The sequence below is a fragment of the Amblyraja radiata genome, unplaced genomic scaffold, assembly GCF_010909765.2.
Source record: "Amblyraja radiata isolate CabotCenter1 unplaced genomic scaffold, sAmbRad1.1.pri scaffold_706_ctg1, whole genome shotgun sequence".
Lineage (NCBI taxonomy): Eukaryota > Metazoa > Chordata > Chondrichthyes > Rajiformes > Rajidae > Amblyraja > Amblyraja radiata.
Genome location: NW_022630724.1, coordinates 1 through 66443, shown reverse-complemented (window position 1 = coordinate 66443; position 66443 = coordinate 1). Strand labels below are relative to the sequence as shown.

At 49.9% G+C, this 66443-nt stretch overlaps 1 protein-coding gene across 2 annotated transcripts; it reads right to left on the bottom strand.

The window, feature by feature from the left end:
• Positions 1-18764: 18764 nt before the first annotated feature.
• Positions 18765-64240, bottom strand: mcm7 (minichromosome maintenance complex component 7). 2 transcript variants are annotated; one of them, XM_033016968.1, is made up of 16 exons: positions 63726-64240; positions 61086-61165; positions 59376-59540; positions 56095-56219; positions 54142-54322; positions 51078-51215; positions 48557-48706; positions 47178-47292; positions 42158-42289; positions 39590-39673; positions 37134-37345; positions 33259-33440; positions 28376-28459; positions 27390-27558; positions 20482-20588; positions 18765-19151 (listed from the first exon to the last, which is right to left on the bottom strand). In XM_033016968.1, exons 1-16 carry the CDS (start codon positions 63754-63756, stop codon positions 18944-18946), a joined length of 2163 nt encoding a protein of 720 aa, XP_032872859.1. In that variant the 5' UTR covers positions 63757-64240; the 3' UTR covers positions 18765-18943. The 2 variants fall into 2 exon arrangements, with proteins under 2 accessions (XP_032872859.1, XP_032872858.1); XM_033016967.1 differs by having other exon boundaries at positions 18765-19155; positions 20483-20588; positions 63726-63920.
• Positions 64241-66443: the final 2203 nt, after the last annotated feature.

The following is a 66443-nucleotide window of genomic DNA, read 5'->3' as shown; positions in this document are numbered from 1 at the left end:
CTGACAAAAACCTCCGGGAACCGCACGGAAACCTTGGGTGGGGCACAAAGTCTCCAGAGGTTTTCGTTCAGGTTTCCTAAGTGGGACAGGGGCATGAAAGGACAGGAAGAGTTGGAAACTTTACCACATAAAAGCTCGGTGCAAATGAGAGACTTGGCTTTCTTCTGAACACCTGGTCTCAATCCTGATCTTTTATTTCCACGTTCTCCCTTGATCTTTATCCTTGGCTCTAACGAGGGGCTCATTAAACCCCAGGCTGTTCCTTTACACGTGGCGGCCAGGACCCCAACAGGGCAAGAAAAACAAGCCACCGTTTCATTGTTCTGTAGAGACTCTTTTCCTACCCACCATTCCCTCTCTACAGCTTTCCTTTAACCCAAGAGCTAGTTTTATGTTCAGTCATAGTCATACAGCGTGGAAATAGACCCTTTGGCCCAACTTGCCCACGCTGACCAACATAGAAGTATAGAAAATAGATGCAGGAGTAGGACATTCAGCCCTTCGAACCAGCACCGCCATCCAATATGATCATGGATGATCATCCAAAATCAATACCCCGTTCCTGTTTTCCTCCCCATATCCCTTCATTCCGTTAGCCCTAAGAGCTATATTTAACTCTCTTTCAATACATCCAGTGAATTGGCCTCCACTGCATTCTGTGGCAGAGAATTCCACAGATTCACAACTCTCTGGCTGAAAAGGTTTTTCCTCATCTCAGTCCTAAATGGCCGACCCCTTATGCTTAAACTGCGTGTGACCCCTGGTTCTGGACTCCCCCAACATTGGGAACATTTTTCCAGCATCTGGCGTGTCCAATCCTTTAAGAATTTTAGATGTCTCTATAAGATATCCTCTCATCCTTCTAAATTCCAGTGAATATGCCCAGTCGATCCATTCTTTCATCATATGTCAGTCCCGCCATCCCAGGAATTAACCTGGTGAACCTACACTGCACTCCCTCAATAGCAAGAATGTCCTTCCTCAAAGTAGATCCCATCAACATGTCCCATCTACACTAGTCCCCCTGCCCGCGTTTGGCCCGTATCCCTCTAAACCTGTCCTATCCATGTACCTGTCCAAATGTTTAGTTTAGTTTAGTATAGAGATACAGTGTGGCAACAGGCCCTTCGGCCCACCGAGTCCACACCGACTGGCGATCCCCGCACACTAACACTATCCTACACACACAAGGGACAATTTTACATTGATACCATTATACTAGGCCAATTAACCTAGCACGGAAACAGGCCACTCGGCCCAAATTTTCCCTGCTGACCAATAAGCCCCATCTACACCAGTCCCACTTGCCCACATTTTGCCCAGGTCATAATGTCATAAGGGATAGGAGTAGATCAAGTCTACTTTGCCATTCAATCATGGTTGATCAATCTCTCCATCATAACCCCATTCCCCTGCCTTCTTGCCATAACCTCTGACACCCGTACTAATCATAGGGTCATAGAATGATACAGTGTGGAAACAGACCCTTCGGCCCACCTTGCCCACACCGGCCAACAATGTCCCAGCTACACTAGTCCCACCTGCCTGCACTTAGTCCATATCCCTCCAAACCTGTCCTATCCATATACCTGTCTAACTGTTTCTTAAATGATGGGATAGTCCCTGCCTTAACTACCTCCTCTGGCAGCTTGTTCCATACACCCACCACCCTTTGTGTGAAAAAGTTACCCCTCAGATTCCTATTAAATCTTTTCCCCTTCACCTTGAACCTATGTCCTCTGGTCCTCGATTCCCCTACTCTGGGCAAGAGACTCTGTGCATCTACCCGATCTATTCCTCTCGTGATTTTATACACCTCTATAAGTCTCCCCTCATCCTCCTGCACTCCATGGAATAGAGACCCAGCCTACTCAACCTCTCCCTATAGCTCACACCCTCTAGTCCTGGCAACATCCTCGTAAATCTTCTCTGTACCCTTTCAAGTTTGACAATATCTTTCCTATAACATGGTGCCCAGAACTGAACACAATATTTTAAATGCGGTCTCACCAACATCTAAAACAATCAATAATAATCAAGAATCAATCTATCTCTGCCTTAGAAATATCAATTGGCCTCCACAGCCTTCTGTGGCAAAGAATTCCACAGATTCACTACCTTCTGACTAAAGAAATATCTCCTCATCTCCTTCCGAAAAGAAAGTCCTTTAATTCTATGACCTCTGGTCCTAGACTCTCCCATTAGAGGAAACATCCTCTCCACATCCACCCTATTCAAGCCTTTCACTATTCTGTAAGTTTCAATGAGGGGACCCCTCATCCTTCTATACTCCTGCGAGTACAGGCCCAGTGCCGTCAAACGCTCATCATATGTTAACGCACAAATTCCTGGGATCATTCTTGTAAACCTCCTCTGGACCCTCTCCAGAGCCAGCACATCCTTCCTCAGATATGGTGCCCAAAATTGCTCACAATGTTCCAAATGTGGCCTCACCGGCGCTTTATAGAGCCTCATTATTACATCCCTATTTTTGTACACAAGCCCTCTTGAAATAAATGCTAGCATTGAGTTTGCTTTCTTTACTACTGATTCGACTTGCAGATTATCTTTTTGGGAATCCTGCACCAGCACTCCCAAGTCCCACAAAACCTTTCCTCTCCATCTACATGTCCAAATGTTACAAACCAGCTTCAGGTTTCTGGGGGTCAACATCTCCGATGACCTCTCTTGGACCCACAATACCTCAACACTGGTCAAGAAGGCTCACCAGTGTCTCTTCTTCCTGAGGATACTAAAGAAGGTCCATCTGTCTCCTCAGATTCTGGTGAACGTCTACCGCTGCACCTTCGAGAGCATCCTTACCAACTGTACCACAGTATGGTATGGCAACTGCTCTGTCTCCGATCGGAAAGCACTGCAAAGGGTGGTGAAAATTGCCCAACGCATCACCGGTTCCTCACTCCCCTCCATTGAGTCTGTACCAAGCAAGCGATGTCTGCGAAGGGCACACAGCATCATCAAGGACTGCTCTCACCCCAACCACAGACAGGCGCTACAGGTCTCCCTGTTGCCGGACCAGCAGGTCCATGAACAGCTTCTTCCCTGCGGCTGTTACATTACTTAACTCTGTGCCTCGATGATTGCCAGTTACCCCCAGAAAAATTGCCAGTTACCCTCAGACACTCCTTCCCCCAGAAAAATTGCACTACTACGACTGTATGTATGTATATATATTGATTGCTCATATTCTATGTTCGCTCTTCTGGGGAGATGCTAACTGCATTTCGTTGTCTCTGTACGGTACACTGCACAATGACAATAAAGTTTGAATCTGAATCTGAATCTGAATCTGATGTTGTTATATTCCATGCCTCAAATACTTCTTTACAGCTTGTTCTCTACACCCACCACGCTCTGAGTGAAAGACTTGCTCCTCAGGTTCCTATTAAAACTTTCCCCTCTCACCTTAAACCTTTACCCTCTAATTCTTGATTCCTCTACTCTGAGGAAAAAAGACCATATGCATTTGTTATATCAATTCCCGTCGTGATATTTATACACCTCAATAAGATCAACCCCTAAGCCTCCTGCGCTCCAAGGAATAAGGTCCTAGCCTGCCCAACCTCTCCCTGTATCCTCGAGTCCCGGCAACGTCCTCATAAATCTTCTCGGTACCTTTAACAGCATCCTGCAGCAGGGTGACCAGAACTGAACACATTACTCCAAGTGTGGCCTCACTAACATCTTGTACACCTGTAACATAATTTCCCATCTTCTAAACTCAATTCCCTGACTGATGAAGGTCAGCGCATTAAGTCCTCTTTACCATCCTATCTACCTGCAAAGCCACTTTCAGGGAACTATATCATAAGGGTATAAGTGATGGAGACATAGAAGCATAGAAAATAGGTGCAGGAGTAGGCCATTCGGCCCTCCGAGCCTGCACTGCCATTCAATATGATCATGGCTGATCATCCAACTCAGTATCCTGTACCTGCCTTCTCTCCATACCCCCTGATCCATTTAACCACAAGGGCCACATCTAACTCCCTCTTAAATATAGCCAATGAACTGGCCTCAACTACATTTAGAATTCCACAGATTCACCACTCTCTGTGTGAAAAATGTTTTTCTCATCTCAATCCTAAAAGATTTCCCCTTTATCCTTAAACTATGACCCCTTGTTCTGGACTTCCCCAACATCGGGAACAATCTTCCTGCATCTAGCCTGTCCAACCCCTTAAGAATTTTGTAAGTTTCTATAAGATCCACCCTCAATCTTCTAAATTCTAGCGAGTACAAGCCAAGTCTATCCAGTCTTTCTTCATATGAGCAGAAGCAGAATTTGGCCATTCGGCCCATCAAGTCTACTCCGCCATTCAATCATGGCTGATCTATCTCTCCTGCCTAACGCCATTCACCTGCCTTCTCCCTGTAACCTCTGACACCTGTACTAATCAAGAATCTATCTATCTCTGCCTTAAAAATATCCACTGACGTGGCCTCCACAATCTTCTATGGCAAAGAACACCACCCTCTGACACAAGAAATTCCTCCTCAACTCCTTCTTAAAGGAACGTCCTTTCATTCTGAGGCTACGACCTCTGGTCCTAGACGCTCCCACGAGTGGGAACATCCTCTCCACATTCACTCCATCCAAGCCTTTCACTATTCAGTAAGTTTCAATGAGGTGCCCCCTCATCCTTCTAAACTCCAGCAAGTACAGGCCCAGTGCCGACAAACGTTCATCATAGGTTAACCCACTCATTCCTGGGATCATTGTTATAGACCTCCTCTGGACCCTCTCCAGAGCCAACTCATCCTTTCTCAGATATGGTGGCCAAGATTGTTCACAGTACCCCAAATGTGGCCTGACCACCACCTTGTCGAGCCTCATCATTACATCAATGTACAACTATGTACTTGTACCCGGCTCTGCCAACACTGCCTTGTACCTAGTATTCACTGTGAAGGTTCTGCCCTGGTATAACTTCCCAAATTGCAACATCCCGCACTTTAGCTTAGTTTTGTTTAGAGATACTGTACAGCGCGGAAACAGGCCTATCAGCCACCTAATGTGCCAACCAGCGACCCCCACACACTAACACTATCCTACACACACTAGGGACAATTTACATTAATACCAAGCCACTTAACCTACAACATACCTGTACGTATTTGGGGTGTGGGAGGAAACCAAGAATCTCGGGAAAAACCCACGCAGGTCACGGGGAAACGTACAAACTCCGTACAGACAGCGCCCGTCGGCGAGATCGAACCAGGGTCTCTGGCGCTGTGAGGCAGCAACTCTGCGCCATCGTGCCATACAACTGTATTAAACTGCATTTGCCATTCCTTGGCTAAGGGCGTCACGGTGGCATAGCGGTAGTGTTGCTGCCTCACAGCGCTTGCAACACCGGAGACCCTGGTCCGATCCCGACTACACAGGTTCGATTTCCTTCCACACTCCAAAGACGAACAGATTTGTAGGTTAATTGGCTTCGGTAAATTGTAAATTGCCTCTAGTGTGTGTAGGATAGTGTTAGTGTGCGGGGATCGCTGGTCGGCGCGGACTCAGTGGGCCGAAGGGCCTGTTTCCGCGCTGTATCTCTACACTAAACTAAACATAGAATAGTACAACACAGGAACAGGCCCTTCGGCCCACAATGTCCATGCCGAACATGATGCCAAGACCATCACTTCTCTGCCTGCACGTGATCCAAATCCCTCCATTCCCTGCATATTCACGTGCCTGTCCAAAAGCCTCTTAAACGCGACTATCGTATGTGCCTCCAGCACCACCACCTGTGTAAAATAAAACTTGCCCCGCACATCTCCTTTAAACATTTCTCCCTCTCACCTTAAAGCTACGCTCTAAAGACTAAAGAACGACACCAAATGCTGGAGTAACTCAGAAGATGTTTCTCAACCCAAAACGTCACCCAATATTTCTCTCCAGAGATGCTACCTGCTCCGTTGAGTTACTCCAGTTTTTTGTGTCTATCTACGGTTTAAACCAGCATCTGCAGTTCCTTCCCATACCCTAAAGATGAAAGGTCTTGTAGCGAATGCACTTTAATCGTGGGATTTTTTTTCAACATATCATTGCCTCTCATCGAATGTATAAACTTTTATAAGGTCTACCCTCAATCTCTGATGCTCCCGGGAAATAAATTCAAGTTTGTCCCTTTCCTTGTAGCGAATGCACTTTAATCTAGGTATCATTCTGGGCAGTTTACAACCCAGCATTATGAATATTGATTTCTCTAGCCCTTGCATCCCCTCTCTCTCCTCCAACCCCATCGTACCATCTTCAACGTCATCTTGTTGAGTCTCATTGTCTGTAACTGGTTTTCACCTAGCTCATAGCTAACAATGGCCTGTCTCCTTTATCATCGTAACTTTTTGCATATCTTTAATTCATTTGTTCTACATCTCTCTACGTCACCATCTATATCTCTCGTTTCCCTCTCCCCTGACTCTCAGTCCGAAGAAGGGTCTCAACCCGAAACCTCACCTATTCTTTTTCTCCAGAGATGCTGCCTGACCCGCTGAGTTACTCCAGATTTTTGGTCTGTCTTCAGTTTAAATCTGCACTTCCTTCCAATATCATTCTGGTAAACCTTCTCTGCACCCTTTCACATTCTTCCTGGAATGGATCACATTGATGAAGTGGGCAGAGAAATGGCAGATGGAATTTAGCCCTGATAAGTTTCATCTCGTTTAGTTTGGAGATACGATGTGGAAACGGGCCCTTCGGCCCACCGAGACTGTGCCGACCAGTGATCTTCCCGTACACTAGCACTATCCTACACACTAGGGACAATATACAGAAGCCAATTAACCTACAAACCTGCACAGATTTACGAGGATGTTGCCAGGACTCGAGGGTCTGAGCTACAGGGAGAGGTTGAGTTGGCTGGGACTATTAATTGGAGCGCAGGAGGATGAGGGGTGATCTCATAGAGGTGTACAAAAACATGAAAGGAATAGATCGGGTAGACGCACAGTCTCTTGCCCAGAGTTGGGGAATCGAGGACCAGAGGACATAGGTTTAAGATGAGGGGGAAAAGATTTAATAGGAATCTGAGGGGTAACATTTTCACACAAAGGGTGGTGGGTGTATGGAACAAGCTGCCAGATGAGGTAGTTGAGGCTGGGACTATCCCAACGTTTAAGAAACGTTTAGACATGTACATGGATCGGACAGGTTTAGAGGGATATGGACCAAACGCAGGCAGGTGGGACTAGGGTATATGGGACATGTTGGCCAGCGTGGACAAGATGGGCCGAAGGGCCTGTTTCCACGCTGTATCACTCTATCACTCTCATCAATCTCCGCTGATCTAGAGAAGCAATCTAGGTTTGTCCAAGATAAATACGAAATGCTGGAGTAACTCAGCGGGACAGGCAGCATCTCTGGAGAGTAATAGTGGGCGACATTTTAGGTCGAGACCCTTCTTCAGACTGTGAGTCAGGGGAGAGGGAGACCAGAGATATGGAAGGCTATGGTGTGAAAACGACCGATCAAAACATCGTTGGCTATCTGACCCGCGGAGTTACTCCACCACTTCGGTGTAAACCAGCATCTGCAGTTCCTTCCTACACACTAAGTCTGTCCAATCTTGTAGTGGTATCCTCTAATCCGGGCAGCATTCTGCTAAACCTCTGCATTAACCCATCATCTCTCTCCCCGGCTATCCATCTCTCTCTATCTCCCCCTCTCCCCCCCCCCCCCCCCCCCCCAACCTCTCAATTTCCTTCTCGCCCCCCTCCTCCCATCTCCCCCTTTCTCCCACATCTCCCTCTCTCCCCCATCCCCCCTCTTTCTCTCTCTCCCCTCTCTCCGTCCCCATCTCCCTCTCTCCCCATCTCCCTCTCTCCCATCTCCCTTCCTCTCTCCCCCCATCTCCCTCTCTCCCCCCCCCCCCATCTCCCTCCCTCTCTCCCCATCTCCCCCATCCACCCCATCTCCTCTCCTCTCCACTTCTCTCCCCTCTTCTCCCCGCCTCTCTCCTCCTCCTCTCCTCTCCTCTCCCCTCCCTTCAACTCCTCTCCTCCCCTTCACCCATTTTCTCCCCGCTCCCCTACTCCCCTCTCCTCTCCTCCACTCTCCCCTCTCCCCTCTCCCGTCCCCTTCTCTCCACTCTGGGTTATTTCAGTTCGTTCGATCCCGCGGTCGATCCCGTAACGGGAGGTGGCCGAGGACTTACCTGCACAGGGAGCGCGTTACAACTGGAGCCGCTCCGGACACCCAGCTTTATAGCGGGATTATTCCCTCCCTCTACACACCCCTCCCCCTTACACCCTCCCCTCCCTCCCTCAACCCTCCCCCCTAAATACCCCCTTCCCTCTACACGCCCCTCCCCCCCCTCACTTTCTCCCCTCCCCATCCATACTCCCTCCCTCCTTCCACACTCTCCTCCCTCCCTCCCTCTACACTCCCTGTGTGTGTGTGTGTGTGTGTGTGTGTGTGTGTTTGTGTGTGTGTGTGTGTGTGTTTGTGTGTGTGTGTGTGTGTGTGTGTGTGTGTGTGTGTGTGTGTGTGTGTGTGTGTGTGTGTGTGTAGTTTGGGCGTTCTCCCTGTGATCTGCGTGGGTTCCCTTCGGGTGCTCCGGTTTCCTCCCACGCCTGTAGATTGCCCCCCGGTGTGTAGCTGCGCCACTATTAGCCCATCACTATTCTTCCCCCTACAATGGGCGGCTCGGTGGCGCAGCGGTAGAGTCGCTGCCTCACAGCGACACTCGCCTGGGTTCGATCCTGACCAGGGGTACTGCCAGCATTTCGTATCTCTATCTTGGACAAACCTAGATTGCTGTCTCTAGAACAGCGGAGGTTGAGGAGACCTTCCTCGTAAAATCTTCTGATAGACCTGATATAAAAGTATGAGAGGCGGAGACAGGGTAGACAGTCAGAACCTTTGTCCCCACAGAGAGGAGATAGATGCCAAATATGAGAGGACGCAGCTTTAAAATGAGAGAGGGGATATGCATCACCTTCCACACATGGGCAGCGGTAGAGTTGCTGCCTTGCAGCGCCAGAGACCCGCCTTCCACCCCGACCAAGGGTGTTGTCTTTGCGGAGTTAGCACGTCCTCTCCGTGACCTGCGTGGGTTTCCTCCCACATTCTAAAGACGTGCAGGTTTGTAGGTGAATTTGCTTCTGTGTATTGTTCCCTAGTTACAAGCGACCCGTTTACAGTGATAAGGGAATAACATTGAGTGCAAGATAAAGCCAGCAAAATCCGATCAAGGATAGTCCGTGGGACACCAAAGAGGTAGATAGTAGTTCAGCACTGCTATCACTGCAACGTCATCTGCAGTTGTATAGGGCTCTGGTGAGACCACACCTGGAGTATTGTGTACAGTTTTGATCTCCTAATTTGAGGAAGGACATCCTTGTGATTGAGGCAGTGCAGCGTAGGTTCACAAGATGGCGGGAATGTCATATGAGGAAAGATTGAAAAGACTAGGCTTGTATTCACTGGAGTTTAGAAGGATGAGTGGGTATCTTATAGAAACATATAAAATTATAAAAGGACTGGACAAGCTAGATGCAGGAAAAATGTTGGGCGAGTCCAGAACCAGGGGCCACAGTCTTAGAATAAAGGGGAGGTCATTTAAGACTGAGGTGAGAAAAAACTTTTTCACCCTGAGAGTTGTGAATTTATGGAATTCCCTGCCACAGAGGGCAGTGGAGGCCAAGTCACTGGATGGATTTAAGAGAGAGTTAGATAGAGCTCTAGGGGCTAGTGGTGTCAAGGGATATGGGGAGAAGGCAGGCACGGGTTATTGATAGGGGACGATCAGCCGTGATCACAATGAATGGCGGTGCTGGCTCGAAGGGCCAAATTGCCTCCTCCTGCATATATTTTTCTATGTTTCTATGTTTCTATCACATTGAAAGAATGGGTCGACTGGGCTTGTATTCATTGGAATTTAGAAGAATTAGAGGGGATCTTATAGAAACATATAAAATTCTTAAGGGATTGGACAGGCTAGACACAGGAAAAGTGTTCCCGATGTTGGGGGAGTCCAGAACCAGGGGTCACACACAGTTTAAGAATAAGGGGTCGGCCATTTCGGACTGAGATGAGGAAAAACGATTTCACCCAGAGAGTTGTGAATCTGTGGAATTCTCTGCCACAGAAGGCAATGGAGGCCAATTCACTGGATGGCTTCAAGAGTTAGATTTAGCTCTTATGGTTCAAGGAATCAAAGAATATGGGGGGTAAAGCAGGAACTGATTTTGGATGATCAGCCATGATCATATTGAATGGCGGTGCTGACTCGAAGGGCCGAACGGCCTACTGCTGCACCTATTTTTCTATGTTTCAAGCACTGCTCTCCGGAGTCTAAAGTCTAATACATCCTTTCCAGCTTAATGGCATCCTTAAATATCCGCGCTGAGTCTATGAATCGTGAGTGTTTTATGTTTGTGACTGTGTACTGACCCACACAACATTGTGCAAAGATCCCAGCTCAGTACCTTGCCTTTCAACTGCTTCACCCCTGATGCTGCCTCTAGTCTTGTTTGAAATTTCTCTCAAGTGCTAATAATTCCAATGTGTTCGAATAAAAGTGTAAAAATAATTGCCACAGCTGGAAGCGCAGCTGGTTAGTTTAGAGATACAGCGGGGCAACAGTCCCTTCGGCCCACCGAGTCCGTGTCGACCAGCGATCCCCGCGCGCTAACACTATCCTATACAGACACTAGGGACAATTTTACATTTTACCCAAGCCAATGAACCGACAAGCTTGTACGTGTGGGAGGAAACTGGAGCACCCGGAGAAAACCCACGCGGGTCACGGGGAGAATATACAAACTCCGTACAGACAGCACCTGTAGTCGGGATCGAGCCCGGGTCTCTTGCGCTGTGAGGCCTCAACTCTACCGCTGCGCCACCTGCAGAGTTAGTTATACATGACAGGGAGCCATTTTTGAAAGCGCCTTCCACCATTACAGTGTCAATGGTCAACTAGAAACCGAGGAGTGGGGAAGATACTAGAGTTGAAATCGGGTTGTTAATGTCATGTGTCATGTAAAAAACATTGTTCTGCTATCCAGTCAAATCATATCATAGAGTGATACAGCATGGAAACAGGCCCTTCGGCCCAACTTGCCCACACCAGCCAACAATGTTCCAGCTACACTGGTCCCACCTGCCTGCGTTTGGTCCATATCCCTCCAAACCTGTCCTGTCCATGTCTAATTGTCTAACATACTAACATGACAAACATACCTGGCTAACTGTTTCTTAAACATTGGGATAGTCCCAGCCTCAACTACCTCCTCTGGCAGTTTGTTCCATACCCCTCTTCCTATTAAATCTTCCCCCCATCAATTTAAACCAATGTCCTTTGGTTCTCGATTCCTCTACTCTGGGTAAAAGTGTGCATTTACCCTATCCATCCCTCTCATGGTTTTATACACATCTATAAGATCACTCCTCATCCTCCTGCGCTCCAAGGAATAGAGTCCCAGCCTGCTCAACCTCTCCCTGTAGCTCAGACCCTCGAGTCCTGGCAACATCCTCGTAGATCTTCTCTGTACCCTTTCAATGAAGGAGGGTTGCAGAGGGAAAGGGTGGAGATTAGAAGGGTCTGGAGGAGAGGAGTGGAATAGGAGGTGAGGGGAGGAGGATTGGGGAGGATTAGGGAGGGGTGGGGAGGATTAAGGATGGGAGAGGTGGGGGGAGGTGGGGTTGGGAGGGACAGGAAGGAGAGGGATAGGGAAGGAGTAATGAGGGATGGGGTGGGGAGAGGAGGACTGGGGAGGGAAGGGGTGGAGTGTGGAGGGGAGAGGGGAGGAGTGTGGAGGGGAGAGGGGAGGGGTGGTGAGACATCGGGAGGGAAGGGGAGGAGTGGGGACGGGAGGGAGGGAGGGGAGGGGAGGGAGGGGAGGGGAGGGGAAAGGGGAGGAGGGGGAGGAGGGGGAAGAGGAAGGGGAGGGGGACGTAGGGGGGACGGGAGGGAGGGAGGGGAGGAGTGGGGAGGGGGAGGGAGGAGAATGAGGGAGGGAGGAGGGGAGGGGGGAGGGGAGGGGATGGACTGGTGGGGAGGGAGGATGAGGTATGAGTTAGTGAAATTGAGTGTTGAAGTTTCCATGAACACAATGACAGTGTTACTCCCAACCCTGCTTGTGTACATTATATGGGTGAGAAAACATAGGAAATAGGCGCAGGAGTAGGCCATTCAGCCCATCGAGCCAGGACCGCCATTCAATATGATCATGGCTGATCATCCAAAATCAGTACCCCGTTCCTGCTTTCTCCCCATATCCCTTGATTCCCTTAGCCCTGAAAGCTAAATCTAACTCTTTGTTGCCAATGAGCCCGGCTTGAGAGGACTCATTGTCGGCACAAAATGCTGGAGTGACTCAGCGGGCCAGGCAGCATCCCCGGAGAGGAGGAATGGGTGATATTCCGGGTGTAGACTCATTGCTGGTCTATTGGGTTGGTCCTGGAGTAGAGGTCTTGTCGGGTGCTGCCATCTGCAGGCCATCGCGTGAATGACCGTGGTACACATGGTGCAATGTGTAAGAAGGAACTGCAGGTGCTGGTTTACACCAAAGGCATACACAAAATGCTGGAGTAACTCAGCGGGTCAGGCAGCATAAAAAGATTGGGTGACGTTTCGGGTCGAGACCCTTGTTCAGACTGCGAGTCAGGGGAGAGGGAGACTCAGAGATATGGAAGTGTAATGTGTGAAAACAAGACATTTTCGAGGAAAATGTAGAATGGGTCATTGTTCGCTAGGAGAAGCTGCCAATGAGGCAGCCAAACTAAAATGTCATCAGGGGACCGTCAGACTGATTGGAGAACTAGGAAGGAGATGGAGCGCGGTGGTGCAGCGGTAGAGTTGCTGCCTCACGGCGCCAGAGACCTGGGTTCGGTCCCGACCACGGGTGCTGTCTGTACGGAGTTTGTACGTTCTCCCCGTGACCTGCGCCGGTCTTCTCCGAGATCTATGATTTCCTCCCAGATTCCAAAGAGGTGCAGGTTTGTAGGTTAATTGGCTTGGTGTATGTGTAAATTACCCCTATTGTGTGGAGGACGCGGGGATCGCTGGCCTGCACAGACTCGGTGGGCCGAAGGGCCTGTTTCCGCGCTGTATCTCTAAACCAGTGGTTCCCAACCTTTTTTTGGCCATGCCCCACCTAATCACCTCTAAAATCCTGATCCCCCCCCCCCCATATTTTAGCACGAGCAGACAAAGAAATAATTCTCAGAAAATGGAATTTACTCAAAATAATATCTGAAACATAAACTACATATGTTTACCTGATGCCCCCCTTAAAAATCAAATTGCCCCCCTGTGGGGCGTACGCCCCACGTTGGGAACCACTGCAACTAAACTAAGAGGGGAAAGCAAGGTTTACTAGAAGTTAGAGAAGTCAATATTCATAACAAAGATAGACACAAAAATCTGGAGTAACTCAGCGTGACAGGCAGCATCTCTGGAGAGAAGGAATGGGTGACGTTTCGGGTGGAGACCGTCTTCAGATGTTCAATGTTCATACATGCCGCTGGGGTGTGAGCAAAATATGAGGTGCTGTTTCTCTCAGAGTGGCCTCACTCTGACAGTGGAGGGAATGGATCCATCACATTCAATGGGACCCCACCACTGGCCACACCTTCCCATCTCCACCACTTTCCGCAGAGACCGTTCCCTCCACAACACCCTGGTCAACTCGTCCCTTCCCACCCAAACCAACCCCTCCCCAGGTACCTTCCTCTGCAACCACATGAGAGGCAGCACCTGTCCCTATTTTGGGCGGCACGGTGGCGCAGCGGTAGAGTTGCGGCCTCACAGCATCAGGGACCCGGGTTCGATCATGACCTCGGGTGCTGCCTGTACGGAGTTTGTATACGTGCTCCACGTGTCCTGCGTGGGTTTTCTCCGGCTGCTCCGGTTTCCTCCCACGCTCCAAAGACGTACAGATTTGAAGGTTAATTGGCTTGGTGAAAATGTAAATTGTCCCTAGTGTGTGTAGGATAGTGTTAATGTTAGGGGATCGCTGGTCGGCGCGGACTCGGTGGGCCGAAGAGTCTGTTTCCACGCTGTATCTCGAACGTATTCTAAAGCATATCTCCTCCTTATTGGTTCTTGGTTTCTTGGTCCTCCAAAATATTCCAAATGGAATTTAAACTGGAGGTCCAGGGACCCCAGGAATCCTTGCAGGTGAGACAGAGATTCACATACAACAACCTCTCTATTGCATCCGGTGCCCCTCATGGGACAGTATTGGACCAGAGGTCATAACCTCAGAATTAAAGGACGTTCCTTTAGAAAGGAGATGAGGAGGAATTTCTCTAGAGGGCGGAGAATCTGAGGAATTCATTGCCACAGACGGCTGTGGAGGCCAAGTCTATGGGTATTTTTAAGGCAGATATAGATTCTTCATTAGTACAGGTGTCAGGGGTTATGGGGAGAAGGCAGGAGAATGGAGTTGAGAGGGAAGGATAGATCAGTAATGATTTGGAGTAAACTTGATGGGCCGAATGGCCTAATTCTGTTCCTACAACTTATGAACACCTGTGCACCCACCTCGGTTCCATTGCCTCCTCACGCTACCTCGGCAAGGCAAGGCCAGCAGCATAATCAAGGACCAGTCTCACCCCGGCCACTCTCTCTTCTCCCCTCTGGCAAGAGGTATTAAAGTGTGAAAACGCACACCTCTAGATACAGGTACAGCTTTTCTTCCCAGCTGTTATCAGGCAACTGAAACATCCTACCAACAGCAAGAGAGAGGTCCTGAGCTGTTAACCTCACTGGCTTTACCTTGCACTAAACATTATACCCTTATCATGTATCTGTACACTGTGGATGCCTTGATTGTAATTATTTATTGTCTTTCCACTGACTGGATAGCACACAACAAAATAGCTCTTCATTGTATGCTGGTACACGTGACAATAAACTAAACACTTGCCAAGCTTTGTCTAGCCCCGACATCTTTTCCAGCTCTCTCCTGCCAACTCTGAAGAAGTCTAAAGAAGGGAACTGACCCGAAACGTTCTCCACAGATGCTGCCCGACCTGCTGAGAAACTCCAGCACTTGCCATTCGCGTTCTTCACTGCCTGCTGCACCTGCATGCCCACTTTCAATGACTGGTGTACCATGACCCCCAGGTCTCGTTGCATCTCCCCTTTTCCTAATCGGCCACCATTCAGATAAAAGTCTACTTTCCTGTTTTTGCCACCAGTGGATAACCTTGCATTTATCCACATTATACTGCATCTGCCATGCATTTGCCCACTCACCCAACCTATCCAAGTCACCTTGCAGCCTCCTAGCATCCTCCTCCCAGCTAACACTGCCCCCCAGCTTCGTGTCATCCGCAAACATGGAGATGTTGGATTCAATTCCCTCGTCCAGATCATTAATATATATTGTAAATAGCTAGGGTCCCAGCACTGAGCCTTGCGGTACCCCACTAGTCACTGCCTGCCATTCTGAAAAGGACCCGTTTACTCCTACTCTTTGCTTCCTGTCTGCCAGTCAGTTCTCTATTCACATCAATACCGAACCCCCAATACCGTGTGCTTTAAGTTTGCATACTAATCTCTTATGTGGGACTTTGTCGAAGGCCTTCTGAAAGTCTAGATATGACACATCCACTGGTTCTCCCTTATCCACTCTACTAGTTACATCCTCGAAAAATTCTATAAGATTCGTCAGACATGATTTACCTTTCATAAATCCATGCTGACTTTGTCCAATGATTTCACCTCTTTCCAAATGTGCTGCTATCCCATCTTTAATAACTGACTGTAGCATTTTCCCCACTACCGATGTTAGACTAACTGGTCTGTAATTCCGCATTTTCTCTCTCCCTCCCTTTTTAAAAAGTGGGGTTACATTAGCTACCCTTCAATCCTCAGGAACTACTACAGAATCTAGAGTTTTGAAAAATTATCAGTAATGCATCCACTATTTCTGGGGCTACTTCCATAAGTACTCTGGGATACAGCCTATCTGGCCCTGGGGGTTTATCGGCCTTCAATCCATTCAATTCCACTAACTCCACTTCCCGACTAACCTGGATTTCACTCAGTTCCTCCATCTCATTTGAACCCCGGTTCCCTGCTATTTCTGGCAGATTATTTGTCTTCCTTAGTGAAGACAGAACTAAAGTTCAATTGGTCTGCCATGTCCTTGTTCCCCATGATCAATTCACCTGTTTCTGACTGCAAGGGACCTACATTAGTTTTGACTAATCTTTTTCTCTTCACATATCTATAAAAACATTTGCAGTCAGTTTTTATGTTCCCTGCCAGTTTTCTTTCATAATCTATTTTCCCTTTCCTAATTAAGCCCTTTGTCCTCCTCTGCTGGACTGAATTTCTCCCAGTCCTCTGGTAGGCTGCTTTTTCTGGCTAATTTGTATGCTTCATCTTTTGTTTTGATTCTATCCCTGATTTCCCTTGTTATCTAGGGTGGGGAAGGGGGGTAGAGAGGGCGTGCAAGGATAGACACATAAAGCTGGAGTAACTCAGCGGGACATGCAGCATCTCTGGAGAAGGAATGGGTGACGTTTCGGGTCAAGACCATTCTCCATTCCTTCTCTCCAGAGATGCTGCCTGTCCCGCTGTGTTACTTCAGCTTTTAGTGTTTATCTTCACTTTAAACCAGCATCTGCAGCTCCTTCCAACATGAGGTTAGTTAAAACTAGTGAAATCAATGTTCATACCGCTGGGCTGTAAGCTGTCCAAGTGAAATATGAGGTGGAGATCCTCCAATTTGCTTGTGGCCTCACTCGAAACAGTGACCTCTGGGAGGTTATAGATCATGTGCAGGCAGATTAAAATTGGCATTATATTCAGAATGGACACTGTGGGCCCAAGGGCCTGTCCCTATGCTGTACTGTTCTAGAGGACTGGAGATTGCAGGTATGCATAAAGACAAGTTGTCGGAGTAAAATTAGGCCATTTAGCCCATCTAGTCTACTCCACCATTCAGTCGTGGCGGATCTATCTTTCCCTCTCAACCCCATACTCCTGCCGTCTACCCATTGTCCCCCACCCCCACGCGACACCCGTACTAATCAAAAATCAGTTACGTCTCCACTGTAAAAATACCCATTGCCTTGGCCTCCAACGAATTCCACAGATTCACTGCTAGAAGGGAGGGAATGTGGACACGGTGGTCCGGAAAAACAAGAAACCGCAGGTGCTGGTCTGGAAAAAAAAGACGCAAAGTGCTGGAGTAACTCAGCGGCTCAGGCAGCATCTGTGGAGAACGTGAATGGATAGGTGGACTTTCATGGACAGGTGAAGTTTGAGGTAGGGATATGGACAATCAGTGTGAAGAAGGGTCCCGACCCAAAACGTCACCTATCCATGTTCTCCAGAGATGCAGCCTGTGTTTTGTCTTCCTCCTAGGCACACTGTGGTTTGAGTCGGGAGAGCAGACGTAGACAGAATATTGAAGCTGTAATCTTAGCAGAGTTAGGGATGAGGAGACATTTGTTCAACTAGTGTGTGTTGTAGCTGTGGAAAGTGGTGAGAATGAGTATGAGTAATTGCAAGAGGCAGTAGTACAATATCTGCCTCAGTGGCAGCTTCTCTGGTGGTCCAGTGCAAGGCCTCCAAACTTTTCAGCAGGAGGATACATTTTTGTGGGCGGTAGGTAAAAAATAAAGAAATGTCACACACACACAGAAACGCACACGTGGACTCCCACATAACACACACCGACAAGACACATACAGGCTCTCTCACACTACGATGACCCCCTCAGGCATGTTAACAAAAACCCACACACGCATAATGCTCATCCATCATGCATACACACACACACACACAGAGCCGGCTACTGATCCGCCGATCTCCGTAGACCTGGGGAGGTGTCGTTTTTTGATAAAATAGCTTTGCTAAAATCGTAAATTGTCCTTCCTGTGTAGGATAGTGCTAGTGTACGCTGGGCGGCACGGACTCAATGGGCTGAAGGGCCTGCTTACGTGCTGTACCTCTAAACTAAAGTCTAAACCTCCCATACCTACCCCTTCGTTGGGCAAGATGAATTGATTCTAGAGGTTGGGAGGTCATTGTTGCAGCTGTACAAGACGTTGTCGAGACTGCATTCAGGGTACTGCGTTCTGTTCTGGGCACCACATTACTGGAAAGATGTTGTAGTTGGAAAAGGTAGAGAAGATTTACGAGGACGTTGCCAGGACTCGAAGGGCCAGAGCTATAGGGAGAGGTTGAGTACGCTGGGACTCTAGTCCTTTGATCGCAGGAGGATGAGGGGTGATCTTATAAATGTGTTTTTTTTCGTATGGCTGTATGGTAATTCGCATATCACTGTGCCTTAATTCGTACATGTGATAATAAAAGACCTTTGAAACTTTTGAATCATGAGAGGAATGGATCAGATAGATGCGTAGTCTCTTTCTCAGTGTTGGTGAATCGAGGACGAGTGGGTGTAGATTTAAAGTGAGAGGGAAAAGATTTGATAGGAATCAGAGGGGTAACTTTTTTCACACAAAGGGTGGTGGGTGTATGGAACGAGCTGCCAGAGGAGGTAGTTGAGGCAGGGACTATCGCAATGTTCAAGCAGCATTTAGACAGGTACGTGGATAGGGCAGGTTTGGAGTGATTTGGGCCAAACGCAGGCAGGTGGGACTAGTGTAGACGGGTCATGTTGGTTGGAGTGGGCAAGTTGGGGTAAAGGGCATGTTCCGCGTTGCACGACTCTAACACTAGCCTCGGCACAATGGCCTCAGTCACCCCTCGACCACCGAGGAACGCAAGACTTTTGAGACCATGACGCATTTGAATAAACAACGAGAGGGGGTGGGGGAAAAGACAAAAATACATTTTATTAACGAAAACGTCCCCAAACCTTTGCGACAGCTGAAGAACGAGCGAGCAAGCGAGTGGGGACGTGGCACTGATGGGGACTGCAGGACGCAGGGTGCGCCAATGTAAAACAGGGCGGGTGGGGACAAGGCGTGGAGACAAGACCCACCAGCGGCTCAGACGAAGGTGATCTTGGTGCGGGCTTGGTTCACCTGCCAGACGTTGAGCTCCTCGTACTCCTCCAGCGCACTCTCCACCTGGGCCGGGGTGAAGCCCTTGGAAACGCAACGCTGCTCGGCCTCGGAGTACTTGACCGTGCGGCCGGCACCTCCCGGAACCATCTCCCGGATGGTGGCGAAGATCATGTCCGCTGGGCGCCGAGACCTGAGAAACCACACACACACGGAGAAGACTTACCAGGATGTCACCAGGGCCTGAGCTACAGGGAGAGGTTGGGCTGGGGACTCTATTCTTTGGAGCATGAAGGGTGACAAGTTTATAGGTGTAGAATTAGGCCATTCGGTCCTTACGAAGGGGAAATCATGCTCGACTAATGAAACATATAAGATTATTAAGGGTTTGGACATACTAGTGGCAGGAAACATGTTCCCGATGTTGGGAGAGTCCAGAACAAGGGGCCGCAGTTTAAGACTAAGGGGTAAGCCATTTAGAACGGAGACGAGGAAACACTTTTTCTCACAGAAAGTTGTGAGTCTGTGGAAGTTGTGAGTCTGCCTCAGAGGGTGATGGAGGCCGGTTCTCTGCATACTTTCAAGACAGAGCTAGATAGCGCTGTTAAAGATAATGGAGTCAGGGAATATGGGGAGAAGGCAGGAACGGGGTGCTGATTGGGGATGGCCCACTCCTGCACCTAACGTCTATTGAGTCCACTCCGCCATTCAATCGTGGCTGATCTCTGCCTCCTGTCTTCTCCCCCGTAAACCCTAGACAGGCGTTCTGATCAAGAACTTGTCTGTCTGTGCCATAAAAATATCCAGACTTGGCCTCCACAGCCCTTAGTGACAATGCGTTCCACAGATTAACTACCCTCTGACTAAAGTCCGTACTAAACACGACAACAAATTAAACTGATCTCCACTGCCTGCACGTGATCCATATCCCTGCATATCCATGTGCTTGTCCAAAAGCTCTTAAACGCCACCATGGTATCTGCCTCCACCACCAGCCCTGGCAGCGCGTTCCAGGCACCCACCACCCTGTGTGAAAATAAATTGACCTGTGCATCTCCTTTGAATTTTTCTCCTCACCTTAACGTTATGCCATCTAGTTTTTGATCTTCTCGCCCTCCTTCATGAGAGGTGAAGTAGACTGGAGGAAGCACATGTTCCGCGCCCCACCATGGCAAAGAAACAGGCTTGACGCAGCAGTAGAGCTGCGGCGTCACAGCGCCACAGACCCAGGTTCAACCCTGACTACGGGTGCTATCTGTATGTTATCCCTGTGACCAGCGTGGGTTGTCTCAGGGTGCTCTGGTGTCCTCCCACACTCCAATGACGTACAGGTTTTGGAATTTGGCTTTCAGTAAAAATGGTAAATTGTTCCCATTGTGTGTAGGATAGTGTCAGTGTGCGGGGATCGCTAGTCGGCGCGGACGCGGTGGGCCGAAAGGCACGTTTCCGCACTGTATCTCTAAAGTGTTAATTAATTGGGCCAGGTGGGGCACAGGGGAGGGGAGGAGGGGATGAATTCTCACCTGGTCTGGTCGCGGCTTCCGCAGAGAGAGTCCTTGGACATCTCCATCAGCCTCATCGCCTCGTTCACATCTTCCTTCTCCACCGTATCGACCAGGCGAAGGCGAGCCTGTGGGGACAAGGGGCAGAGGCAATGCAAGGTTACCAACCCTGTAACACAGGGGGAGACAGAGTGAGAGGTCACGGGAGACCCAGACTATGGGGACAAGGGGCAGAGGCAACGGCACATTACAGGAGGCACAAAGTGGGAGAGAGCTCGGGGACAGAGGACCCAGAGACAGGGGCAAGGTCAATGGCCGATTACAAGCAGTGTAACCCACAGAGAGGGGGGGGGTGAGGGGAGACCCAGACCAGCGACACTAGATTTCGAGTGGTGTAACCAAAGGGGGGGGGGGGGGGGGGGGAGGGAGAGGGGGAGGGGGAGGGGGAGGGGGAGGAGGAGGAGGAGGAGGAGGAGGGAGGGAGAGAGAGAGAGGGAGAGAGAGGCCTTGAGAGACCAGTTTGTGGAGACAAGGGCAACAGCAACACCAGATTCCAATAGGCGCCACCAAATGAGAGAGATTGGTGGAGACAGAGAGAAGGGGGGGGGAGGGGGAAAGGGAAATACAACTCACTCAGAGAGAGAGCTCAGGGTGGGAGACTGGGACATTTTATCGGGATGCATCACAGCACGGTTTGGGAACCGCTCCGTCCAAGACCGCAAGAAATTGCAGAGAATTGTGGACACAGCCCAGACCATAACACAAATCCAACCTTCCTTCCATTGATCCCATCTACACCTAACGCTGCCTCGGCAAGGTCCAGCAGCATAATCAAGGACCAGTCGCACACCGGCCACTCCCTCATCCTCTCCCATCGGGCAAAAGATGTGGAAGTGTGAAAACACGCACCTCCAGATGTTAACAAGCGACTGAACCACCCCACCAACAAGAGAGCGGTCCTGACCTCCCATCTACCTCATTGAAGACACCTGTGGACTGTCTTCGATCGGACCTTACCTTGCACTAAACGTTATTCCCTTATTATCATGTGTCTGTACGTTGTGACGGCTTGATTTTAATTATGTACTGTCTTTCCACCGACTGGTTAGCATGCAACAAGAGCTTTTCACTGTGACTCGATGCACGTGACAATAACCTAAACTCCCGACAAACGTTCGAGGTAGAGTATTGCCAGACCTAAGCACATTCCCGGATCTGCAATTTGTACAGAAATAGCCCACTGACCCCGCGTGCAAGAGGCGCCAGGCTTTGTCCAGTCCGCGCTCTAGGTGTTATGAGCGAGCGGTGCCCGGTCCAGGCTGCTGCAGGGGCTCCAGATGTAGTCTTGCTTGGGCGTGTGGATCGACCAGCGACCCCACATTAGGCAACTGTGGCTCTGGGTGCCCCTGAAGGGGGAGGTTGCTACACCATAGAGTGTTGCAGTGTGGACACAGGCCCTTTGGCCCAACTTGCCCACCCCGGCCAACATGCCCTGCTACACAAGTTCCACCTGCCTGCACTTGGTCCATATCCCTCCAAACCTGTCATATCTACGTACCTATCCAACTGTTTTTTTAAACGTTGGGACAGTCCCAGCCTCAACTACCTCCTCTGGCAGCTTGTCCCATACACACACACACACACCACCATTTGCGTGAAAAAGTTACCCTTCAGGTTCCTATTAAATCTTTTCCCTTCACCTTGAACATATATCCTCTGGGCAAGAGACCCTACACGATCTACTCCTCTCATGATCTTATACACCTGTAAGATCACCCCTCATCCTCCAGCCCTCCAAGGGATAGAGATCCAGCCTGCTCAACCTCTCCCTATAGTTCAGACCCTCTAGTCCTGGCAACATCCTCGTAATCATACATTGTTGCCCTTGCCCCCGGAGCTCTAGAAGTGCTTATACTGCAGTAGATTTGAACAGTACTACCTGCACTAACAGCACTTTGGAACTCCAGGGGACTAGATCTCGAGAGCGCTCTGAACCTTTGGTGGAATGGGCAGCTCACAGCGGGTGGAGCTGATGAATCACGGCGCCAGAAACCCAGGTTCCATCCTGACCTCAGGTGCTGTCTGTCTGTGTGTATATTTTCATTCAGTTTAGAGATACAGCGCGGAAACAGGCCCTTCGGCCCACCGAGACCGCGGTGACCAGCCATGCCCGCACACTAACACCATCCTACACACACACTAGGGACCATTCACTCATACCAAGCCAAATAACCTACAAACCTGTGCGCCTTTGGAGTGTGGGAGGAAACCGACAATCTTGGAGAAAACCCACACAGGTCACGGGGAGAACGTACAAACTCCGTATAGACAGCACCCGTAGTTGGGATGGAACCCGGGTCTCTGGCGTTGCAAGGCAGCAACTTCACCGCTGCACCACCATGCCGCCCTATTGTGTGTGTGTGTGTGTGTGTGTGTGTGTTTAGGTGTGTGTGTGTTTATATATATACACACACACACACCGGTATGCGTGTTTATGTATGTGTGAAAACACACGCACACACCAAAAATTTAATATAAAGAGTACATATTCTCCCTGTGACCTTGTGGGGCTTTTCCGGGTGCTCTGGTTTCCTGCCACACCAAAGACATGCAGGATTGCAGGCTCTTTGGCTTCTGTAAATTGTCTCTAGTGTGTGTAGGATAGTGCTAGTGTGTATGGGGATCGCTGTGGACTCTGTGGTTTCTGCGCTATGGCTTTCACTCGATGATATCTCTGCAGCCTTGTGATCACCAGACAGGAGCAACGAGACAGAAACAATGCTCAACCCAACTTCCAAATCCATGGGGAGGGAACCCGCGCGGTCACGTGGAGAACATGCAAACTCCACACACGCACACACAGATAGCACCCAAAGTCAGAATCGAACCAGGGTCTCTCTGGCGCTGTGATGCAGCGGCTCTACCTGCTGCACCAAACTGCTGACGGATTTGCCACAAAGAACTTTAGAGATACAGTGCGGAAACAGGCCCCTCGACCCATCGAGCCCGCGCCGACCAGCCATCACCTATACACTACCACTATCCTACAAACACTAGGCACAAATTACAGTTTGCAGAAGCTAATTAACCTACAAACCAGTACGTCTTTGGAATGTGGGAGGAAAGCGGAGCACCCGGAGAAAACTCACACGGTCTTGGTGAGTGGATCGGAAAGTGGGTAACATAGGACTAGTGTGATGGGGTGATCGAGGGCAGTCGTGGACCCAGCGGGCTGAATGGCCTGTTACCATGCTAATAAGCTAAACTGAGGGATACTGCTTTAAATGAAGTTTGTCTGACGTGAAGACAACCACTTGGCTGCAACCAGCAGCTCAAGTGCAGCTCATGACGTCCTGTAGCCAGACTTGCAAAAGGCAACTGTGCCGGCCAGGTAACACACAGCAGCAGATCATTAGGATACAGTGCAGGGAACGATGCTTCTGAAGAGATGCCAGGGCACAACTGCTCAGGACAAAATAAGCTAAGGGCTGGCAGGGCTGCACAGTGGTTGAGCTGTGTTGGAAGGAACTGCAGATGCTGGTTTAAACCGAACCTGGAGCAACTCAGCGGGACAGGCAGCATCTCTGGAGAAAAGGAATGGGTGACGTTTCATGTTTCAACCTGAAACCTCACCTATTCCTTTTCTCCGCAGCGGTAGAGTTGCTGCCTCGCAGCGCCAGACCCAGGTTCCATCCTGACTACGGGTGCCGTCTGTACGGAGTTCGTACATTTTCCGTGACCTGCGTGGGTTTTCTCTGGGTGCTCCGGCTTCCTCCCGCACTCCCAAAGACGTGCAGGTTGATTGGCTTCGTTAAAAATTGTAAATGGCCCCTAGTTGTGTGGGACAGTGCGGGGTGATAATGCGAGTGTACGGGGCGATCGCTGGGCGGCACAGACTCGCTGGGCGGCGCAGACTCGCTGGGCGGCGCAGACTCGCTGGGCCTGTTTCCGCGCTGTACGTCTAAAGTAAAGTAATGAGGGCACTTCATTCAGGAGCTGATGACAGGCAGCGAGCGGCATGTTAGGCTTGGCTGTGTGGTGCTGCAAATGCCCACAGTGCAGTAGATACTGTGTCTTTACTATCTGCACTGTCAGCACTTTAACACCATCACTGCCCATAGACAAGCAACACTGACCCAGAAGATGAAAGACACAAAATGCTAGAGTAACTCAGCGGGGCAGGCAGCATCCCTGGATAGAAGGAATGGGCGACGTTTCGGGTCAAGACCCTTCTTCAGACTGAGCGTCAGGGGAGAGGGAGACACAGAGATAAGGAAGGGTATGGTGTGAAAGCGAGACGTCAAAGAGGACAGGGATCAAGGAAAAAACGTAGAACAGCTGACTGTTAGCCAGGGGAAGGCGACAACGAAGCATACAGAGATAAAATTAAATCAGGGGGACAATCAACAGGGAATGGGGAGAGACGGAGAGAGAGGGAAAGCAAGATTTACTTGGAAATTAGAAAAGTCTATATTCATGGCCCAGCCTCTGCTCACTACACAATCGATGGTCGGCACGGACCCGGTGGGCTGAAGGGCTTGTCTTCACGCTGTATCTCGGGAACTAAACTAAACTTCTGCATCAGAGATGCGTCATCTTACTGAATAGTGAAAGGCCTGGGTAAAGTGGATGCGGAAAGGACATTTCATAAGCCATTGGAACAGAATTAGGCCATTTGGCCCATCAAGTTTACCCCCCCATTCAATCATGGCATGATTTCCCGCTCTAACCTCATTCTCCTGCCTTCCCCCCCATAACCCCCGACACCAGTACAAACAAGATTGTGTCAATCTCCATATTAAAAATATCATTCGACTTGGTCTGTGTCGATGAGTTCCACAGATTCACCACCCTCTGGCTAAAGAAATTCCTCTTCATCTCCCTCCAAAAAGGTAAGTCTTTTAATTCGGAGGCTATGACCTCTGGTCCTAAACTATCCCACTAGTCATAGAGACAGTCATAGAACGTGGAAACAGGCCCTTGGCCCGACTTGCCCACACCCCAGAGCTGCAACGTTTTGTCAGAGCATTTCAGTATTCTAGTACCTGAAAATCAGTATTTTGCAGAGAAAATCAGTATTTTTACAGTGCCATTTTGCTGGAAAAGTTTTTTTTTGTGCAGTCATACCCATGTAAGAGTACAAGAATGCATAACTTTGCTACCAATTGACATGTCTTCTACGCACCTTACTTGACAGTGCAATAATAGTCATCTCTTTGTATACTGCTGTTTGAAAGGCTGCTTCCTGCTTTTAGCACCAGATGATGAGGTAGAAGCCATTTTGGAAGCGTCCCTCGCTCTCCCTCTCCCTCCTTCCTATCTCTCTCTCCCTCCAACCCTTTCCCCCTCCCTCCCCCCCCCTTTCCCTCCCTGTCTTCCTCTCTCTCCTCCCCTTTTTTCTCCCTCTCCCTCCCCTCCCTCTCTTCCCCTTGAGCCCACCCACCATTCTATAAAATCAAGGCCAATCCCAATGCAACTGCAACGTTTCTCCACTAGCCATATCCAGAATTCTACCATTGCCCGAAAAATGATCAAAGTCTCAACTTCCATTGAAAAAGAGAATTCCAAAGACTCATTGTTATACGAGAATTTTCCTGAACAGTCTGTGACCCATAGCATTGTGGTCATAGCACTATGTGTAAAGCCCATAGCACTCCAGCCTGTAGCATTATATTTAGAACCCACAGCACTTTTTTTTTAAATTCCCACGCGTTAAACTGACAGCGCTGTGTTTAAACCTGAAGTGGGACAGGCAGCGACTCTGGAGAGAAGGAATGGGTGACGTTTCTGGTCGAGACCCTTCATCACACTGAACTGAACTCTGTATTTAAAATCCGTATTTAACAAGACAAAATCGTACATTCGTATTCTAATCGCATTTCCTAACAAAATACAGAAAGTCCGTACTACTTGGCAGCTCTGACACCCTCCAACATGTCCCATCTACACTAGTCCCAACTACCTGCATTTAGCCCACATCCCTCCAAACCAGTCCTATCCACGTACCTGTCTGAATGTTTCTTAAGGTACACAAAAATGCTGGAGAAACTCAGCGGGTGCAGCAGCATCTATGGAGCGAAGGAAATAGGCAACGTTTTGGGCCGAAACCCTTCTTCAGACGTTTCGGCCCGAAACGTTGCCTATTTCCTTCGCTCCATTAATGCTGCTGCACCCGCTGAGTTTCTCCAGCATTTTTGTGTACCTTTGTTTTTCCAGCATCTGCAGTTCCTTTTTAAAAACTAAATGTTTCTTAAACATAGTGATGGTCCCTGCCTCAACTACCTCCTCCAGCAGCTCGCTCCATACACCACTGTGTGAAAACGCTACCCCTCAGGTCGTTATTAAATCTTTCGCCCCTCGTATTAAACCCCTAGTGGGGGAGTCTTGGTTCAGAGGGCACCACTTCAAATAAAAGGAAGTATCTTTAGAACGGAGACGAGGAGGAACTTCTGTAACCTGAGGGTGGTGAATCTGTGGAACTCGTTGCCACAGACGACGGTGGAAGCCATGCCATTGGGTATTTTAAGGTGGAGATAGACAAATTCTTGATTAGTACGGGTGTTCGGGGTTATGGGGAGAAGGCAGAATGGAGTTGAGAGGGAAAGACAGATCAGCCACGATTGAATGGCGAAGTAGACTTGATGGGCCGAATGGCCTAATTCTGTTCCTATCACTTATGAATCAGTCATGCGCAGACATCCAACAAGGTTTGTGTGACGGTCTGGGCTGCATCCACAGCTCCCTACAATTTCTTGCTGTCTCCCCCTCATCTTGCTAAAGGTAGATCCTTTTATCCTGAGGTAGTGCCCTCTGGTCCTCGATTCTCCCACTGGTGGAAACATTCCCTCCACACATCGTCGTCACCCAGCCTGAGGCTGGAGTGCAGGGGAGGTGGGATATGGGGGTGCTCTGCATGTCGGGGTACGCACCAGGGCGATGGAGATACGCAGAATGGACAGCAGGGTCCTGGCCGAGGTGAAGGTGGTGTCCTTGTTGACCCTCGACTCCTTCCTCATCTCCACGTAGGCGGCGGTGATGTAGTCAGACAGCGACTCGGGAAACAACGGCTCCTTCTTCTTGCACAGCGTGATGTAGCGTCTGAACGGGAGGAGAGGGAGAGAGAGGAACACTGGTAAGGTAACAGCATTTAACAGACATTCAGATGGGGAGAGGAAAGGTTTAGAGGGACGTAGGCCAAACGCGGGCAGGTGGGACTAGCGTAAACGGGGCGGCGTGGTCGGCACGGACGTGTTGGGCCGAAGGGCCTGTTCCATGCTGTATGACTACATCACATGTGGCCAGCCTACACGCACCAGAAGAAACAGACCTGACGATGTCACATGGGCACAGGCAGACGCAGACAGACGACGCAGGCAGACGGAAGGGGACAGACGAGGCAGGCAGACGGACAGACGACGCGGGCAGACGGACAGACGGACAGACGACGCGGGCAGACGGACAGACAACGCGGGCAGACGGACAGACGGACAGACGACGCGGGCAGACGGACAGACAACGCGGGCAGACGGACAGACAACGCGGGCAGACGGACATACGACGCGGGCAGACGGACAGACGACGCGGGCAGACGGACAGACGAGGCGGGCAGACGGACAGACGAGGCGGGCAGGCGGACAGACAAGGCGGGCAGACGGACAGACGAGGCGGGCAGACGGACAGACGAGGCAGGCAGACGGACAGACGAGGCAGGCAGACGGACAGACGAAGCAGGCAGACGGACAGACGAGGCGGGCAGACGGACAGACGAGGCAGGCAGACGGACAGACGAGGCAGGCAGACGGACAGACGAGGCAGGCAGACGGACAGACGAGGCAGGCAGACGGACAGACGAGGCAGGCAGACGGACAGACGAGGCAGGCAGACGGACAGGCTACGCAGGCAGACGATACGGTACCTCATGAGCTTCATGTCGAGCGGCTTGAACTGGGAGGGGGGCTGTTTGCAGTGCTGATGGACATATGTGATGTGTTGAGCGAGCCTGAGGGGTAAAGGACAGAACGTCAGGCACAGGCCACCCCACCGCACGCAGCCAAAATAGGTCAGAACAACTGCGGGCATCACCTCTCGATTCACGTCACAGACCATCACCAACCCAGGCGACTATTTGCATGCTAGCCACAGAAGCAGATCCACAAACTCATTACAATCGCTCTCTCTGCACACTGTAAATGAATCGACTGTAATCATGCATTGTCTTGCTGCGGACTGATCAGCACGCAACAAAAGCCTTTCACTGTACCTCAGTACACGTGACAATAAACTACACTGAAACAAAGTTTTTTGGTCGGGACACTTCGTGAGCCTTCAGTCTCGACCCGAAACAGCAACCACCCAATCCCACCTTGACCCGCCAAGTTACTCCAGCGCATTATGTTTTGATCAAGATTCCACCCTCTGCAATCTCTTCAAATTCTGTGAGTTCAACCACTATTTTTTAGTTTAGTTTGGAGATACAGCGCAGAAACAGGCCCTTTGGCCCACCGAGTCCGCATAGACCAGCGATCCACACACACTAACACTATCCTACACACTCTACGGACAATTTATAGCATGCCAATTAACTTACAAACCTGTCCTTCTTTGGATGCTGGGAGGAAACCGGAGCACCAGGAGAAAACCCACGCAGGTCATGGGGAGAACGTACGTGCACACAGTACCCGTAGTCGGGATCGAACCTGGGTCACTGGCACTGTAAAGCAGCAACAGTCACCGTGCCGCCCACTAAAACGAACTAACTTGCAAACTAATATAACATTTGGATTGACCGACCGCTCTCCAAACCAAGGCCATTTAAATGCCAGGTATCTCTGACCCCTCGCCTCTCTGCTCTAACACCACCATTCATGCCCCCTCCAGTCTTCCCATCACGGCTGGCATCTAGCCACAGGATAATCCTAACCCTCTCTGTTTATCGGTTGGGTATAGAAACATAGACTAATAGTTGCAGGAGTGGGCCATTTGGCCCTTCTAGCCAGCACCACCCTTCAATATGATCATGGTTGATCATCCAAAATCAGTACACGGTTCTTGCTTTTTCCCCCATATTCCTCGATTCCCTTTGCCCCAAGAACTAAATCTAACTCTCTCTAGAAAATTCTCCAATGAATTGGCCTCCACTGCCTTCTGTGGTAGAGAACTCAACAGATTCACAACTTTCTGGGTGAAAAGGTTTTTTCCTCATTTCAGTCTTAAATGGCCCACTCCTTATTCTTAAACTGTGACCCTGGTTCTGGAATCCTCCAACATCGGGAACATTTTTCCTGCACCGACCCTGTCCAATCCTCAAAGAATTGTATGTTTCTATAAGATATCCTCTCATCCTTCTAAATTCCAGTGAATACAGGCCCAGTCGACCCATTCTTTCTTCATACGTCAGTCCCGCCATCACAGGAATTAACCTGGTAAACTTACGCTGCACTCCCTCAATAGCAATAATGTCCTTCCTCAAATAAGGAGACCAAAATGGCACACAATACTCCAGGGCGGTCCACCAGGGCCCTGTACAACTGCAGTAGGACCTCCTTGCAGCTAAACTCAAATCCTCTCGCAATGAAGGCCAACATGCCATTAGCTTTCTTCACTGCCTGCTGTACCTGCATGCTTACTTTCAGTGACTGATGTACAAGCACACCCAGGTCTTGTTGCACCTCCCCTTCTCCTAATCTGACACTTCAGATAATAATCTGCCTTCCTGTTCTTGCCACCAGTGGATAACATCACATTTATCCACATTAAACTGCATCTGCCATGCATCTGCCCACTTACCCAACCTATCCAAGTCATCCTGCAGCCTAATAGCATACTCCTACTGCCACCCCGCTTTGTGTCATTCGCAAACTTAGAGAGGTTACATTTAATGCCCTTGTATAAATCATTAATATATATTGTAAACAACTGGGGTCCCAGCACCGAGCCTTGTGGCACCCCACTAGTCACTGCCTGGCATTCTGAAAAGGACCCGTCAATTCCTACTCTTTGTTACCTACCTGCCAACCAGTTCTCTATCCATATCAATACCCTACCCCCAATATCATGAGCTCTAATTTTGCACACTAATCTCTTTTGTGAGACCTTGTCAAAGGCTTTCTGAAAGTCCAGATACACCATATCCACTGGCTCTCCCGTATCCATTCCACTCAAAAAATTCCAAAAGATTAGTCAAGCATGATTTCCCCTTCATAAATCCATTCTGACTTTGACCAATCCTGTCACTGGTTTCCAAATGCGCTGCTATAACATCTTTAATAATCGACTCCAGCATCTTCCCCACAACTGATGTAAGGCTAACTGGTCTATAATTCCCCGTTTTCTCTCTCCCTCCTTTCATAAAAAGTGGAGTTACATTGGCTACCCTCCAATCCACAGGACTGATCCATGTCGAGACAACAATGAAAAATGATCACCAATGCATCCACGATTTCTAGGCCACCTCCTTGAGTAACCTGGGATGCAGACCATCTGACCCTGGGGATGTATCTGCCTTCAGTCCCAACGGTTTGCTTAACACCATTTTCTGACTAATGTGGATTCCCTTCAGTTCCTCCCTCCCACTAGATCATCAGACCCCTAGTATTTCCAGGAGATTGTTTGTGTCTTCCTTAGTGAAGACAGAACCAAAGTACTCATTTAACTGTTCTGCCATTTCCATGTTTCCCAATATAAATCCACCTGTCTCTGACTGTAAGGGACCTACATTCTTCTTCACTAATCTTTTCCTTTTCACATACTTAAGAAACATTTACAGTCAGTTTTTATATTCCCCGCAAGCTTTCTTTCATGCTGATGCTGTGAAGAGATCGGGTGGATGCACAGAATCTCTTGCCCAGAGTGGGGGAATCGAGAACCAGAGGACATAGGTATGTGGTGAAGGTGGAAGAGAATCTTCATTGTTTAGCTTAGAGATACAGCGCAGAAACAGGCTCTTTGGCCCACCATGTCCGCGCCAAACAGCGATCCCCGCACATTAACACTAGCCTACAAACACGATGGACAATTTATATTGATACCAAGCCAATTAACCTACATACCTGCACATCTTTGGAGTGTGGGAGAAAACCGGGGCACCCAGAGGAAACCCACGCAGGCCACGGGGAGAACGTACCTACAGATAACACCCGGGTCTCTGGCGCTGTAAAGCAGCGACTCTACCACTCTGTCACCGTGCCGCCCACTAAAACAAACTAACTTGCAAACTAAAATAAAATGTGGATTGACCCAACTGCTCGCCAAACCCAGACCCTTTAAAGACCAGGTTTCTGTCCCTCTCGCCTCTCTGCTTCTCTAACACCACCATCCATTCCCCCTTCAGACTTCCCATCACGGCTGGCATCTAGCTACGGGATAATCCCCACCCTCCCTGTTTATCGAGTGGATATATTATTACTGATGCTATGGAATAGATTGGGTGGATGCACAGAGTCTCTTGCCCAGAGTGGGGGAATGCAGAACCATAGGACATTGGTTTAAGGTGGGGTGGGGGGGGGGGGGGTGGGTGGGTGCTGGAAAGATTTTATAGGAAACCGAGGGTTACTTTGTCAGGCAAGAGGTCAAAGAGAAGAAACGGAGTAAAAATAGCCCATCAAGTCTACTCCGCCATTCAATCATGGCTGATCTCTCTCTCCCCCCTAACCCCATTCTCCTACCTTCTACCCATAACTTCTGACACCTGTACTAATCAAGAATCTATCTATCTATCTATCTCTGCCTTAAAAATATCCACTGACTTGGCCTCCAGCCTTCTGTGGCAAAGAATCCCACAGATTCACCACCCTGACTGAAGGAATTTCTGCTTCCTAAAATAAATTCCTTTAATTCTGGGGCTACGACCTCTGGTCCTAGACTCTCCCACTAGTGGAAACATCCTCTCCATATCCACCTTAGTGAGAGTATGGAATAGGTTTCTGTCGGAGGTAGTTGAGGCAGGTTCTATCACAATCTTCAAAAAACAATTAGACAGGTACATGGATGGGATAGGTTTAGATGGATATGGGCCAAACGCAGGCAGGTGGGACTAGTGTAGATGGGACATGTTGGTCGGTGTGGGCAAGTTGGGCCAAAGGGCCCGTTTCCATGCTACGGCTCAGCAGTTCTGAGACCCATATCTGAGGAAGGATGTGCTGACACTGGAGAGTCCAGAGGTTTATGCGAAAGATCCCAAGGATAGACACAAAACGCTGGAGTAATTCAACAGGACAGGCATCATCTCTGTAGAGAAGGAATTTGTGACGTTTTGGGTCGCGACCCTTCTTCAGACGGTCTTGTGTCAGTAATGGATCATTGTGAGCTCCATTCCTTGATCATTACTTTTTGCATATCTTTCATTCATTTGTTCTATATCTTTCTACATCACCGTCTATATCTCTCCTTTCCCCTCCCCCTGACTCTGTCTAAAGAAGAGTCTCGTCCTGAAATGTCATCTATTCCTTCTCTCCAGAGATGCTGCCTGTCCCCGCAGAGCTACTCCATAATTTTGTGTCTATCTTTGGTGTAAACCAGCATCTGCAGTTCCTTCCTATACAGACGACCAGGGTAGTTGGTTGAGTGGTAGGAAATGGGGAACAGGGCCCCAGTGCGTGGAAAGGGTTATTAGAAAAGGGTGATTCACAAGTTATAGGAGCAGAATTAGGCTATTCGGCCCATCGAGTCCACTCTGCCTTTCAATCATGGGTGGTCTCTGCCTCCTAATCCCATGACCATAGCCGTGATTGAATGGCGGAGTTGACCCGATGGGCCGAATGGCCTAATTCTGCTCCTAGAACTGGATACAGGCGTACAAACCTCAGGTCGTTCTCCCGGTCGGGCTTGTCCTGAATGAGCCAGAGCAAGTCGAACCTGGACAGCAGGGCGGCGGGAAGCTGGATGTTCTGCTCGATGGTCTTCTTGGGGTTGTAGCGGCCGTAGGCGGGGTTGGCCGCGGCCAGGATCGAGCAGCGGGCGTTCAGCGTGGTCATGATGCCGGCCTGGAACGAGAGGCACCCGTCACTGATGCACCGTTTCACCGCGACAGCCACCCCGGACGCGTTCAACCCAACCAGAACCACCCCCGACGACCGAAGCCGGAATCGCCCGTAGCAAGGAGCTATAGACGCTGGTTTACACTGAAGACGGACACAAAATGCCGCAGTAAACTCAACGGGACAGGCCACATCTCTATAAACATAGAAAACAGGTGCAGGAGTAGGCCGTTCAAGCCAGCACCGTCATTCAACATGATCATGGCTGATCATCCAAAATCAGTACCCTGTTCCTGCTTTCTCCCCATATCCCTTGATTCCCTTAGCCCCAAGAGCTAAATCTAACTCTCTCTTGAATACATCCAGTGAATTGGCCTCCACTGCCTTATGTGGCAGAGAATTCCACAGATTCACAACTCTGAGGTTCACAACTTTCCTCATCTCAGTCCTAAATGGTTTACCCCCCTTTTTTTTTTAAACATGTTTCTATAAGATACCCTCTCATCCTTCTAAATGCCAGTGCATGGTGATGGGAATGGGTGTCGTTTCGGGTCGAGACCCTTCTACCCACCAAGGGACTCCTGGCAATCTGTTCAGGTTTTTTGGACAAAAATAAACAGCAACTGGGGCTACACAGTGGCGCAGCGGTAGAGTTGCTGCCTCAGTGCTCAGAATAAAAGGACGTTCCTTTCGGAAGGAGATGAGGAGGAATTTCTTTAGTTCGAGGACGGTGAATCTGTGGAATTCATTGCCACATTGACGGCGGTGGAGGCCAAGTCAATGGATATTTTTACGCCAGAGATAGATAGATTCTTGATTAGTACAGGTGTCAGGGGTTATGGGGAGAAGCCAGGAGAATGGACTTGAGGTGGAAAGATAGGCCGAGTGGCCATGATTGAAAGGTGTAGACTTGATGGGCCGAATGGCCGAATTCTTCTCCCATCACTTATTTAGTTTAGTTAAACAGGGCGTTCGACCCACCAGGTCCGCACTGACCAGCGATCCCCGCGTATTAACACTATCCTACACACACTAGGAACAAATTTTATATTTATCAAGCCAATTAACCTACAACCCTGTATGTCTTTGAAGTGTGGAAGGAAACCGAAGATCTCGGAGAAAACCCATGCGGGTCACGGGGAGAACGGACAAACTCCGTACAGACAGCACATGTGGTTGGGATGGAACCCGGGTCTCCGGCGCTGCTTTCACTGTAAGGCAGCAACACTACCACTGCGACACCCTAAAATGAAGTGAACGTCTGTACGGGGATTATGAACTTGTGTACGGGGATAGTCTTGCTGTATGCACCGTATACACGACAATACTGTAATCACTGTATACATGACAATAAAGAAACCATTGATCATAGACACAAAATGCTGGAGTAACTCAGTGGGCCAGACAGCATCTCTAGAGAAAGGGGTGACATTTTGGGTTGAGACCCTTCTTGATACAAGGTACTTCTCCTGCCCGGAATAGGGGAAATCGAGAACCAGAGGACATGGACTGAAGGTGAGGTGGGGAAAGATTTTATAGGATTCTGAGGGGTAACTTTTTCACACAAACGTTGGTGGGTGACAGGGGAGGTAGTTGAGGCAGGTTGAGGCAGGTGAGTCACAAAGTTTAAGAAACAATTTGAGAGGTTTGGAGGGAAATGGGCCAAACACAGGCAGGTGGGAATAGTGTAGAATGGGACATGTTGGTCGGTGTGGGCAGGTTTGACCGAAGAGCCCGTTTCCACACTGTATTTTAAGAGAGAATGGTGCTATGAGGCTCAATAAGGAACCGGTCAGACTGCATTGGGAGTATTATGAGCAGTTTTAGATAATAGGTGCAGGAGTAGGCCATTCGACCAGCAGCGCCATTCACTGTGATCATGGCTGATCATCCACAATCAGTACCCCGTTCCTGCCTTCTCCCCATATCCCCTGACCCCGCTATCTTGAAGAACTATCTAACTTTCTTTTGAAAGCATCCAGAGAATCGGCCTCCACTGCCTTCTGAGGCAGAGAATTCCAAATTCACAACCCTCTGGGTGAAAAAGTGTTTCATCATCTCCGTTCTAAACGGCCTACCCCTTATTCTTGAAATATGGCCCCTGGTTCTGGACTCCCCCAACATCGGGAACATGTTTCCTGCCTCTAACAAATCCAAACCCTTAATAATCTTAGGTACACAAAATTGCTGGAGGAACTCAGCGGGTGCAGCAGCATCTATGGAGCGAAGGAAATAGGCGACGTTTCGGGCCGAAACCCTTCTTCAGACTGATGGGGGGTGGGGAAAGAAAGAAGGAAAAAGGGAGGAGGAGGAGCCCGAGGGCGGGCGGATGGGAGGGTGGGAGGAGACAGCTAGAGGGTGAAGGAAGGGGAGGGGACAGCACAGGCTAGCCAAATTGGGGGAATTCAATGTTGATGCCATAAGGGCGCAAGGACCCCAAACGGAATATGAGGTGCTGTTCCTCCAATTTCCGCTGTTGCTCACTCTGGCAATGGAGGAGACCCAGGACAGAGAGGTCGGATTGGGAATGGGAGGGGGAGTTGAAGTGCTGAGCCACCGGGAGGTCAGGTAGGTTAAGGCGGACTGAGCGGAGGTGTTCAGCGAAACGGTCGCCCAACCTACGCTTGGTCTCACCGATGTAAATTAGCTGACATCTAGAGCAGCGGATGCAGTAGATGAGGTTGGAGGAGATACAGGTGAACCTTTGTCGCACCTGGAACGACTGCTTGGGACCTTGAATGGAGTCGAGGGGGGAGGTGAAGGGACAGGTGTTGCATTTCTTGCGGTTGCAACGGAAAGTGCCCGGGGAGGGGGTGGTGCGGGAGGGAAGGGAAGAATTGACGAGGGAGTTGCGGAGGGAGCGGTCTTTGCGGAAGGCAGACATGGGGGGAGATGGGAAGATGTGGCGAGTGGTGGGGTCACGTTGGAGGTGGCGGAAATTGCGGAGGATTATGTGTTGTATTTGCCGGCTGGTGGGGTGAAAGGTGAGGACCAGAGGGACTCTGCCCTTGTTGCGTGTGCGGGGATGGGGAGAGAGAGCAGTGTTACGGGGTATGGATGAGACCCTGGTGTGAGCCTCATCTATGGTGGCGGAGGGGAATCCCCGTTCCCTGAAGAACGAGGACATTTCCGATGCCCTGGTATGAAATGTCTCATCCTGGGAACAGATGCGGCGTAGGCGGAGGAATTGGGAGTAGGGGATGGAGTCTTTACAGGGGGCAGGGTGGGAAGACGTGTAGTCCAGATAGCCATGTGAGTCAGTGGGTTTGTAATGTATGTCGGTCAGGAGTCTGTCCCCTGCGATGGAGATGGTGAGGTCAAGGAATGGTAGGGAAGTGTCGGAAATCGTCCAGGTGTATTGGAGAGCCTTAATAATCTTATATGTTTTTTGGTCCTCCAAAATATTCCAAATGGAATTTAAACTGGAGGTGGTGGTTTCAATAAGATTCCCTCTCATCCTTCTTAATTCCAGTGTATACAAGCCCAGCTGCTCCATTCGATCAACATAAGACTGTCCTGCCATCCTGGGAATTAACCTCCTGAACCTACGCTGCACTCCCTCAATAGCAAGAAAGTCTTTCCACAAGTTTGGAGACCAAAACTGCACACAATACTCCAGGTGTGGTCTCACCAGGGCCCTGTACAACTGGCAGGACTGGGTACATGAGGAGGAGACACTTCTTGTTGGAGGGTACTTGCCTTTGCGATGGAGATGGTCTGTTGTTCCATCACCTCATGGATGGCAGTCCTGTCGGTGTCCATCATCTTGTCGAACTCATCGATGCAGCAGATGCCCTGGTCGGCCAGCACCAGCGCGCCACCCTCCAGAATCATCTCACCCGTCACCGTGTCCTTCATCACAGCCGCCGTCAGGCCCACGCCCGAGGAACCGCGGCCCGTCGTGTACTGACCTGCAGGTTCAAATTCATTATTGTCACTCGCGCATCCCAGCGTGACCACAACAGTGAAAGGCCTGGTGCTGAACCGAGGAGTCCCTTGCAACCGGTTTCTATCCCGGCTCAGACTCGCCAGCCACCTGCCACATTTGTGGGCTGGAAGAGTCTGTGTTCCACGTGTACATGGAATGTGTGAGGTAACAGCCCCTGTTCCAATACCTAAAGGTGTAGGGGAGAACTGCAGATGCTGGTTTAAATCAAAGGTAGACACAAACTGCTGGAGTAACAAAGTGTTTAAGTAGGAACTGCAGATGCTGGAAAATCGAAGGTACACAAAAATGCTGGAGAAACTCAGCGGGTGCAGCAGCTTCTATGGAGCGAAGGAGATAAGCAAAGTTTTGGGCCGAAACCCATCTTCAGACTGTATAGGTAACCTTTCGGGCCGAAAGCCTTCTGAAGAAGGGTTTCGGCCCGAATCGTTGCCTATCTCCTTTGCTCCATAGATGCTGCTGCACCCGCTGAATTTCTCCTGCATTTTTGTGTACCTGCTGGAGTAAGTCTGAAGAAGGGTCTCGATCCAAAACGTCACCCATTCCTTCTCTCCAGAGATGCTGCCTGTCCCCGCTGAGTTACTCCAGCAGTTTGTGTCCACCACCAATACCTAAAGGGGCTGCTCCTTGCCTCCTGGCTGCATTTCTCACCCACCATCCTCATCTTTGGACACACTGTGCGTAGGGGACTGGGTAGGGCTGAAGATGTTCTGATTGGGTTGCTCCAGGCCCTGGCCAAGCCGGCCATCTGCGAGTCACGGCGCCAGGCAGAAGAGGGCTCTGCCCAAGCCTCGTTCCCAGGGTTACGTCTGCGCCCGGGTGGTTTTAGAAAGGGTCTACGCGGTTGTCCACGGGCACCCTGTGGGATTTCCGGGACCGCGGGGGGTGGAATGCATCCTTAACAACGATTGTGAAATAGTTATATAATATTCAGAATTTAAGAATATTTGTTTTACCTTGTGTTGTGGTGGTGGGTTGGTTTGTATTGTACATATCACCATCAAAAACAGTGAAAGACCGAGATAGAGCGGATACAGACGGGAGGTTTCCACTAGAAAGTCTAGGAACCAGAGACCTCAGCCTCAGCATAAAAGGAAGCACTTTTAGAAAGGAGACAAGAGGGTGGTGAATCTGTGGAATTCATTGGAAGTCCATGGATATTTTTACAGCAGAGATAGATAGCTAGATTCTTGATTAGTACGGGTGTCAGGGGTAATCGGAAGGAGAGATAGATCTGCCATGATTGAATGGCAGAGTATACTTGATGGGCCGAATGGTCTAATTCAGCTCCCATCACTTATGAACTTAGTGAAAAGCTTTGCTCTGCATGCTGCCCAAACAGCACAGATGTGCCGTAAATAAATACAATCATGTCAAACTCAAGTACAATAGGTGGAGCAATGGGGAAGATACCGAGTGCAGAATATAGTTCTCAGCATTGCAGCGCACCAGTTTCAGAGACAAAGTCCATTGGCCACAATGCGATAGAGGTGAATTGGTCAGAACCCTAGCTTATGGAAGGACCGTTCAGATGTGTGCAGCTTGTACGCGGGGCTTTCACCAGGTGCTCCAGCCTCCTCCCACATCCCAAAGACATGTGGGTCTGTAGGTTAATTGGCCCGAGCGTGTAGAGTGGATGAGAAAGTGGGATAACACTATTTCCCCATGATAGAGTTGTCAAAAACAAGTGGGCTGGGGTATAAAGGTAGAAGGATGAGTTATAAAGGGTCCTGACGGGAAGTTAATTTTTCAAACAGTGGAGGTAGAGCCAGAGGTGGTAGTAGTAAGATATGGAGGAGTTGGGCTGTAGGGGCTTTATCTGTGCTGTATGCCTCTAATAGACTAGACTCTATTCCGCACTGCAATGTGTGAGCCTGGTACGCTGAAACGCATTAGATTTAAGCAGCACAAATCTCAGGACCGTAGAAGGCTAGCTTTACGCACAGGCACGCACACACGTAGACAGGCACATGCGCAGACCGACAGACACTTGCACACAAAGACAGAGACACACACAGACGGACACGCGGCCAGAGACAGGCACACATGCGGACAGAGGCGCACACGCGGACAGACATACAGGGAAAGACACACACACCCACACAGAGACACACGGACAACCACACACGTTAACTCGCCCCCGCGTAAGAGCCCCAGACCCGCCCTGACCCCACACATGGCAACCACTGTAAGTGGAGTGGACACTTACTCCTCGGAGCGAGCCGGTCAATGTAGCAGAGCAGCTGAGACTTGGCCACACCGGGATCTCCCATCAGGCAGATGTTGATGTTTCCTGAAAATAACAAGGGGGGGGGGGGAGAGATCAGCTCTGATGGGACTATTCTGTAGCGGACGTTACCAGTGGCCTGTGGAGGTGGTGGAGCCAAACAAGACCCAAAGCCTGCTGCTACTGTGTATGAGGGTGACAGGCCCTTCCACCACCCAGCTTTAGCACTACGCCTGTGATGTGCATCTTCAATCAGAGTGAAACAGCTTGGAAACAGGCCTATCAGAACAACATGTCCCATCTACACTAGTCCCACCTGCCTGTTACTGGCCCATATCCCTCCAAACCTGTCCCATCCACGTACTTAATTGTTTCTTAAACTTTGTGATCTTGACCTCTGGCAGCTCGTTCCAAACACCCACCACCAGAGTTGCCAAGTTTTGTCAGAGCATTTCAGTATTCTAGTACCTGAAAATCAGTATTTTGCTGAGGAAATCAGTATTTTTACGTGGTGCCATTTTGCTGAAAAAAAATGTTTTTTATGTGCGGTCGTACCCATGTAAGAGTACAAGAATGCATAACTTTGCTACCAATTGACATGTCTTCTATGTACCTTATTTGACAGTGCATTCATTGCCATCTCTTTGTACACTGCTATTGATGTAGATGCCATTTTGGAAGCCTCCCTCTCCCTCCCTCACTCTCTCTCCCTCCTTCCTCTCTTTCCCTCCATCTCCCTCCCTCTTTCCCTCCCTCCTTCCTTTTTTTCTCCCTCTCTCTCTTATTCCTTCCCTCGCTCTCACTCCCTCTCTCCTTCTCCCTCCCCAAACAGTCTGTGACCCATAGCGTTATAATTAGAACCCATAGTGCTGTTCGTTTAAATTCCCACACGCTAAACAGGTTTAAACGTGCTGTTTAAACCTGTAGCGAGACAGGCAGATCAAAGCTTACAAAAATAATCATCCAGATCTTGAAATTTAAAATACTAATAGATTTAATCTGCTATAATTTTAAAGTTACAGTATGACTTTTTACATCCTTGCATTTTTTTAAGCAGCAAGATGAAACAGGAAGTCGGGCCGATTTAAAAAAAATCCGTATTTTACAAAGCAAATCCGTATTCTTATTCCACTTCCGTACAAAATACAGAAAATCCATACTACTTGGCAGCTCTGCTTATACATCTCCAATATGACCTCCCAACTTCTATTCTCAAGTGATCTATCACCACCATCAATGGGATCTATCGGAGTCGCTGCCTCAAAATGGCAGCAAAGCACACTCATTTCACCATTGCCATCGGGAAGAAGGTACAGGAGCCTGAAAACTGTAAAATACGTTCAGGAGCAGCTTCTTTCCTACAGCGATCAGGTTATTAAACACCTCAACCTCTAAATAAGGCACTGGTCACATCACATTTGGAATACTGCAAGTAATTTTGGGCCCCATTTCCGAGGAAGGATGTGCTGGCTCTGGAGAGAGTCCAGAGGAGGTTTTACGAGAATTAACTCAGGAATGAGTGGGTTAACATATGATGAGCGTTTGACGGCGCAGGGCCTCCACTCGTGGAGTTTAGAAGGAGGAGAGGAGACCTAATTGAAATTCACTGAATAATGATAGGCTTGGATAGAGTGGATATGGAGAGGATGTTTCCACTAGTGGGAGAGTCTAGGACCAGAGGTCACAGCCTTAGCATAAAAGGATGTTCCTTTAGGAAGATGAGGAGGATCTTTTTTTTAGTCAGAGGGTGATGAATCTGTGGAATTCATTGCGACGGCTGTGGAGGCCAAGTCAATGGATATTTTTATGGCAAAGATTAACATTCTTGATTAGAGCGGGTGTCAGGGATTTATGGGGAGGAGGCAGGAAAATGCAGTTGAGAGGGAAAGATAGATAATAATAATAATAATGGATGGGATTTATATAGCGCCTTTCTAATACTCAAGGCGCTTTACATCGCATTATTCATTCACTCCTCAGTCACACTCGGTGGTGGTAAGCTACTTCTGTAGCCACAGCTGCCCTGGGGCAGACTGACGGAAGCGTGGCTGCCATTCTGCGCCTACGGCCCCTCCGACCACCACCAATCACTCACACACAGGCAAAGGTGGGTGAAGTGTCTTGCCCAAGGACACAACGACAGTATGCACTCCAAGCGGGATTCGAACCGGCCACCTTCCGGTCACCAGCCGAACACTTAGCCCATTGTGCCATCTGTCGTCCATAGATCAGCCATGATTGAATGGTGGAGTAAACTCGATGGGCCGAATGGCCTAATTCTGCTCCTATCACTTATGAACAAACTACTACAGCCAGAGAGCAGTCATGAACTACTATCTGCCTCATTGGTGACCAACAGACTGTCTTAGATCAGATTTTGCTGGCTTAACCTGGCACTTATTCCCTTATCATGTATCTGTACACTGTGGACGGCTCGATTGTATTGTGCTGACTGGTTAGCACGCAACAAAAGCTTTTCACTGTACCTCAGCACACGTGACAATAAAGTATTCAGGGAAGGGCAGAAGCCCTGCCTGCCGCAGCCCTCACCTCTGATCTTCATCCCTTTTGGAGACTGGTTCACCCCCCCGACCAGGAGTAGGAGCAGCACCTTCTTCACATCCTCATGGCCATAGATCTCGGGGGCGATCGAAGCCGCCAGCTTCTCGTAGAAGTCATCCTCTGTAATAAAGCACGGACAGAGTGAATGCCCAGGGCTAGCGAATCGCAAACTGAAGGAGGGTCTTCACACAAAACATCACCTATCCATGTTTAGGAAAGATCTGCAGGCGCTGGTTTAAATCGAAGATAAGACACAAAATGCTGGAGTAACTCAGCGACACTGGCAGCATCTCTGGAGAGAAGGAATTGGTGACGTCCCGAAACGTCACCCATTCCTTCGCTCCAGAGATGCTGCCTGACCCGCTGAGTTACTCCAGCATTTTGAACCTATCACCTACCCATGTCGTCCAGTATTGCTGCCTGACCCGCCGAGTTACTCTAGAACTGTATCTTTTTTTTTGTTTAAGCTGGCACCTGTAGTTTGTTTTGTATAGGGATACAGCGCGGAAACAGGCCCTTCGGCCCACTGGGTCCACACCGACCAGCGATCCCCGCACACTAACACAATCCTACACACACTGGACAATTTATAATTTTACCGAAAACAATGAACCTACAAGCCTGTACATTGTTGGAGTGTGGAGGGGGGGTGAAACCAGAGCACCCGGAGAAAACCCATGCGGGTCACGGGGAGAATGTGCAGACTCCATACAGGTAGCACCCGCAGTCAGGATCGAACCCGGGTCACTGGCATTGTAAGGCAGAAACTCTACCGCCTTGGGGCTCGGGTTCGATCCGGCCTACAGGTGCTGTCTGTGTGGTGTTTGCACGTTCTCCCTGTGACCACGGGGGTTTTCTCCCAGGGCTCCGGCTTCGTCCCACATTCCAAAGAACTGCAGGTTTGTAGGTTAATTGGCTTCTGTAACTTGCCCACAAGTGTGTAGGAATGATACACACTTGTGACTTGTACAGGTGACCAATGAATGATAGTATGTACACAGACCCAGTGAGCCGAAAGGCCTGTTTACATGCTGTATCTCTCAAATAAACTATAGCTTTAAGGCGAGAGGGAGATTTAATAGGAACCCGAGGATCAGCGTTTTCCATAGTGTATGGAACGTGCTGCCAGAGGAGGTAGTTGATGCAGGTACAATTGCACCATTTAAAAGACATGTGGACAGATACATGGATAGAAAATGTTCAGATATATAATGTGCCAAATGAGACAAATGAGAGTAGCTTAAATGTGCAACGTAGTTTTTTCAGATTTCATTTTTCCAGAGATGGTGCGGAAACAGGCCCTTCAGCACCCGGAGACTGCCTCGACCTGCCATCCCATATACCAACACTACCAGACACATTGGGGGCCATTTATAATTCTTAATTGAAAGCCCATTAACCAACAAACCTGTGAAATGTGGGAGGGAACCTGAGCACCAGGAGAAAACCCACGCGGTCACAGGGACAACGAATAAACTCTGCACTGGCAACGTGATCACCACGATCACCACGCTCACACACGATCACCACGCTCACACACAATCACCACGCTCACACACGATCACCACGCTCACACACGATCACCACACTCACACACGATCACCACTCACACACAACGCCCGTGGTCAGCATGGAACCCGGGTCTCTGGCACTGTGAGGCAGCAACTCTACCGCTGCACCACACAAGGACAGAGACACAGAGCAGAAGGACAGACACACAGCCAGGAGGCTGCGCAAAATGTCGATGGAAGGGGAGGCTGGTCTGTGCATCTCTGTATGTCAATGGCATATTAGAAGGAAGAATGGTCCTTATCCATCCCACACAATAGCTCCTGTCCAACCTGTACCTTGTTGGTGCCGACCATTCACCCCACCCCATAGAACAAACCTTCAGGACTGCATGTATCCACGCAACACGTACACGGAATTTCCGAGGGCACCACACTCACACCATTACGCTCACATACAATCACCACACTCACACAATCACCACACTCACACACAATCACCACACTCACACACAATCACCACGCTCACACACGATTACCACGCTCACACAATCACCACGCTCACACAATTACCACTCACACACGATCACCACTCACACACGATCACCACTCACACACGATCACCACACTCACACACAATCACCACACTCACACACGATCACCACTCACACACGATCACCGCACTCACACGATCACCACGCTCACACACAATCACCACTCACACACGATCACCACGCTCACACACAATCACCTCGCTCACACACGATCACCACGATCACACACGATCACCACGATCACCTCGCTCACACACGATCACCACGCTCACACACGATCACCACTCACACGATCACCACTCACACACGATCACCACGCTCACCACGCTCACACGATCACCGCACTCACACACAATCACCTCGCTCACACACGATCACCACGCTCACTATCACCACGCGCGCACACGATCACCACGCTCACGCGATCACCACGCTCACACACGATCACCGCGCTCACACACGATCACCACGCTCACTATCACCACGCGCGCACACGATCACCACGCTCACACACGATCACCACGCTCACACACGATCACCACGCTCACACACGATCACCACACTCACACACAATCACCACTCACACACAATCACCACTCACACAATCACCACTCACACAATCACCACTCACACACAATCACCACTCACACGATCACCACTCACACACAATCACCACTCACACACGATCACCACACTCACACACGATCACCACTCACACACGATCGCCACGCTCACACACAATCACCACTCACACACGATCACCACTCACACACGATCACCACTCACACACGATCACCACTCACACACGATCACCACTCACACACGATCACCACTCACACACGATCACCACGCTCACACACGATCACCACTCACACACGATCACCACACTCACACGATCACCACACTCACACACGATCACCACGCTCACACACGATCACCACGCTCACACACAATCACCACACTCACACACGATCACCACTCACACACGATCACCACACTCACACACGATCACCACTCACACACGATCACCACACTCACACATGATCACCACTCACACACGATCACCACTCACACACGATCACCACGCTCACACGCAATCACCACTCACACGATCTAGGATATTCTTGCTATTGAGGGAGTGCAGCATAGGTTCACAAGGTTAATTCCCGGGATGGCGGGAATGTCATATGGCAGCTGGGCTTATATACTCTGGAATTTAGAAGGATGAGAGGATATCTTATTGAAACGTACAAGATTATTAAGGGTTTGGACACAGAGGCAGGAAACATGGTCCCAATGTTGGGTGGAGTCCAGAACCAGGGGCCACAGTTTAAGAATAAGTGGTAAGCCATTTAGAACGGAGTTGAGGAGAAACGTTTTCACACAAAATTGTGAGTCTGTGGAATTCTCTGCCTCAGAGGACGGTGCAGGCTGGTTGTCTGGATGCTTTCAAGAGAGTTAGATGGAGCTCTTAGGGATAGCAGAGTTAAGGGGTATGGAGAGAAGGCAGGTACAGGGTACTGATTGTGGATGATCAGCCATGATCACATTGAATGGCAGTGCTGGCTCGAAGGGCCGAAAGGCCTGCTCCTGCACCTATTGTCTATTGATAATGAAAGGCATGGATATAGTGGATGTGGAGAGGAAGCAATGAGGGGGGGGGGGGGGGAGCAGAGAAGTGAAGGATGAGGGGAAACTCATTGAAACATACCAAATAGTGAAAGGCCTGGATAGAGTGGATGTGGTGAGTATGTTTCTACTAGTGGGAGAGTCTAGGACCAGAGGGCACAGCTGCAGAATGAAAGGACGCACTTCAAGAAGAGATGCGGAGGAATTTCTTTAGTCGGAGGAGGGTGAATTCATGGATCTGTGAATCACCGCCACAGATGGTGGTGGAGGCCAAGGCAATGGATCTTTTTACGGCAGAGATAAGGAGGAATTTCTTTAGTCAGAGGAAAGTGAACCGGTGGGTTTCACTGCCACAGACGCCAGAGGAGGCTAAGTAATTTGGTGTTTTAAAAGCAGAGATCGACAGATTCTTGATTAGCACGTCAATGGCTGATGGCCTAATTCTGCTCCTATCGCTTTAGAACTTACCGAGTACCACCTCCCCTCACCGACTACCCCAATGGGAGTAATGAGAGGGGTGGGGAAAAGGATGTGGGGAACCTCGTTGAAACTTACCGAATAGTGAAAGGCCTGGATAGAGTGGATGCTGAGAGGATGTTTCCATTAATGGGAGAGTCTAGGACCAGAGGGCACTAGAAGCCTCAGAATGAAAGGACACACTTTAAGGAAGGAGAAGGAATTTCTTTAGTCGGAGGGTGGTGAATCGGTGGAAGTCATTGCCACAGATGTCGGTGGAGGCCGAATCAATAGGTGTTTTTAAGGTGGAAATTGACAGATTCTTGAATAGTATGAGAGCCAGGGATTATGGGGAGAAGGCAGGAGAATGGGATTAAGAAGAAGAGATAGATCAGCCGTGATTGAATGGCGGAGTAGACTGGATGGGCCGAACGGCCTAATCTACTCTTAGAACTTAGAGGGCACATCATCCGAGGACATACACACCATCACCACACTCACACACGATCACCACACTCACACACGATCACCACACTCACACACGATCACCACTCACACACGATCACCACTCACACACGATCACCACTCACACACGATCACCACGCTCACACACGATCACCACACTCACACACAATCACCACTCACACGATCACCACGCTCACACACGATCACCACACTCACACACGATCACCACGCTCACACACGATCACCAAGCTCACACACGATCACCAAGCTCACACACGATCACCACTCACACACGATCACCTCACACACAATCACCACTCTCACACGATCACCACGCGCACACACGATCACCACTCTCACACACGATCGCCACGCTCACACGATTGCCACGCTTACCCGTGATTTGACGCAGCTCTTCCTCACTCAGCTCCTGTGTTCCCAACTCGTCCTCATCTGTTTTATTCATCTGACTGATCTTGTGAGCGTCCAAGTACGTCTCGGAGAGCAGACCCTGGAATCAAGGCGAGTGATTAACTCCCGAAACAGTGGCAGAGCAGTACTGCTGCCTCACAGCGCCAGAGACCCGGGTTTGATTCTCGCTACGAGTGCTGTCTGTACGGAGTTTGTACGTTCTCCCTGTGACCTGCGTGGGTTTTCCCCAGATACTCCGGTTTCCCCCCGCACTCCAAAGACTTCCAGGTTTGTAGGTTAATTGGCTTGGCATAAATGTAAATTGTCCTTAGTGTGTGTTGGATAGCGTTAATGTGCAGGGATCTCTGGTTGGCACGGACTCAGCAGGCCAATTGGCTTGTTTCCGTGCTGTATCTCCAAACTTAAACTAGTGAACAGGGTGATCGCTAGTCAGTGTAACGTTTCCATGCTGTATCATCGAACTAATCTATACTAAAATTCAAAAGTAGACAAAATGCTGGGGAAACTCAGCGGGACAGGCAGCATCTCTGGAGGGAAGGAATGGTTTGCGTATCGTGACGAGACCCTTCTTCAGACCGAGTCAGGGGAGAGGGAAACTAGAAAAATGCGTGGGTGACCTTTGTGACTATCTTCGGTTTAAACCAGCATCTGCAGATGCTTCCTGCACTAAATGTTTTTAAAGAGTGGAGCGATTGTAATGCATGATTGTAGCTCCACGGCTGTGGCCAGCATGCAAAGAGTTGCCTGGCTAGGGCGGCATCTCCATGCTCTTCGATCAGATGGACGGGGGGGGGGGGGGGGGGGGGGGGGCAAAGATACTGCAGATGTTCCACCAATCGGTGGTAGCCAGTGCCATCTTCTTCGCTGCCGTGTGCTGGGGCAGCAGGGTGAAGGCTGCGGACACCAAGAGGATCAGGAAGGCTGGCTCCGTCCTGGGGGTGGAATTGGATTCATGGGAGGTTGGTCTTGGAGGAGAGGATGCTCCTCAAACTGCGGAGCATCCTGGAGAATACAGCTCACCCCCTCCATGACACACTGGTCAACCCGAGGAGCACCTTCAGCAACAGACTGGTTCCACCAAGATGCAGCACAGAGATCCTTCTTCCCTATGGCTACCAAAATGTACAACTCCTCCCCCTTGTCGTGGGGTAGACCGACTCCCCTCTTCCCGTCAATCTTTGCACACCCCCAATCCTGGACTTTCCACTCGTCACTTTAATGTCATGTTTCATGTATCTTGTTGTGTTTTTATGACTGTTGGCAGACCAATGTCCCTCCTGGGATATATAAAGTTTTATCGTATAATTAGAGCTGGACGGTGCAACCGAAGCCGGCGGTCTTACCTGCACCACTTGCCGGAAGCCCGCTTTCAACAAAGGCAGGAAGATGCCGGTGATGCTGACGTGGTCGCCGGGCTGAGCCTGCCTGGTGTTCTCCCCTCTGGAGTACACGGTCAGACTGCGGGGGATGTTCCCCACTGGCACCTGGTCGCTCTGGAGACGGACACACACACACATAGCTCCAGTTACGCTCACCGAGGTTTACAAGAATGATTCCACGAACAAGTGGGTTCGCATACGATGAGCGCTTGACGGCACTAGGCCTCTAGTCGCTGGAGTTTAGAGGTTTGAGGTTGAAACCTATAGGATATTCTTGCTATTGAGGGAGTGCAGCGTAGGTTCACAAGGTTAATTCCCGGGATGGCGGGAATGTCATATGGCAGCTGGGCTTATATACTCTGGAATTTAGAAGGATGAGAGGATATCTTATTGAAACGTATAAGATTATTAAGGGTTTGGACACAGAGGCAGGAAACATGGTCCCAATGTTGGGTGGAGTCCAGAACCAGGGGCCACAGTTTAAGAATAAGTGGTAAGCCATTTAGAACGGAGTTGAGGAAAAACGTTTTCACACAAAGTTGTGAGTCTGTGGAATTCTCTGCCTCAGAGGACGGTGTAGGCTGGTTGTCTGGATGCTTTCAAGAGTTAGATGGAGCTCTTAGGGATAGCAGAGTTAAGGGGTATGGAGAGAAGGCAGGTACAGGGTACTGATTGTGGATGATCAGCCATGATCACATTGAATGGCAGTGCTGGCTCGAAGGGCCGAAAGGCCTGCTCCTGCACCTATTGTCTATTGATAATGAAAGGCATGGATATAGTGGATGTGGAGAGGAAGCAATAGGGGGGGGGGGGGGGAGCAGAGAAGTGAAGGATGAGGGGAAACTCATTGAAACATACCAAATAGTGAAAGGCCTGGATAGAGTGGATGTGGTGAGTATGAGGATGTTTCTACTAGTGGGAGAGTCTAGGACCAGAGGGCACAGCTGCAGAATGAAAGGACGCACTTCAAGAAGAGGTGCGGAGGAATTTCTTTAGTCAGAGGAGGGTGAATTCATGGATCTGTGAATCACCGCTACAGATGGTGGTGGAGGCCAAGGCAATGGATCTTTTTACGGCAGAGATAAGGAGGAATTTCTTTAGTCAGAGGAAAGTGAACCGGTGGTTTTCACTGCCACAGACGCCAGAGGAGGCTAAGTAATTTGGTGTTTTAAAAGCAGAGATCGACAGATTCTTGATTAGCACAAGTCAATGGCTGATGGCCTAATTCTGCTCCTATCGCTTTAGAACTTACCGCGTACCACCTCCCCTCACCGACTACCCCAATGGGAGTAATGAGAGGGGTGGGGAAAAGGATGTAGAGAACCTCGTTGAAACTTACCGAATAGTGAAAGGCCTGGATAGAGTGGATGCTGAGAGGATGTTTCCATTAATGGGAAAGTCTAGGACCAGAGGGCACTAGAAGCCTCAGAATGAAAGGACGCACTTTAAGGAAGAAGGAATTTCTTTAGTCGGAGGGTGGTGAATCGGTGGAAGTCATTGCCACAGATGTCGGTGGAGGCCGAATCAATAGGTGTTTTTAAGGTGGAAATTGACAGATTCTTGAATAGTATGAGAGCCAGGGATTATGGGGAGAAGGCAGGAGAATGGGATTAAGAAGAAGAGATAGATCAGCCGTGATTGAATGGCGGAGTAGACTGGATGGGCCGAACGGCCTAATCTACTCTTAGAACTTAGAGGGCACATCATCCGAGGACATACACACCATTGAGGATAAATGGGGATACTGTGGATAGGGTGAGCTCTTTTAAATATCTGGGAGTCCACATCTCTGGGGATATGACATGGACATCACACACCGCAGCACTCGCTAGTAAGGCAAGGCAGCGCCTTTACCACTTCAGGCAATTGAGGAAATTCAGAGTGTCTCCGAGGATCCTCCAGTGCTTCTACTCAGCGGCTGTGGAAAGTATCTTGTCCGGAAATATTACAATCTGGTTTGGGAATTGCTCTGCCCAGGACAAGAAGGCTCTGCAGAGAGTAGTGCGTTCGGCCGAACGTACTATGGGAATTTCACTCGCCCCCCTGCAAGAACTATACATCAGGAGGTGCAATTCCAGAGCCAATAAAATCATGGGAGACCCCTTCCACCCCTGCAACGGACTGTTCCAGCTGCTACGTTCAGGCAAATGCCTCCGTTGCCATGCTGTGAGAACGGAGAGGTTGAGAAGGAGTTTCTTCCCAGAGGCCATTAGGACTGTAAACTCCTATCTCACCAGGGACTAACTTTTACTGTACCACTACTGCTTTTTTTTTTTAATTGCTGTTTTATTCCCTTTTTCCTTCAGCCCACAATATTTAATATGTAAAAGAATATGTGATTCTGTTCCATTCTGTTTGTTTGTCTTTTTGCACAAAGTCCGCGAGCATTGCCACTTTTCATTTCACTGCACATCTCGTATGTGTATGTGACGAATAAACTTGACTTGACTTGAACTAAGTAATACTTTAACTTAAAGCCACTCACGTGTTCCTGGATCTTAATCTCCTGGAACTTGATGAACTTGGAGCCTCGGGACTGCAGGTAAAGCCTTCCGCCCGATTTGTTGGTTTGACATTCGCGGCTGGGACACATGATCAGCGGCATGAAGGTGGGAGATTGAATCTGCAACGGGAGTTAATAGAAAACAGCTGTGATTTTTTCGATCGTAGCCAGTGCACTAGACAGACTGAAGGAGCCAGACTGAAGAAGAGTCTCGACCCGAAACGTCACCCATTCCCCCTCTCCAGAGATGCTGCCTGTCCTGCTGAGCTACTCCAGCATTTTGTGACTGTCTTCCGTTTAAACCAGCATCTGCAGTTCCATCGGATGCATAAGCCAGTTAGACAAAGTCCGCGGGAAACAGGGATTTGATGCAACTTTCCCATCTACACGACAGCGGTAGAGTTGCTGCCTCACAGCGCTGGAGACCCGGGGTCAATCCCGACTACAGGTGCTGTCTGTATAGTTCGCACCTTCTCCCCATGACCTGCGTGGGTTTTCTCTGGGATTTTCAGTTTCCTCCCATACTATAAAGACGTGCAGGCTTGTAAGCTAATTGGCTGGGTATAAGTGTAAATTGTCCCTAGTGTACGTGGGACAGTGAAAGTGTGCGGGGGTCATTGATCGGTGCGGATTCGGTGGGCCGAAGGGCCTGTTTCCGCACTGGATCTTTAAACTAAACTAGAAAACTAAACAGGCACCTACCCCCATCCCAGTCTAAACTGTCTATCCCGGTCTCTTGAAGGTAAACACAAAATGCTGGAGTAACTCAGCAGGACAGGCAACATCTCTGGAGAGAAGGAGCAGGTGAGGTTTCTGGGTCGTCACCCATTCCTTCTCTCCAGCGATGCTGCCTGTCCCGCTGAGCAACTCCAGCATTTTGTGCCTACCTTCGATTTAAACCAGCATCTGCAGTTCCTTCCTTACACTGTCTCTCCATTACTCTCCAGTAGATCATGTTTATTTTAGTTTCTTTCGGTTTAGTTTAGTGATACAGGATAGAAACAGGCTGCCGGAGGAGGTAGTTGAGGCAGGTACTAACACATTTTCTTGACAGCTACATGGATAGGATAGGTTTAGAGACATATGGGCCAAACGCAGGCAGGTGGGTCTAGTGCAGATGGGACATGTTGGTTGGTGTGTTTCCGAGTTGTATGACTATCACTCCCTTTAATATCCCAAAGTGCAACACCTCACGTTTTGCCTGGATTAAACTCCACCTCCCATTTCTCTGTCTATTACTTTAGCCTTCCACGTTACAGCGTTGGAACAGGTCCATTGGCCCATCGAGTCCGTGCTGACCTGTGATCTCCATACACAAGCACTAACCTACACACCAGGGACAATTTACAATTTAACCAATTAGTGTACAAACCTGTACTTTGTTTTGTGGGAGAAAACCGGAGCACCCGGGGAAACCCCAGGCAGGTCACGGGGAGAACGTACAAACTCCGTACAAACAGCACCCAAAGTCAGGATGGGACCCAGGTCTCTGGCGCTGCGAGGCAGCAACTCTACCAAGTTCAAGTGAGTTTATTGTAACAATGGGACAATGAAATTCTTGCTTTGCTTCAGCACACAGAACATAGGCATTTACCACTGCACCACCGTGCCGCTCTACAGTCTACTACTCATGCAATCATTTGTTCATTACAAATATGGTATTTTATTTTATGTGGTAGATCCACTGCCTCAGTGTCAAAGACCCAGTTGAACCCTGACCTCAGGAGCTGTCTGTCTGTGTCTGGTTTGCACGTTCTCCCTGTGACTGCGTGGGCTTTCTCCCGATGCTCTACTTTCTCCCACATGCCAAAGACGTGTAGTTTGTAGATTAATTAGTCCTCTGTAGGGAGCGGATGGGAAAGTGGGATAACATATAATTAGTGTGAACAACGGTCGTTGTGGATTGGATGCTGGTTTAGATCGAAGACGGACACAAAGTGCAGGAGTAGCTCAGCGGGCCAGGCAGCATCTCTGGAGAGATGGAATGGGTGACTTTTTGGGTCAAACGGGTTGACCCAAAACATCACCTATTCCTTGTCTCCAGAGACACTGCCTGACCCGCTGAGTTACTGCAGCATTTTGTGTCCATGGGCCCGTTTCTATGCTATATATTTCAATTTAATCAGATAACTAGGATTCCTGCTTGTTTTTTGTTTTGTTTTAGAAATACAGGCTGTTCGGACCATCGAGTTCATGCTGACCACCCATCAGTCGTTCATACTAGTTGTAAGTTGGCCCACTTTCTAATCCACTCGCTACACAGAGGGCATTTTTTTTTTGGCAGAGGCCAATTAACCTAACTTAATCCATAACTATTTTAAAGGCAATGGAAGAGCGGTGTGTGGTCCCAAAAGGCTTGCCGACAAATCATTGTTTGGCCGTCCAAACTCCAGTGCACACGCATGCGCACACACCGTCCGTTATCGCTGTTTGCCTTATACGTTGACTGTGAGTGACCACTGAGCACGTGTTTGTGTCGCTGTGAGGCAGCAGCTCTACTACGTGAAAACAATTATTTGCCTTATTCTGTATAAACAAATGGGTAGTGGACAGTGGAGGACGACACAGTGGTGCAGCAGCATCTGAATGGTCACAGGGAGAACGTACAAACTCCACACCCACACGCAAAAACACACACACACACACAGGCAGCCAGAGGTCAGGATTGAACCCGGGTCTCTGGTACTGTGAATGTGAATCTGGTTGTGTGGTCACAAGTGGAATGAGCAAAGCACACACACAGGTCAGGATCGAACCTGTGTCTCTGGTGCTGTGAATGTGAATCTGGTTGTGTGGTCACAAGGGGTACGAGCAAACTCCACTCACACACCATTCGAGGTCAGGATGGAACCCGGGTTTCTGGCACTGCGAACGGTCACAGGGAGAACGTACAAACTCCGCACACATACACACAGTGCCTGAGATCAGGATCTGTGGCGCGGTGAGGCAGCGGCTCTACCCGCTGCGCTACCCTGCGGCCTGTTATCGCTGCATGCCGTGTGCGTTGGCTCCGACGGATGAACGGACGGTGGTGGGGTGGACTCACCGGCTGGTAGGTCTCGGCTCCGCACTGGTCGCACGTGTAGGTGGCCACCACCATCATGGGCTTGACCTCGGTCACCCGGGTGACAATGCCCCGCACAGTCACCAGCTTGCCAATGCTGTCTGCCTTCACGTCCCTCACCACCTTGGGCTTCATCGTGCTGGGATGCTTGAAGTAAACCTCGCTGTGAAGGGGCAGAGGAGTCCAGTTACAGGTCAGTTCACTGTCCCAGCTCCCACAACAGACCGTGCAACGTCTAATCCCACCTCCTCCAACACCAATTCTTAAAGGCGGCACACCGGTCGAGTTGCCGCCTCACAGCGCCAGAGACACGGGTTCAATCCTGACCACGGGTGTCATCTGTACGAGTTTGTACTTTCTCCCCATGACCTGCGTGGGCTTTCTCCGGGTGTTCCAGTTTCCTCCCACGCCCCATAGATGTGTGGATTTTGTAGGTTAATTGGCTTCGGTTAAATTGTAAATTGTGCCGAGTGTGTGTAAGATAGTGCTAGTGTACGGGGATCGCTGGTCTGCGCATGCTCAGTGGGTGAAAGAGACTGTTTCCACGCTGTATCTTTAAACTATATTAAACTCTTTGGAACATCCACGGTTGAAGGGAGACCCGATAGAAATGTTGAAAGATAGTGTAGAGTCTAGAGTCAGAACCTCCCAACATGGTGGCACGGTGGTAGAGCTACTGCCTTACTGGGCCAGTGAATCGGCTCCGATCCTGACTATGGGTGCCGTCTGTACGTTTTCCCTGTGACCTGCATGGGTTTTCTCCGGGTGCTCCCGTTTACTTTCATACTCCAAAGACGTACAGGGTGGTAGGTTAATTGGCTTTGGTAAAAATTGTCCCAACTGTGAGTGGAATAGCATTTGTGTGCAGGGCTCGCTGGTCGGCAGGGACTTGGTGGCCCAAAGGGCCTGTTTCCGTGCTGTTTCTCCAAAGTAAACTGAAAGGCTGGAGACCTTGGAGGGAAAAAGTGAGTGCCTTGAGAGAGGTCTGAGTGTGACTGGGAGACAATGGGCTGATGGTGACAACATGTGTTTTTGTGTCTTTAGTTGAGTTTAGAAATACTAGCCCTTCGGCCTACACCGACTAGCGATCCCTGCACACTAGCACTATTCGACGCACATTAGGGACAAAGTACAATGATACCAAGCCAATGATGCCAAGCCAACCCGTGCGTCTTGAGCGTGGGAGGAAACCGAAGATCACGGCGAAAACCCACACGGTCACGGGAAGAATGTACAAACTATGTGGAGACAAGCACCTGTAGTCAGGTTCAAACCCGGGTCTCCGGCGCTGTGAGTCAGCAACTCTACCGCTGGGACACAGCAGGGAGTGCAGCGTAGGTTCACCAGGTTAGTTCCCGGGATGGCAGGAGTGTCATATGTTGAAAGAATGGAGCAACTAGGCTTGTACACTCTGGAATTTAGGATGAGAGGGTATCTTATTGAAATATATAAGATTATTAAGGGATTGGACACGCTAGAGGCAAGAAATATGTTCCCATGTTGGGGGAGTCCAGAACCAGGGGCCACCGTTAAGGGTTAGGCCATTTAGAACGGAGATGAGGAAAAAAAATTTCACCCAGAGTTGTGAAAGCCAGTGGAGGCCAATTATCTGGATGCTTTCAAGAAAGTGTTAGACAGAGCTCTTAAAGATAGCAGAGTCAGGGGATATGGGGAGAAGGCACGAACGGGGTACTGATTGTCGATGATTAGCCATGATCACATTGAATGGCAGTGCTGGCTCGAAGGGCCGAATGGCCTACTCCTGCACCTACTGTATATTGATATGGTAGTGTTGTTTGATGCTTTCAGGTAGGCACTTTGACATGTGGGGGAAGGAGGGATACGGAACACGTGCAGGGAGAGGTCAGTTGAAGGTGGCATCGTGTTCTGCGCGGACATTGCAGGCTCTGCATGGTGCTGCATTGGTGCGCTCACAATCGCCGCAGCAGCTCCGCTGGGTACTGGTTGTGCGCGTCGTGGACTTCGTTGGGGTCGCGGGTCCTCTGCTCCATCATCAGCCGATGCTCGATGTAGACATCCAGGGCGTCCTTACTCACCACCTGCGCGGGAAAGCAGAAGCGGACAGAGCCGTCAGCGTGGGCATAAAGTAAACCCACCCTCGCCAACCAGGCGCTGGTCAGGTCGCATTTAGAGCACTGTGAGCAAATATGGGCCCCATATCCGAGGATGTGCTGGAGAGGGTCGAGAGGAGGTTTTACAAGAATAATTCCAGGAATGAGTGGGTTAGCAAATGATGAGCGTTTGACGGCACTGGGCCGCTACTCGCTGGAGTTTAGTAGGTTGAGGGGAGACCTCATTGAAACTTATTGAATAATGAAAGGCATCGATAGAGTGGATGTGGAGAGGATGTTTCCACTGGTGGGAGAGTCTAGATCCAGAGGGCTCAGCCTCAGAATTAGAGGGCGCTCTTTAAGAAAGGAGGTGAGGAGGAACTTCTTTAGTCTGATGGTAGTTAATCTGTCGAACTCATTGCCACAGAGGACTATGGAGGCCAAGTCAGTGGATATTTTTAAAGCAGAGATAGATAAATTGTTGATTAGAACATGTGTCAAGGGTTATGGGGTGAATGCAGGAATATTGGTTTAGGAGGCAGAGATCAGCCATGGGGGAGTAGACTCAATATGCCGAATGGCCATTTTCTACTCCTATAACTTATGAACCTGACCAGACGGCAGTGAGCAATGTGTAGGAAAGAACTGCGGATGCTGGTTTAAATCGAAGGCAGACACAAAATGCTGGAGTAACTCAGTGGGACAGGCAGCGTCTCTGCGGAGAAGGAATGGGGGATGTTTCGGGTTGAGACCCTTCTTCAAACTCATGTCAGAGGAGTGGGCGGGTACAGAGATAAAATGTAGTAGGAGACACTAAGACTGGTGGGCGAACTGGGAAGGAGGAGGAGCTGGAGAGAGAGGGAAAGCAAGGGCTACTTGAAGTTAGAGACGTCAATGTTCATACCGCTGGGGTGTAAGCTGCCCAAGTGAAGGTTGGATTGGGAATGGGAGGGGGAGTTAAAGTACTGAGCAACAAGGAGATCAGGTAGGTTGAGGCGGACTGAGCGGAGGTGTTCAGCGAAATGATTGCTGATCCTGCGCTTGGTCTCACCGATATACAGGAGTCGACACCTGGAACGCTTTTACAGTAGATGAGGTGCAGGTGAACCTCTGCCTCACCTAAAAAGACTGTCGAGATCCTTGGACGGAGTCGAGGGGGGAGGTAAAGGGACAGGTGTTGCATCTCCTGTGGTTGCTGGTGAAGTACCCAGGGAGAGGGTGGTTTGCGTGGGGAGGGACGAGTTGACCAGGGAGTTACGGAGGGAAACGTCTCTGCAGAAAGCAGAAAGGCGTGGAGATGGGAAGATGTGGCTCGTAGTGGCAGCCTGTTGGAGGTGGCGAAATATCGGAGGATTTTGTGCTGTATGCAACGGCTGATGGGGTGGAAGGCGAGGACAAGGGGGGCGTTGTCCTTGTTACGAATGGGGGTGAGGGAGAGGAGGAGCAGGAGCGGAGCTGCGGGATATCGAGGAGACCCCAGTGAGAACCTCATCTATAATGGAAATGGGGAACCCCGTTCCCCAAAGAATGAGGACATCTCAGATGACCTGGTATGGAACACCTCATCCTGGGTGCAGATGCGGCGTAGACGGAGGAATTGGGAGTAGGGGGATAGAGTCTTTACAGGTCGGCTGCTCTGGAAGGTTAGATCGCATGGGATCCAAGGAGGGGGAGCTGAATGGATATTTTTGTTCGGGAGTGGAACGTTTTGAGTCGAGACTCTTCAAAAGGCTGATTGGATCTGATAGAACCATATAAAATTCTTATGGGATTGGACAGGCTAAATGCTGGGAAAATGTTCTCCATGTTAGGGGTAGTCCAGAACCAGGGGTCACAGTTTAAGAATAAGGGATAGGCCATTTAGGACTGAGATGAGGAAAAACGTTTCCACCCAGAGAGTGGTGAATGTGGAATTCTCTGCCACAGAAGGCAGTGGAGACCAATTCACTGGACCTTTTCAAGAGCGGGTTAGATTTAGCTCTTCGGGCTAACGGAATCAAGGGATATGGGGAGAAAGCAGGAACGGGGTACTGATTTTGGATGATCAGCCATGGTCATATTGAATGGCAGTGCTGGCTCAAAGGGCCGAAAGTTGGGGGCGGTATATAGCTTGGCAAGTGATAGGTGGATACAGGGGAGGTGTGGGATTGATTGGCAGACAGGGAGAGTAAGTGACAAAAGCTGGAGGTAAAAAGGAGACTAAAGGGTGTCGGATAAAGAGAGAACAGGTGCAAAGCCGGAGAGGCAGGGATGTTGGTGGATACGGACAGTGCGGAGATGAAAGGGGAGGATGATGAGGTATTTTGTGGGAGAGTGGAGATGGAGTACTCAGGAGGAGAAAGGTTAGCGGTAATGTGGTGGATGAAATGCGTGAAATGTGGTGGTGGGCTGTGGAGAGGAAGGGTGGAGGGAGGTGGAGGAAAATCAAGGGAAAGAGAGAAGGGATAGATGCAGGGGAAAGATCCATGGAAGAGGAAGAGACGAGGGGAAGCAGAGGAGTGACGGAGGTGGGAGATAAGGGGGGAGTAGGGGTGGGAGGGGGTAGATCAGGGGGAGGGGAGGACAGATGGGAGATCAGGCGAAGGAGAGGGGGGTGGGGGTGGGAGATCGGGGAAATGAGGGGAAGAAATAAAGGAAAGGAGAGGAGAGAAATGGGTAGGAGTGATGGGGGGGGGGGTTGGAGGGAGGAGAGATCGGGCAAGGAGAGGAGGGATCAGGGGGAGAAGAGTGATGGGGATGGGAGAGATCGGGGGTGGGATGGGAGGGGGAGGAAAGGAGAAGTTAGGGGGGATGGGGTTGGAGGGATCATAGAAGTTGGAGAGGTATCAGTTGTGGGGGGGTAGACGTCGAGGAGTGATGAGAGTGGGAGGGGATAGATATGGGGAAGGAGAGGAGGAACGGGAGTGAGAACAGATCAGGAGGAGGAGGGTTGGGGATGGGAGATATCGGGGAAAGAGAAGATGGAATGGAAGGGAAGGGGGACAGATCAGTGGGTGGGATGGAAGGGGATGGGAGAGAACAGATTGGGGGAGTGGGATAGATCGCGGGAAGGAGAGATGGAAGGGAATGGGGGACAGATCAGGGGAAGGAGAGGGGGAGAGTACTTGAAGCGGCACCTCGTCCCTCCCTGGAGCCAGAACCCACCTCCTTCTCCTTGTGCTGGGGCAGCAGATCCTGCATGGCATCGGCGAAGAGGCTGACGTATCGGCGAGTGTTGTCACAGATGGAGTCGACCAGCTCGGGGTCCTCCTCCGCGATATCGTCCAGGTCGATGTAGAGAGCCACCTGCTCGCGGTGGGCAACTTGCACCTGCAAACCAAAGGTCGAGCGGTGAGAGGAGTGAACGGATGTCTTACAACAAGGGTTCCCAACCTGGGGTACATTTACCCCCAGGAGGTAAATTTCACCTAGACAGGGAGTAAATTTGTTGATTCTGGATTTGTACATATTCTTTCACATTGACTGACTGTGTTTGGTTCTGGTATTCATCATTAGTTGTTCATAAATAAGTGAAATAACACTGTTGCCAGGGGTAAACGGGACGAAAAAGGTTGGGAACCCGTCTTACAAGTTTGCAAGTCACAGGAACAGAAACAGGCCATTCGGCCCATCGAGGCCACTCTGCCATTCAATCACTGCTGATCTATCGCTCTAGACCGTCGTTTGCTGTACTTCGTAGTTTCATGTTCTAGGGGCAGAATTAGGCCATTCGACCCATCTCCATCATTCAATTGTGGCTGATCTATCTCTCTCGCTTCTAATCTCATTCTCCTGCTTTCTCCACCTAACCCGACACCCATACTAATCAAGAATCCGTCTATCTCCGCCTTTTAAAATATCCATTGACTTGGCTTCCACCGCCTTCTATGGCAATTAAGTCCAGATTCATCGCCCTCTATACCTCCTCAGCTCCTTCCTAAAGGTATGTCCTTTAATTCCGAGGCTGTGACATCTGGTCCTAGACTCTCCCACTCGTGGAAACATCCACTAGTCATAGACACAAAATGTTGGAGTAACTCAGCAAGTCCGGCATCAGTTCTTTCATTCATTCCTTCTGTACCTTTCCACATCTCTAGTTTCCCTCTCCCGATTCTCAAGGGCCTGCCGTCCACTTGCATGCGATTACGTGCGTTTGTACGTCTTTGGAACGTGGGAGGAAACCAGGGAATCCCGAGAAAACCCATGCGATCACCGGGGAGAACAGATAAACTCCGTGCAGACAGCACCTGTAGTCAGGATCGAACCCGGATCTCTGGTGCTGTGAGGCAGTGGCTCTACCTGCTGCACCTCTGTGCCGCCAATTCGTACGGATGGAGTAAACGCTTCTGAAGACTGAGATCCCAGACGCCCAAACCTTGTAATTAGGGCTGACTCATTTGAGTATACAAATACCCGTTACTGAGGCAGACAACTATCCCCATGACAAAACACACTGACATGATGTGACAGTAATATTGACACAAATTCAGGGGGTCAGGCAGCCCTGGAGTACATGGATAGGTGATGTTTTGGACCGGAATCTTTCTTCAGACTGAATGATCCCGACCTGAAACCTCTCTTTATTTTACTGCTTTCGAGATAGTGTTGACACAGGCCCTTCGGCCCACCGAGTCCGTACTGGGAGGAAACCACAGATCACGGAGAAAACCCACGCAGGTCATTGGGAGAACATACAAACTCCATAGAGCCAGCGCCCGTAGTCAGGATCGAACCCAGGTCTCTGGCGCTGTGAGGCAGCAACTCTACCGCCGCGCCACCCTGTGACAATAAAGTTCCATTGAACCCCCTAATAATTGCGAACATGGACCACATTGAGGATAGGTTAGAAATGATGCGAAACACGAGGGTTCTTACCAATTGGTCGACATATTTGAAGTGCTTCTTCCCAAATTCATTATCGGTGTAGAACTCCTGCAGGAACTTGATGCATTTCTCTGTAAGAAACATGTCATTAATTTGTCTCCTATCTCAAACATAGAATAACCATCCTTTGAGACTACAGAGATACAACGTGGAAACAGGCCCTTCGGCCGACCAGCAATCACCCCATACACTGGCACTAACCTACACATTAGGGACATTCTTCAGAAGCCAATCGATCTACAAATCTGTACAGCTCTGGAGTGTAGGAGGAAATCGGTAGAAATCCCACGCGGTCACAGGGAGAACGTACAAATAGCACCCATAGTCAGGATCAAACCCAGGTGTCTGGCGCTGAAAGGGAGCAACTCTAACACGCTGCCATCCATAAAAAGACATTTACTTTCAAATAAAAGATGCTGGCAATGAATCATGTGGCCCAGCTCAACAGGCAGAGAAATATGATCGGTAACTAGTTCTAGCAAAACACCTTTAAACAAAGGGCAGCACAGTGGCACAGCTGGTAAAGCAGCTGCCTAATAGCGCCAAAGACCCACGGTGGATCCTGAAAGGTCGACAGAGTGGATGCGGAGAGGCTATTTCCAGTAGTGGGAGAGTCAAGGACCAGGGTGAACAGCCTTAGAATGAAAAGACATACCTTTAGAAAGATGAAGAGGAATCTCTTTAGCCACAGTAGTGAATCTGTGGAATTCATTGCCACAGACGGCTGTAAAGGCCAAGCCATTGGATATTTTTAAAGCAGAGATAATGTAGTCTTTCTGATGACTGGATAGCACGTAACATAAAAGCTTTTCATTGGAGAAAAGGAATAGGTGACGTTTCGGGTTGAGAACCTTCTTCAGATTGAGAGTCAGGGGAAAGGGAAACGAGAGATATAGACAATGATATAGAGATGTAGAACAAATGAATGAAAGATGTTCAAGGAAGCAGCCCATTGTTTTGTTGTGGGCTAGGTGATAACAACTTATACAGACAACAAAACTCACCAGGACAATGAAACTAGTACAGCGACTAGGCTGAGGGAAGAGTATAGAAGTTGGGAGGTCATATTGAAGTTAAAAGAGACGTTGGTGAGGCCACATTCAGACTATTGTGTTCAGTTCTGGGCACCATGTTATTGGAAAGATGTTGTTAATTTAGAAAGGGTGCAGAGATTTACAAGAATATTGCCAGGACTAGAGGGCTGAGCTGAAGGGAGAGGTGTTATAGAGGTGTACAAAAACATGAGAGGAATAGATTGGGTAGATGCACGGAGTCTCTTGCCCAGAGTAGGGTAATAGAGGACCAGAGGACATAGGTTTAAGGTGAAGGGGGATTTCATAGAAATGTGAAAAATATAGGGTGTATGGAACGAGCTGCTGGATGAGGTAGTTGAGTCTGGTATTATCACTAAGAAGCAAATGGACAGGAACATATATGACAGGTATAGACAGACATGGGCCAAATGCAGGCAGGTAGGACTAGTGTAGATGGGACATATTGGTCGATGTTGGCAATTTGGACCGATGGTTCTGTTTCCATGCTGTATCACTCTATGGCATTGTCTCTGACAAAAGCATCATATCCTTCTCACAACAACCCTCACAAGCACAACTTTCTCTGCACTGCTGGTCCAAATACAGGTGAGAACAAAAATCTATTCCCCTCCTACACACAACCCAACTGTTCCTCCACCCCCCCCCCCAAAAAATATCACCCCTATCTGAAAAAACAGCATGTTTGCCCACTCCCACACCCTCCAGCCCTCTCACCACTACTAACCCAGCACCCTCTTCCAAACCAACACCCATTTCCCCACGACAATAGTGCCGACCTCCCCACAACCAGACTGCACTCCCCTACAACACACTGGCAACCAACTAACATCATAAACAGCCCCCTCCCCAACATCCCTGCCCCCCCCTCCAACCATTCTCCCCATCCCTCCTGCCCCCCAAATCCCCTTTACCACCCCATCCCTCCAGCCCCCCAATCCCCTTTACCATCCCATCCCTCCTGCCCCCCCAATCCCCTTTACCTTCCCATCCCTCCTGCCCCCCCAAATCCCCTTTACCATCCCATCCCTCCTGCCCCCCCCAATCCCCTTTACCTTCCCATCCCTCCTGCCCCCCCCCAATCCCCTTTACCACCCCATCCCTCCTGCCCCCCCCCAATCCCCTTTACCCTCCCATCCCTCCTGCCCCCCCCAATCCCCTTTACCACCCATCCCTCCTGCCCCCCCCAATCCCCTTTACCACCCATCCCTCCTGCCCCCCCAATCCCCTTTACCATCCCATCCCTCCTGCCCCCCCCAAATCCACTTTACCATCCCATCCCTCCTGCCCCCCCCCAGCCAGCCATGTTGCCCCCTCCAACCATTCTCCCCATCCCTCCTGCCCCCCCCACCCCCCATCTCTCCTACTCCTTTCCTTTCCCATCCCTCCTGCCCCCCTTAACCATCTCCTTACTTCCCCTCCTACATCCATTCTCCTTATCCCCCTCCCCCCATCACGTTTACCCTCTACCCCCTATGCTACCCCCGCAACTCCCCACCCACACCCTGTCCCCCACATGGTCTTGTCACCTCCCCCCCCTCCCCTCCCCTCCCTCACGACCCCCCATCCCCCTCCTCACCCTTCTCGCTCTGGTAATCTCTGGGCGCCATGGCTGATGCTGTCGGCTGATGCTGTCGGCCGCTCCTGACGCCGGGACCTTCTACCCCCGGCCCGGACTGGACGCTCCCTCTCCTGGACCTTCTCCCCTCGGGCGCTCCTTCACTCTCCCCTCGGTCGGGCGCTCCCTCACTCACGCTCGCGCTCCCTCACTCGAGCTCAAAGATCACCTCTATGATCTTTGCTCGAGCTCCTCCTCCTCTCTCTCCACCCGCGCGGCGCGGAGACTGAAAGTGGCGCGAAGCGGCGCCCACGTGAGCGAGCGCGGACTGTGCCACGGCGCCGGGTTTGGGGGGGGGGGGGGATCTCTCCCCCCGACTCTCCCCCAGCACCAGTGGGTGCAGCCGCACCGCCAGCCCCGGCCCGCGGACGGGACAATAGACACAATCTGCCGGTCTCGTAGGGCTGGCGGCGGGGGGGGGGGGCCGCTGCCCGGGGAGAGACACCGCCCGCCATCTGCCCCCCCCCCCGCTCCCCGCCCGGTGGCGCCAAACCGCCCCCGCTTCCCATTGGCTGCGACCCCTCACCTTCCGCGTCACCGCCCAATGGGAGGGGAGGGCGCGACGGGCCGAGTGGCCACGGGGCGGGGGATAGGAGGGAGCATTTAAGAGGCTTTTAGACAGGGATATGGAGTCAGGAGTGTTTTGTAGTCATATGTCCCAGATAGAACAACGATATTCTTAATCACCGCAATAGAATATGTAATCATAGCACTTTGTAAACATTATAAATAAACAAGAAAATAAAGTTCAATGTGTATGTATACACACATATAAATATAAAGTGTAACCAGCATCTGCAGTTCCTTCCTATATATACACACATATATATATGCACAAGAAGGGACAGAACCGACTGTACATTTTGAGAAGGCTCCGCTCCTTCAATCAGTGGTACCAATGTTCTACCAATCAGTGGTAGCCAGTGCCATCTTCTTCGCTGCCATGTGCTGGGGCAGCCGGGCGAAGGCTGCGGACGCCAATAGGATCAACAAGCTCATCAGGAAGGCCGGCTCCGTCCTGGGGGCAGTTGGATTCATGGGAGGTTGGTCTTGGCCTTCTCAAACTGCGGAGCATCCTGGATAATACTGCTCAACCCCTCCATGACACACTGGCCAACCTGAGGAGCACCTTCAGCAACAGACTGGTTCCACCAAGAACGCCAAAGGAGATCCTTGATCCACGACACAATGAAACTGTACAACTCCTCCCTGTGGTGTAGACTGACTCCCCCCCCCCCCCCTCCCCAATCATTGCACAACCCCAATCCTTTCCACTTGTCACTTTAATTTCATGTTTCATCTATCTTGTGTTTTATGACTGTTGGCAGATCAATTTCTCTCCTGGGATAAATAAAGTTCTATCGTATGGTATTATAATCCTTCTGCATCTAGCTCGCGGGGTATTGATTTCTGCGTTCTAACATATCAGGACCCTGTTTCCCATATTCTCTTGACTTACCCTAATCCTTTCCACACATTGGGGCCCAGTTCCACATTTCCTTCCACTTGGCCAACTACCCGGGTCATCTGTGTAGGAAAGAACAGCAGTCTGAGGAAGGGCCCTGACCCGGAACGTCACCCATTCCTTCTCTCCAGAGATGTTGCCTGTCCCGCTGAGTTACTCCAGCATTTTGTATCTACCCTGGTCGTCTGTGTAGGAAGGAACTGCAGATGCTGGTTTACACCGAAGATAGACACAAAATGCTGGAGTAACTCAGCGGGACAGGCAGCATCTATGGAGAGAGGGAATAGGTGACATTTCGGGTCGAGACCCTTCTTCAGACTGAGAGCCAGGGGAAAGGGAAACGAGAGATATAGACGGTGATGTAGAGAGATATAGAACAAATGAATGAAAGATATGCAAAAAGTAATGATGATCAAGGAAAGGTGGAGCCCACAATGGTCGATTGTTGACATAAGACTGTCTGAAGGAGGGTCTCGGCCCAAAACGTCCCAATTCCAGCTCTCCAGAGATGCTGCCTGTCCTGCTGAGTTACTCCAGTCCACACTGGTCATCTCCTCTCTTCCCCTCCCCTGTTTCCCCAGTTAACTTTGGAACACATGTATGCATTAACCAGCATTAACTGTTGGAGGTGTGCATTAACCCATTGATAATCAGTACTATTACCCCTTTGTTAACCAACATTAATCATGTGCTAACCAGCATTACCCCTGGGTTGGTGTTAATCAGGATTAACCCCTGTTAACCAGCACCAACCTTTGTTAACTAGCATAACCACTGGGTTGTTGTGTTAACCAGCATTAACCCTCTGCTAATCAGCATTAACCCATTCTTAGCCTGCATTACACATGGGTTGGTGAGTTAACCAGCATCAACCCTCTGCATTGCCCCATGGTTGGTTTCTGTCAAGTAGCATTAACATCCATTAACCAACATTAACCGTGGGTTGGTGTGTCAACAAGCATTAACCCTTTATTAACCTGCATCACTCCCCTGTTAACCTGCACTAATCCCCTGTTAACCTGTATTAACCCTTGTTAATGGGGGAGGGCTGGGGTAATAGTGGGGGGGCTGGGGTAATGGAGGGGGGGCTGGGGTAATGGGGGGACTGGGGTAATGGGGGGGCTGGGGTAATAGTGGGGGGGGGGGCTGGGGTAATGGAGGGGGGGCTGGGGTAATGGGGGGCTGGGGTAATGGGGGGGGGCTGGGGTAATGGG

Bases quoted from the DNA above. Each gene is read 5' to 3' on its own strand.
- mcm7 (XM_033016967.1), bottom strand. From the start codon at position 63,756: ATGGCGCCCAGAGATTACCAGAGCGAGAAGG. The intron at 61,166-63,725 runs GTGAGGAGGGGG...TGTTTCTTACAG, and splicing joins AGATTACCAGAGCGAGAAGG to AGAAATGCATCAAGTTCCTG. The intron at 19,156-20,482 runs GGTGAGAATTCA...GTGTGTGGTTTC, and splicing joins CGGAAGCCGCGACCAGACCA to TCAGGTCTCGGCGCCCAGCG.